Source organism: Sylvia atricapilla, chromosome 14, assembly GCF_009819655.1.
Source record: "Sylvia atricapilla isolate bSylAtr1 chromosome 14, bSylAtr1.pri, whole genome shotgun sequence".
NCBI lineage: Eukaryota > Metazoa > Chordata > Aves > Passeriformes > Sylviidae > Sylvia > Sylvia atricapilla.
The window spans coordinates 11,199,805-11,270,291 of record NC_089153.1 but is presented as its reverse complement, the minus strand read 5'-3'; the positions used below and the strand labels follow the sequence as shown (position 1 = coordinate 11,270,291).

At 41.2% G+C, this 70,487-nt stretch overlaps 2 protein-coding genes across 7 annotated transcripts; both read left to right on the top strand.

Moving 5' to 3' along the window:
- The first annotated feature begins 12,368 nt into the window (after positions 1-12,368).
- On the top strand, positions 12,369-34,708 carry GFPT2 (glutamine-fructose-6-phosphate transaminase 2). 2 transcript variants are annotated; one of them, XM_066329104.1, is made up of 19 exons: positions 12,369-12,512; positions 22,419-22,526; positions 23,151-23,249; positions 23,945-24,070; positions 24,589-24,647; positions 25,143-25,277; positions 26,684-26,745; positions 27,936-28,015; positions 28,297-28,414; positions 29,088-29,251; positions 29,765-29,860; positions 29,964-30,061; positions 30,404-30,524; positions 30,695-30,852; positions 30,990-31,104; positions 31,696-31,823; positions 32,463-32,630; positions 33,069-33,230; positions 33,844-34,708. In XM_066329104.1, exons 1-19 carry the CDS (start codon positions 12,458-12,460, stop codon positions 33,886-33,888), a joined length of 2,097 nt encoding a protein of 698 aa, XP_066185201.1. In that variant the 5' UTR covers positions 12,369-12,457; the 3' UTR covers positions 33,889-34,708. The 2 variants fall into 2 exon arrangements, with proteins under 2 accessions (XP_066185201.1, XP_066185202.1); XM_066329105.1 differs by lacking the exon at positions 12,369-12,512 and adding an exon at positions 17,822-17,863.
- Positions 34,709-36,075: 1,367 nt separating this feature from the next.
- MAPK9 (mitogen-activated protein kinase 9) lies at positions 36,076-62,442 on the top strand. Of its 5 annotated transcripts, none has more exons than XM_066329099.1 (12): positions 36,076-36,148; positions 39,918-40,092; positions 43,961-44,090; positions 45,200-45,258; positions 46,171-46,309; positions 46,526-46,691; positions 47,949-48,020; positions 51,814-51,996; positions 52,508-52,632; positions 53,145-53,208; positions 54,704-54,775; positions 55,509-62,442. In XM_066329099.1, exons 2-12 carry the CDS (start codon positions 39,971-39,973, stop codon positions 55,649-55,651), a joined length of 1,275 nt encoding a protein of 424 aa, XP_066185196.1. In that variant the 5' UTR covers positions 36,076-36,148; positions 39,918-39,970; the 3' UTR covers positions 55,652-62,442. The 5 variants fall into 5 exon arrangements, with proteins under 5 accessions (XP_066185196.1, XP_066185197.1, XP_066185200.1 ...); XM_066329100.1 differs by lacking the exon at positions 36,076-36,148 and adding an exon at positions 36,649-36,722; XM_066329103.1 differs by lacking the exons at positions 36,076-36,148; positions 47,949-48,020 and adding an exon at positions 47,655-47,726 and having other exon boundaries at positions 39,487-40,092.
- Positions 62,443-70,487: the final 8,045 nt, after the last annotated feature.

The window sequence follows — 70,487 nt, the reverse complement described above, 5'->3', positions numbered from 1 at the left end:
GATAAGGCTTCCACCACCCTCCATCGTCACATCTTTAACACCACTGCACACATATGGGTCTAAAAGACCTTTATTGCCCCCCACCCCCACAGTAATTTTAATCAATTTTTTCCTCCAGAGGTTGAGTTTCCTAGTTATTCTCCTCCCTGCATAATGAAAAATACTGTAATAAGGAAGAAAATGCTCCTGCTTATAATGAAAACCACATTATGGCAGAGCCCTGGGGAGTAGCTGGGGGAGGTGGAGGCAAGGGGGCTCCCTGGCTCTGCTCAAAGTATGATCCAATAAGTCATTTCCAGGGTAAACACATAAATCTGTCTATGTTGAACAGAATCCAAACAATCAGAAGTATTCCCCTTGCCTTATTCAAAACATCTCTGCTGCTACTGAGGAAATAAAAGGAGTGGATAAAAACAAACACACTTTGGTGGAGGTTGAAAAAGAAAACATTCAGTGTAAATGTTCAGATGGCCACTGAGTAACTTTGCTCAGAGGTGAAGTTCTGCTGCTGCTGATGTTCCCTGCCTCACTGGTGGTGTCGTGCATGCTCTGATGTTGTTCAGAGTGCCAGGATGAGATGTTAGGATGGATGCCCCAGAGAAAAGAAAAAGTGGGATGGGGAAAAAAAATATCAACAGTTCCTCCCCTGCAGCAAATATGGTTCAGCTAATGTGCAACTCTGGATTTGTACAGAAAGCAGAACCTCCAATAGCAGCCTGTTTTCATCAGTCTGCCCTGCTGCGGAAGTGTAAGTCTGGCTCAGCTGAATGGTAAAAATCAAGGAGAAAATTCTTTTTATGAGGGTCAAAACTCCTTGTAATCTGCATTGTCACATTAAAAAACCCAATCTGATAGACTTTGCAGTGTAAATGAAAGCTCCTGAGCTCTCATAATGCAAGCTCTCCCACCCTCAAAGTCTAGCTCTGTGTGTAATGTCACTGAAGAAGTCACAATCTGCTGCAATTAGTGCCAGGTATGGCTCACTCTGCTGTAAACCAGTGTCTCTGCACAGTATCTGGTTTAAAGCATTGTCCTCATTGTTATCTTAACAGTTGCCTTTTCCTGCAAAGGCAGTGATGTTCTCAGAGAGCTGGAGTCACAATGAACACCAGGTGTTACAGAGACATTTTCATCTGGGTAGTGACTCCAACTGAGCATTTAAAAATGGTGACACCTGAAATCACCTCTCAAGCTATCTTCTAGGGTTCATTTCTACTGCAGAATCCTAAAACTACCCTGTTTCCTACCGAGGTGATACAAACAATTCAGTTTTCTACTTTAGGTCTTCATTAGGAACACTGGGAAGAAAACACAATGTTGAGCTTTGTGAAAAAGCCTCCCTCAAATTGTGCCGTTCAGTTATTTTCCTTGGAGGCCCTGTCTTTAACCTCTGCTGTCAGTTTAGCCCAGCTACACTTCAAGTTTGTTTGTTTAGACAGGTTTATAACCCAGTAAAAGGTGAGCCAGGTTCCCTGAATTAAGGCTGTAGATAGCACAAAGGCAATCAAGTCGTGGCCAGAAGAAGTCAGGAAGATGCCACCAGTCACAGAATCACAGAATCACTGGGTTGGAAGAGACCTCCAAGATCATGGAGTCCAACCCAGCCCTGACACCTCAACTAAACCATGGCACCAGTGCCACATCCAGTCTTCTTTTAAACACATCCAGGGATGGTGACTCCACCACCTCCCCGGGCAGACAATTCCAGTACTTTATCATGCTTTCTGTAAAAACTTTTTCTTAATATCCAACTTATACTTTTCTAGGTGCAGCTCAAGACTGTGTCCTCTCCTTCTGTCAGCTGCTGCCTGGAGAAAGAGACCAAACCCCACCTGAGCACAGCCACAACCACCTTTCAGGGAGTTGTAGTGGTCAGTTTATCCTTTCTGTGTAACCAGCTGGATTCTGCCCTGAGGATCTACAGGCAACTCAGCAACACAACTACAGGTAATTTTCCAGCAAACACACAGAGGAAACTGAATATCTCTGTGGGTCTTTTACAACACTTTGTTAGCTGCATGCTTGTATCTGGTTTACTTTCTACTCATTCTACAATTCTCATCAGTCTAAATCCGTCAATTTTAATTTAAATTGCTTAGCTAGAAGATGATTTGGACTTCCTCTAGGTTATGTTTTCTCTGCCTCTTGCTCAGTTGACGCCACTCTTGAGCTTCTGTTTCTTGCAGGAGGTTATGAAATGTGGTTCCCAAAAGTGTGAGGGCTGCAGCGTGAATGGGTCATTTCTGTCCTGGCCCAACCCCTTCCCGCATTATCTCAGAGGGATGTGTCACGGAGACGCACATGATCCCGTCACTCCACTGCTCCTACACACAGGGCAGACTGCAGGGTGAGTAGTAAGGAAGGAATTAAAACTTTTATGTCACTCCCTTCACTGGAGAGAACGTTTAGAGACATTATTGGCATAGTCATGTGGAGCGTTTTCCAGACTGGATTTCACCAGTAGATTTCAAAGCAGTTTAAGGGTGTAATTTTAGATGATTTTGCAAGGAACAGATTAATTCTGCCTTGCATTAAAGCTGAAGAAACTCCTAGCAAGAGTAGAATAAAGCCCATTCGGTGCAGATGGATGCTTATTATCTGAACTCATTTGGCTCCTGCAGTGAGTGTCAGGGAAATGGTCACTGGTGAATCTGTTCTACATCAAGAAGGAAAGAGACAGAGGACCCACAAAAGGAAGAGCTGGAGAGCAGCTGGGGCACTTGAGGAGGGCATGGGATGGGTTTGGCTGGTACAATGGATTTGTTGTGTACACACATCTGGAGGAGGGTTCACAGCTATTCTGCCTGAGGGAGCCCTTCTTGCCTCAGATACACATCTCAGGTCAGAGAGACACATTGGGCATCTGCTTTATCATCTGATCATCTTTCATATCAGGTCATTCATGGGTAGATTTGATGTTTCAGTGGGGTTTATTTCCCAAAAGACATCTTTTCCTCCTTAACTGTGCTCTTCCCATGTGTAGCTTGAAGTGTGGCTACCAAGGGCTAGAAGTGCTGCTGAAGTGCTTTTAGAGGCTCGGGACTTAAATTCTCAGATTGGATAAACACAGGGCATTATAAAACCAAGGAAAATGGTACTCGAGTATTTTTAATGATCTGGGTATTAGTGACTTCCCTACATTTATTAAAAAAAAAGAAAAATCAGTGATGGAGCATGAGATTTAAATAGGACCAGCTAAAGCCTATTTAACCCTTGAACCATCTTCCCCTGGTCTAACTGGTGCTTTAGAGCTAAAGGAAAACACCACAATCTTGGTTCTAGGGTTCACCTTGGAGACACCCCCAAGCAGAAAGCAGACTTGATAGGTATTCATGTCCATGAGGGGGCACGTTGTGCTTTCACAGCTCTCTGTGAAGGTCAGGAAATCAGCTGCTCAGAGCCTGTTCTGAACAGTTTGTAGACTGGGAACTCCAACATCTGGGCTGGAAGGATTGTGCTTCAGATGAAAGTTGTGAGCAGTAGGTGTCCCTTGTAAAATGGGGCTCCTACTCTGCATCCATTGATACTTCTTGTCTCAGTGAAAATTGCTGCTATATTTCTATGAAATGACTGCTGAAACTCTGCATGCAGCTGCTAACAGTGGGATGCTGGGGGATATAATGCCTGTGCTAAGTCATTTTCTCAAAAGCTTTGTAGATATCAAAATTCAGTCTGGAGAAGGAAATGGTTTTCCCTGAAGGCACCTCCCTTTTGATACCTTCTCTCCCAACAGTGCTCGTCTGATGCCTCACTTTGTGGGAGGAAGCAGAAAGGCTGGGTGCAAACACTGAGGACACTGCTTTACCACAAAAGACCTGGCAAAATGTCTGTTGGTTTAGTTCCATTTTGAGCAGGATTAAAACCCATCTTCCTTCTTTTCCTAAATCAAAACATGGAAAGCAGAGGAACCACAATATTCCAAAATACTGGAAATAAACATTTTCATAAAATCAGAGTCCGAACTCCGCCTTTAAGTGTTATTACTCTAACAATTATGCCCAAATAAAACACAATCTACTGGCAAACAGTACATCAAGTCTAAAAGAGAAAATGTAACTAATATAGGTTGATAGTTTATTTTATATCTGACTGTTCTACCAGAACCATTAAATCCTGGTTAGCTCAGGATGGTTAATTTGTTTTTGAAAGAAATCTCCATCTGTGTAATATGTTTTGTTAAATCTAAGCCAAATTTAATAGAAAGAAATGGTATTTTTGCAAATCAGATATGTTTCCTGCTAATTTTGCAGACATGCCTTTTCATTTTCTGCCCAGTAAACAGTGCTCAGATCCATTAAAATGGACCATGTCAGTCATTACTGAAACCTCCTCTAAGCTGTCAGTAAATGCTATTTGTGAAAGGTGGTTCTTTAATAAAAAGGGAACAAGAACTGGATGTAGTTTACTAGAGGATACGTAGTTCTTTTTGCTGCCAAGAGGCCAAAGTTTTTGCTGCATTTTGGCACTGTTTCACTAGCAATGCACATTACAGTTCAGTAGGAACAGGTAAAAAATAAATGGGTACTGGAATTGCTCCTTTACTTTTGTTGGCCGCAAAACAAAAACAAAAAGAAAAAACCAAAACCAACCAACCAACAAACAAACAAACCAAACCAAAAAAACCCAAATCACATTCAGTCTCTTCTTGCATATATTTTCTCAAGTGTAGAATAACACACCAGTAAGAATTGCAGGGTAAAAAAGTCTTCAAAGGCAAAATCTGTAAAGGGCAAGTCCTACCTGACTAGATCATCTGACAGAATTCTTGTAAGGAAAAATGAAATATTTCATTACCTTTGGTTTTCAGGTGTGATCTGAGAGATGAGAGAAGGACTCTTGTGATTGGGACAGAGACACTACAGATGCTCCATCCTCAGCATCACACGCTGCCTCTGGCTTTCTTTGGGACCTTTGATAAGTCCTTTATCCCATGAGAAGGAATAAGTATATCTATTTATCTCCTTAGCAGATGTTTTGCCCTTTTAAAACCAAATGCAAATGCTGACTTGTAGGTGCTGTGAACAGTCTGTTTTACATACAGCTCTGCTCATTAAAGGCCACAGGCACAGATCTGAGATTACAGCTGTAACAGACAGCCCCTGCCCCGACCCCAAAGTGCAGTTACTGCCCCCAGCACTATCCTACTGTGCTTGGGAACTTCCAGCAATAAAGACTTGCTTTCTTAGGGATTCTCCCAGCAGCTGGTTGCTTATCTAAGGAAAAGTGACAGATATGAGCATAAGCAGACACAAAGGTACTGGATGCAAATTATCAGTGGGAAAAGATTCCCTAAGGCAAACAGTTAGGCTTGGATATAGCCAGTGACCACCTGGCCAGAGCTAATAAGCAGTTAAACCCAAGAATCCACCAGTCTGAATAAGAAAGGAAGAAATAGGCTTCATCTATTTATCCTCATTTATTTTAACTCGGGGGATAATCCAGAGGGTAACCCTGGGGCCAGGCTCAGGACCTGCAAAGCCACACCCAGGTGGTGCAGCAGGAGCAGCCCCTGTGCCACTGCTGCTCCTGAACATCCCCGGGAGAGCTGCTCCCTTCTGAGCCAGGTTACAGAGAGCCCTGAGGGGTGCAGCATTCACAAATGTAGTTCATGCTTCCAAAAGCTCAGGTCTCATCCTAACTCCTCAAACCATCCCTGTGGAAAATAGAACTAAGGTTCCCGAAGCAGCTGCGTGTTTGGGATCTTTCCCTGAAAAGCTGGTAGTCTCCACCTGTAAATTGTAGATCAGGTAAATCACTCTGTTGTGCGGCCAAATGCCTCTTATTCATGGGTGACCCTTAGCTGTATTTTATTCATTTATGTAGTCATCATCAATTTTACCTAACTGATTATGCCTATGAAGGAGAAACATTTCTTTTTTTGTTTGGTTTTGTGTTTTGGGCTTTTTTTTTTCTTTTTTTTTTTCTTCCTTTTTTTTAATATTTAAAATCCATGAATTAAAAGGATAAGAAAAAAGCTTAAGTTGGTTAAGTATTAGCAGACACCAGGTTCAGGGCAGTGAATAAGTTGTGTTTACACCATCAATAGAGTACAGAATGGAAGATTTAGTATGGAAACAACAGAGTACGGAATGGAAGAGCTGGTCAGAAAAATAACCAAAATAATATTTATTTCTGTTCATGGAAATTTATGCTGCTCATTTTTGCAAAGTTAAAGGTAAAGATACAGGTAAAGACAAAGCCTTGCATTGGACTTGGTGGGTTTGTCTCCTGTTCTTCAGTAACCCTGCAAATCTGAGGGTGTAGAAACACAAGCAACTGCAGTATTTTGTTACCCTTCATACAGCTGTGCTTAGTTGTTGACAACACGACTTGGGAGAAAGCAGATGGTTTTGCAGTCCAGAAGTCTGGAATTCATTAGTGGAAATTTTCAGACGTGGGTTATTTTTCTGGGTTTTTTTTTAAATTATTTTTTTTGCTGAGCTACAAAATGTCAAAACAGCTGAAAATTCATCGTGAGGGGTGTTAAAGAGTTTCATTGCTCTCTTTCACCAAAGAAGTGACAGGACAGGAAAATCACTTGAAAATTACTTTTTTCTGGTTTGCTTTATTTGTGACATCAAAACCTTTCCTGAGAAGAGGAGCTGTTAAGAGCTCCTCTGGAATTTAGGTTTATTTGTCGAACACCAACTAAAGCCTGCAGTTGTACTAACCTCAGAAAGGAAAGGGGAGCAGACAGAGAAGTGATGTTAATTTATTCACTGAAGAGTTCAAACCGTGCAGTTTTTCCCCTCCAAGGAACTTTTTCTCCTGCTCAGGAATAGAAACTGCACAGCAAATGTTAACCTGTGACATCCTGACTCAAGACAGGAGCAGATTGGTTTGAGTTTGTTTGCTAGGCACTCAGTGAGAGCAGACTTCAGCATTTCAATACTGCAACTGCCTGGAAGAAGATGGAGGTGGAATTTGTTTGGCAAGAGTGAAAAGTTCTTTGCCTGAGTAGAAGCACAGGAGGGCTGAGTCCTCCTGAGGCAGGCACCAGCCTGGCAGGGCTCTTGGCCACGTTCTGCTTTGAGCTCTCCCTTCTCAGTCTCATACCTGTTTCTTCCAACTTGTAGGTTTTTCCTCCATTCCCACCATCTAGGTTTTCTGCTCTAGGCTCCCTCTCTTTAGGGTGACAATGGCATTGTCTCAGCTCCTGGCAGTTTCTTTCTGGAGTGTTTTCCAAGAGATCCTGTGCTCCAAGCCTGCCCCAGCATCCACCCTTCCCTGCTAGTCTACTTCCCATTATCCTTCAGACAACAAATATTTCCTATCTTGTTACACTCCTCTGATGCTGAGCCCTGGGAGAGAGAGCCTGGGCTCTGGTCCAGGGCCAACAGCTTTCTGACAAGCACAAGCAACACCGTAACAAATAATGGGGCTTTGGAGAGCTGCCTTTCCATAAGGAAAGGGGAGGTGGAGAGAGCAAACAGGCATGTGGAACCTCTCTTGTTAAAAGCTTTCAGCACACGCTGTGGATCTGCTGCAAAAGATGTTTCAACACCAGCTTCTGGAAGCTGTGCTGCTTGTGAATCACGACGTGGTTTACACACACCTTTGTCCTGGAAAGCCTTTAAGCGTCAGGTGAATTCAGGTTAACAAAACTGTGTTGGGACTCAAGAAGTGTTGGGTAAACTTCTCTGGAACTGAGGAATTGTTTGCTTGAAAAAAAAAAAATGGAACATCCCTGTTCCTGCTTCCCATTTCTGGGCCTCTTGGATTTCCAAGCTGAGTTGGTGTTACCCTCCCATGCAGACAGGGAAGCAGACTTGGTGTGTCACAGCAGCCTCGAAGCACAAGTGATGTCATAAGAAATCTTTACCCCAGTCCAGACAGGATGATGACTCTCTCCAGTTTGACTTAGGACTAGCTAAGCCCCTGGCAGCCCTCCTCTCAACTCTAATACGTAGAGAAGGTGCTGCAGCTGGTTATTTGACATCTGTGCTCCTTGTTTTCAGACGGCCAGTAAACAATGTGACTAAGACGCAACAAAATCGGATTTTTTTTTCTGTAAGCTGTAATGTGTAATTATGGCAGATGATAATCCCCCAATTCTTGGAAAAGGAAAAGATTCCTATCTGGGATTTTCTTCGCATGACACAGTTGAGGAAGCAAAGGACCTTTCACAGTATTCATTGCAAAGCTAAAGTAGCAAATTTCCAGTCCTTGGTGCCAAGGATGCTGGTTCTTGTGAACTGACATGCTTCCCTTTGGTTTCAAATGTGGAAATTCTTGTTGTAACTCCAGTAGCAGATACAGGACAGACTCTGAAACTGTTTCTTCTGCCTACTTTTCATGCTGCTTCTCTAAATGAACTCAGAAGATATGTGATATAGAATACAATGATTCCTTATTTGAAAAATTTTCATGATATTTTTAGCGCATCCAAGTTAAAACTGTATTAATTTAGGTTGCTTAGAAGTAATTTCAAATTTTCATGATAGATGGATTCATAAATGTGCAGACTCGTGTTAAACGTAGGCCATTTAATTCAACACCTATCTGTGTCTGAGTTAATTTAAAATGTAATCAAGCTGCATTATAACAACATTTCCAAGCTTTGAGCCTGGACTCTCTGTATTGCATTCACATCTCTCTCGAGCTGCAGCAACGCTGTGCCTGTAGCTGTACAAGCACCAGTTTAAACATTGCCATGGTTAGAAGACTTTAGCAACACTTCCCTCCAAAACCTGGGCAGAACTGTTGCAGGCTGTAAGGACAGAGGGGGCTTGTGATCATTCCATGTCCTGCTGCAGGACCCCGAGGTTACTGCCTTGATGCAGAGTTGATGTTCTGCAACTCGATCATCTGAGGGGGGTGGAGGAGAGCCCAGTGCCTGCAGCTGTACAAATAAGGGTTTTAGCTGCTTGGGTTTCAAGTTTGCCAGCCAGTTTTGGTCAACTGAGTTGAAAACTGACTGTCTTTGCTGTCAAAATGTACAGCACAAAAAAAAAAAAAAAAAAAAAAAAGAAAAATCCCCAAAACAAACGTTTCAGACTTAAATTGAAATTAGATGTTTTGACTAAGGGAGAATATTTTTTAAGATTAAATCCCTTCATTTTAGGATGTAACTAAAATATATAAAATAGAAACATTTATTTCTCTTTTGTTTTCTAGCAACTTTCTCTTACTTACTCTCCCAAATCTTCCTTAAATTTTGTCCAAGTTACCATGAGTTAGTATTTTTTTCTCTTTAAACTGCAGAAACACTAGGAAACATTTAAGAAGCACATGCTCAGTTTCAGCACACAACTCAAAGTAGCACAGTTAAAAGTGGAGAATCAAAACCATCACGTTGTCTCCCATTTGCCCAGATAAAATGATGAGGTAAACTCTAGGTTCACTAAAAGCAGAAAACCCAGTTTTGAAGCAAAACATCGTCCTCGGTTTACCCCATCTGGTATGTTCACACCAAAGTACCCAGAGCCCAATGACAATACCACAGGAACTTCCCTTGCCAAAGGCGACTTTGCAGTGCAAGAGCATGAACCCCCCCACAGGGATGCCAGCCTTTCATGCATCTCATGGGATACTCTAAACATGAAGTTCTAAATCCATTTAGTAACTGGAGCTGTTAGGACTAGATCGAGTCCATCTGAGTCACTGAAACCCAAAGGGGATTTCTACTTTTACTGTAATACAGAATTCCTGCGCTTAATAGAGGAAAACTATATTTACAATCAAAAAGAACGGGGGCGGTGGGGGAAAGGAGAAAATACATGGAATTTTTACTGGCAGTAAAACAGTGCAATTCAAAGCTTGGTTATGAGAGCTGTGTGGTTGGCAGAAGCTGTCGGGGACAGATTTACTCTGCAGCCCAAGGGGTAGCGGCAGCAGAGGGTTGGTGTGGGATGTGAACCAGAGGTTACGCCGTGGGGGAGCTGCCATTTCACTGCACAACTTCTCCTCCATTCCAGGCTAACTTAAGGATAACATCCTGCACGTTTTCACAGGTTGGAGAGCACTGCTCCTGTTAATTATCAACTTGTGACTTCTACTCAGTGGTCTCTATCACCCTGTTCTGTAGCAATGTTGTGTGCAGTAAACAAACAGATACTCTGCATTATTTTATTTTTTTTTTTAGGTGTTTCCTAATCTCTAGTACAGAAACAAAAAACCTAAAACTGAACTGGTTTTGTATCTGGCTGGTGATAGAAAACTTATCTTGGAATCCCCTGTGTGCAATATCTTTATTTCTACCAATGTTGATGTGGAACCTGATTTTGACAACTGGTAGATAATGGCAGGTCTAATGACCCCAAACCCCTGGAAACAGAGATGTAGATGAGTCATTAACTGTCAGTGAGAGAAAATGACAGCTTCTATTTAAGCAGAGTTAATGCCATTTTTCTTTGAATAAGCTGCCAAAAGAACAAGATCACAAGCTGTTAGAAAAACAACTTGAAGAAGCTGTAGCTGTGATTTGTGTCAAGCTCAGGAGAAATATAGAATCTGTAGGCAAGAGCAGACATCATCAGAATAGCTGTGACTCTGGGACAGAAAATAACCCACCTGTGAGAAGGGTTTTGTTCAATGATGTATCAGTTGCTAGACAACAGCATTGCATAACTATCATAACAGGTTTTGATTTATTAAAGGTGGAGAATGCCTGGTTACCTGTGCTTGGACTTCAGGCACCTTACTTTCACCCTCCTCTAAAATAAATAGTAGCACTGAAGCTGCAGCATTAAATAGTCCAGTCCTAAAAATTACCATTGTAGCTTAATCTGGTTCCCCCATATTGATTTATTTATTTTAATCACAAATGAGAGAAAAGGGAGAAGAGGTGGTGTTTAAGCTCCCCTTCTGTAGTCCTTTGATGCCTATCTCAATTAGAAGGAAGTGATAGGGAAAGATTGGGATTTGGGGATATGAACAGATTGGGATTTGGGGATAAGGACAGATAAAACAAATAGATCTGAATGTGTGAGGTAAAGCCAGATGCATCTTGTTACATGGGCTGCTTTTAGAAACTTGGATTTGTTTTCTTTCAGCCCAGAGCTGCTGATAACTGGAGCTGTTTGGAAGTAACTCCCATTCCCAGCACCTTGCCTCCCTCCAGCTCGTTCCAGCTGCTGCTCTAGCAGCTTCTTGCTGGGCAATGGGGACAGAAACAATGTTAGGGGTGAGACAGTGGAGAAAATTGGGCTGTTATTCAGCTTGGCTTTGTGGAGAGTGCAGGTATGTGTTCTGCAAAATAACAGGGTTTTATTTGCAAAATCAGAAGCTTCTTGCCAGAGAACTCTTTAAAGGGCAAACCGAAGGGCAGCCAGCAGTAAAGCCATTTTCTAACTTCAGAGGTGTTGTTCTCAAAGGCCAGCATAAATCCTTGAAGCATTAAAGCTGTGAAAACAAATTGGGAGAAGAATTGAATGAAATTGTTGTTACCCAAATAGCAAGCCAGGTTCATATGTTTAAAAATAAAATTACCCAGAACAGTGCAGAAGTTACCCTTGAGCCTGCTCTGTAGTGATGAGTGAGCCAGTGCAGCTGGGGGAGAGCAGAATTTCTGCACACAGAGAGTGGCTGGTCTCAGGAGGGCTCTTGCAGGAACTGGGGAAGGAGAGTGAGGCTTTCCTTCAGTGCAGCAGAAAGAGGTGATGCTGTGGCCTCTGTGGGCTGTGATGGAGCTGTAGGAGCCATACAGAGGAGCTGCAGCAGCTTTTTGGTTCTCTGACCAATGCCTTGCTCAAATACTTTCAGCCAAGTCATGTTTTGGTGCATTGCTGGACAGAATTAACTTCTTGTAATGTTTTTTCATCTTTGGATTTTCTTGACTTCTTACGTGGACATGTTTTCTGCAGCTATTGTAAGGAGCTAGCTTTGCTCCTTCTAACCCCATGTAAGCCAAGAGAATCCCAAATTTATGAAAAATACTGAGTAGATGGACCTGATCCCCAGAAATGGGGCAGGAGAGGACAGGTATGCGGATACCTTAGTCTGTCAGCATTCCTCACTCTTGACCTGAAGGACCACAAAATATGCTGGGAAAACTAATCCCCCCCTGAAAGCTGGCTTGAAAAATCTGCAGATTTTTCCAAGAATTTATTTTTCTCTCTGACACTTGCCATCAATTTATTTGCAGCTCCTGTTATGACGAATTTACATAAAAACCTCAGGAAACCACTTAATGCTTTTTAAAACACAATGCTCTAGATGAATTATTACTAAATGTGCCTTCGTGTTTCTTAAAGTATTTAAGATCTAGTTAATTAACTCTCCCCTGTTCTCAAATTAAAAGCTGATAATTACTATTACATACTTTTAAACTGAAAATACCAATGCCTTAGCCCTACACAGATCCTAGGTGAGCAGCTAGTTGACACCTCAACTGAGAGAACCATCAAAATAACACACATTTTTTCCTCTTTTTTGAACTTCTCAGCAGAATAAAGGTGTTGCTGTTTTCACTTCAAAGGCATTGCTGATTGTTTTCCAAACTCACTGTGGAGCTGAGATGGATGCAGAGGGTGTCCTGAAGCTCAGCCTGACCTTTTTCATATGCCAGCAAGGTCAGCACTTCATTTTTATATTTTCTGTTGGTGAAATTCAGCTTCACTGGAGTGACTCCTGGTTAACAGCAGTCATTGTTATCAGATGGGAAGAAATCCGAGAGATCCAGACCAAGCTGTCAGCCCAAATATTCTTGAGAGCCTTGGTAGGGAACAACACTGTCCCACTTTGTTAAAACAAAAGTGATGGTGATGAGAATGTTCAGAATTTGTCCACGTTTTAAATATTTTTTATTCAGAGTAATACATAAAAATTGCAGAAGTGTAGAAGCCTGGTTGAGGAGGATGATGGTCTGTAATGTACAATTGCTGCTTTTAGGTTCTCAACTTGTACATTTTGAAGCAAGAAATCTCTAAATAAATAATAGATAATTATATGTAACATAAAAATATATAATATAAACTAAAATAATGGATTTCATTGGTAATATAAGAACTTGTGCTGTGTATTCTAGTATGAATCTAGAGACAGGCTATTAGTTCTCAGAAAATGTTGTAGCCACTCAAACAGCAGTTCAAAAAGGCAATTTAAAAGGAGTTTTATAACGTAGCCATAATCATGGAAGTGCTGGAGTTGGAAGGGACTGCCATTTGGTCACCCCTTGTCCTTCACACCACACACAGGTCACTCAGTGTGACTCATGGGACAGGGTCTATTCTAGAGGTGTCGCCAGTGAAGGGGCCATAAACCAGCCTGTTCCATTGCATGCCATTGCTCCTCCTCATTTTTTCCTGATATTTATCACAGTTCTTCCCTTTTGCACTCCACATCCACTATTTTTCCTGCCCCTGTTTGCTAATGAGAGAGATTTAGTCCTTTCACTCCCTGGGACAAGGCAACCTGCTGAAACTCTTCATGAGGAAATCTAGTCCCCCTGGATGTCAAGGAACAGAACAAGGTATTAAGAGATGTATCTGGACCTCTTGAGTGTGCAAATGCAGTTTGAAATATCCAGCCTGAAAATGCAGATGGCTGCTTTTCAGGGCAGATCATGAATGCTGTGAGAACTAGTACCTGTATTAGGCTCAGAGGGAGCCTAAACATAAATCCCTCCTTTTTCCAGCCACATGTTCAATGATTTTTATTGCCCCTCTCCTTTGCCTAGTGGTGCCCCAGGCAAATTCCTCATTATCTAAAACAGTGACACAGTGATCTCCATCCTGTACCCTACTGTTTCCTACTTCTGTTTTTGATCACTTGTTAAAGACAGAAAAAAAAAAAAAGAAAAATATGTAGCTGAGCAAACACTCCTGATCCTTTGGATGCCCCTCAGGTTTGTGTTCAGACCTTAGTGGGAAGTTGCACCATTTGACCTCATTATTACTCATCAGTTGCCTGTCTCTTATGACAGGAAAACTGCAACTTTCAATTTATGAACTCTCTGTCAACTGCTCCCTTTTGGTTTGGGTTTTTAAATGGTCTTGTGAGAAGAGCAGTTTTCCAGAAAATGGTAGAATTTCTGGATCCTTATTATGCTGAATACAGTATATTTTGGCTTTTGGAGTTTAAGGAGTTGTGAGATGGGATCAGTTTGATCATCTCATCTGAGTGCTGTAAAATGTGTCCTTCAAGCCAAACAAACTCACCAGTAAAAAGAATTAGTGTACTCTCTAATGCACTTCCAAAATGTCATGAAAAAGCCAAATGGCATCAGACAGATGTGTCTGGGAAGTGTTGACTGATAAGTTATCAAGGTGATGCTTTAACCACTAATTAATGTAGTTCTTACTAACAGTTGAATCTCATTTTGTTTAGTTTTCTCCCTGGGAATGTCACATGGAAACATGAAATGTCTTGCATGAGTGGAATTTCAGGCTCTAACTCATGATTTTTGGCAATTAGTATTGCAGTGATTTTTTTAAAAAAGTGTTTCTTTCCTACTGCCTGCTTCCCTCATTAGTTTCAATGCTCACAAGGAGCAAATAAGAAGTTTTCCTTTATTGTATATAATTTAATATAAATAGCAATGCTACTTAACACACAGAGCTGTGATTAGGAAAGTCCCTCTTCACGGGAGCTGGGCTGGGGGAAACAAGATCAGAGGTTACTTTAGAGGAGGAGCAGTCACCTAAGCAGAGAATGGAGTGTCAAAATGACTTGCCTGATGTCACATGGCAGGTCAGTGACAGAGTTGGGACTGCAGTGGTGACAAATCATGGGACTGTTTGGTCTTATGCTGGGAGACTGGGGGAAGAAAAACAATATTGGTTTTTAAGGAGAACAGTGTGCATTGATTTTGACACATTAAGTGAAAAATACACTTGATTTATCTCTTTTTATAAAATAATTTAAAAGATAATTTAAACGCTTTTAATGTTATGACCCCCAAATATTTCAAATCTAGTTTTTACCTTAAAATTGAGACAAAGTTTCTCTTTCTTAAAGTGGCACAAAAAGATTTTTTTGGAATTGAAATGTTAATGTTCCAATCTTTATCCTTCATTCAACCTCTCTATTAAGACAAAAAGTGAAAAAGTTTGAGGGAATCACTACTTTAGGTAAAAAAGATACCTGCAAACTTAATGCAAGAGGAAAAGAGCAAATAAATTCTAACTTAAATAAGACACCTCACACTTGAATTTCAAGAACTTTATGAGATAACTAGGATCATGTCTACAAAATATTTTGGCACTTTTTAATAAAGGAAGAAGAAATTATTCATGAAACTTTGTGTATTTTTACGTCCTGTTTGTTTGAATAATGGCTTCAGCTGTTTTTCACTGTCAGTCCAAGTGTGCTGCAAGGCACTGTCTTTAAAAGCCACCGTTCATTCCTTTCATTTGGAGGAGGCCCTCTGAGATAAGAGATGACTTTCTTCAGAAGAAGATAAAGCTGGAGGCTCTGCATGGGCCGTGTCTACAGACCTGACCCACGCCAGGGGCTGTGGCTTTCCTCCTCCTTGCAGTGTCTGCCCCCAGGAGAGAACCAGGACCAGGAGGCAGAGGCTGGACAAGGCTCCTGGAGCAGTTTCTATTCTGCAGGAGCTCAGACTCTCCCTCAGGTGAGCCCAGTGACCGTGTTCAGCACCGGGCAGGTGCTCCTGGTCCTGCCTGTGCAGACGCAGTTGGCTGCTGAGTGTGTCTGCCAGTTCTTGTGGCTGGAGGATGGGGGACACCTGTCCCTGCCCAGCTCCAAGGGGAAGGTCCTGTCAGAGATAGAGCTGTCCTGTTTCTCCACGGCACTGCAAAGAGGGAAACCAGAATCAGTGCACAAACCCCGCTCCTTGTGCTGCCCATGGGCACACAGCCAGGCCTCTCCTGGGCTCCTGTCACCCCAAAAACCCCTGAGCCGGCCTGAGTCACCCAGACCTGAGGTGGCCATGGGGTTCATCCTGTCTTGACATGACTAGAGGATGTAGCCTAGAGCTGTGCCAGCGAAGGTTCAAGTTGGACATCAGGTAGAATTTCTCCATGGAAAGGGTTGCCAAGCACTGGAACGGGCTGCCCAGGGAGGTGATGGAATTCCCATCCCTAGAGGTGGTGAAGAAATGATTGCGGGTGTCATTTAGCACTCTATTTGATCTGGTGTGGTCGGTAAAGGCTGGACTCAGTGATCTGAGAGGTCTTTCCCAAGCTCAATGGCTCTGTGGCTCCCCGTGTACGGAGCTCGGTAGGGCCGGGCCGGCAAGGCGGGAGTGGCTGCGGTCCCGCCGGGCTGTGTCCCGTGTCGGGCTGTGTCCCGTGTCGGGCTGTGTCCCGTGTCGGGCTGTGTCCCGTGTCGGGTTGTGTCCCGTGTCGGGCTGTGTCCCATGCCCAGACATAGCCCTATAGTCAGATTCTGCCCATGTTGGGCTCTGCCCTATAGTCGGGCTCTGTCTGTGCCGGGCTCTGTCTGTGCCGGGCTCTGTCCTGTGCCGGGCTCTGCCCTGTGCCGGGCTCTGTCTGTGCCGGGCTCTGTCTGTGCCGGGCTCTGTCCCCGGCTGGGCACTGCCCTATGCCGGGCTCTGCCCTGTGCCGGGCTCTGCCTGTGCCGGGCTCTGTCTGTGCCGGGCTCTGTCTGTGCCGGGCTCTGTCCCCGGCTGGGCACTGCCCTATGCCGGGCTCTGCCCTGTGCCGGGCTCTGCCTGTGCCGGGCTCTGTCTGTGCCGGGCTCTGTCCTGTGCCGGGCTCTGCCCTGTGCCGGGCTCTGTCTGTGCCGGGCTCTGTCTGTGCCGGGCTCTGTCTGTGCCGGGCTCTGCCCTGTGCCGGGCTCTGCCCTGTGCCGGGCTCTGTCTGTGCCGGGCTCTGTCTGTGCCGGGCTCTGCCCTGTGCCGGGCTCTGTCTGTGCCGGGCTCTGTCTGTGCCAGGCTCTGTCTGTGCCGGGCTCTGTCTGTGCCGGGCTGTCTGTGCCAGGCTCTGTCTGTGCCGGGCTCTGTCTGTGCCAGGCTCTGTCTGTGCCGGGCTCTGCCCTGTGCCGGGCTCTGTCTGTGCCGGGCTCTGTCTGTGCCGGGCTCTGTCTGTGCCGGGCTCTGCCCTGTGCCGGGCTCCGGCTCACGCCGGGCTCTGTCCTGTGCCGGGCTCTGTCTGTGCCGGGCTCTGCCCTGTGCCGGGCTCCAGCTCACGCCGGGCTCTGTCTGTGCCGGGCTGTCTGTGCCGGGCTCTGTCTGTGCCGGGCTCTGTCTGTGCCGGGCTCTGCCCTGTGCCGGGCTCTGCCCTGTGCCGGGCTGTCTGTGCCGGGCTCTGTCTGTGCCGGGCTCTGTCTGTGCCGGGCTCTGCCCTGTGCCGGGCTCTGTCTGTGCCGGGCTCTGCCTGTGCCGGGCTGTCTGTGCCGGGCTCTGTCTGTGCCGGGCTCTGCCTGTGCCGGGCTGTCTGTGCCGGGCTCTGCCCTGTGCCGGGCTCTGTCTGTGCCGGGCTCTGCCCTGTGCCGGGCTCTGTCTGTGCCGGGCTCTGTCTGTGCCGGGCTCTGTCTGTGCCGGGCTCTGCCCTGTGCCGGGCTCTGTCTGTGCCGGGCTCTGTCTGTGCCGGGCTCTGTCTGTGCCGGGCTCTGTCTGTGCCGGACTCCAGCTCACGCCGGGCTCTGCCCTGTGCCGGGCTGTCTGTGCCGGGCTCTGCCCTGTGCCGGGCTCTGCCTGTGCCGGGCTCTGTCTGTGCCGGGCTGTCTGTGCCGGGCTCTGTCTGTGCCGGGCTCCAGCTCACGCCGGGCTCTGTCTGTGCCGGGCTCTGCCCTGTGCCGGGCTCTGTCTGTGCCGGGCTCCAGCTCACGCCGGGCTCTGTCCCCGGCCGGGCACTGCCCCCGCGGGGCCCCGGGCAGGGGCGGGGGAGGCAGGCCCGGCCCTATAACCGGAGCTATAAGAGCCGCCGGCGGCGGGGCCAGCCCGGCGTCAGCCGCCTTTGCCGGGAGCGGGAGGGACCGTGCGCTGCCATCATGTGCGGTGAGTGACGGCCGGGGGCTGAGCCCGGCCAGAGGGGGACAAGGGCCGCTTTGTCCCCGAGCCCAGCGGCGTCGCGGCTGCGGCTTCGCTCGGGACTGACGCCGCCGCAGCCATTTCGGGGGGCTGGGGAGGACAGGGGGCGCCTGGCAGGTGAAGGTAAAACCTCTCCGCCCGCCCCTTCCCCCAAGGAGCGGCGATCGCCGTTCCATTGCTCCCTCCCCGAGCACCCCGTGCCTGGCGCCGTGTCCCCGGCTCTTGGGATGGAAATCGTCCCGTTCCCACCGCCCGGCTGCCCCGGGGGTGCCCGGGATACGGGTTCACCTTTGCTTCTGGTCCCGGTGCCTCTGATGCACGGGATGCGCTGCGTTCTGTCTTTCCTAATCCGGGACTAGGGATTGATGAACCGTGACTCACTTCCGAACTGCGGCGATAAGGGAGAGTTTGTGGTTTTCAAACAAAGGCAGCGAAGGATCTTAATTATTAGCTGTTGTGAGTTTATTCACCTCATTTTATCTAATAAAGATGAGACGATAAAGATGTACAGCGTGTACAGGATTGCTTAGATATGCTTTGGATCAGATCGAAATCAAGGTGCGGGTTCAGAAGCTGCTAATCCAATTGTATTTAGTTATGGAGGAAAGTTTAGTGAAATTTTGTCTATCTGTCGCTGACATCTCTTCTCAGGTCTGATGAAAGTAGAAAAATTTGCACTTGTACTTCTTAGTCGTCATTAACAAAGCCTCTTTTGTGGGATGCAGACTGAAAGTGAGTTGAGTTACTGCTCCCAAAATTGTACTTTCTGAATTAGATATCTTTCCCTTTCCTCCGCATCCTTTTTAATTGTAACCTCAGAAACAGCAAGGAGCTCAGGAATCCTCTTTCATTGACTGGAATCACGAGGTGATACTGTTTCAGCTCCTCTTGTTTGAGCTCCTACGTGACAGATCACTATCAATGAGACAAACTCGGTGCCTTCTAAACAAAACCCCTCCAGGTGAGAGACCTGGCTCAGGGCCTGAGCCACCCTCGAGGATTCACAGAAAGCCCTGGGACACGAAATGATAATATCCAAAACTTTGCATGTCTGGGCTGTGTATTGATTGGGAAGTGACGGTGTTAACAGTGCTCAAGGAGTTCGGTAAAAGGTCCAGCTTGGGGTGGAGCAAGTGACTCAGTATGAAATGCCAAAGAGTTCATGAAGGGTGAGAGTAGAGCTACCTTTTTTCCTGTCTGCATTTAGATATCTTTTATATTACCTTTGTTTTCACGAAAGATATTCCCCAGCCTGCTATGCTGATCTCTGTAGGGAGTGTAGAGTTCTTGAGACTGCAATCAGCAGTTTCGAAATTACTTTTTTGTTGTTGTTTTTATTTTTTTTTTCATATCTTTCCAGATTCAAGTGCTGGTAATAAACCCTATTGTGTTTTCTTTGGCTTCAGGTAGCACGTGAAGATTTATAGCCCTTGGTTTATGTTTTGAGAATATGTAGGTCATAAATACTGCTATAAACACGCTCGTAAGGAAGCCAAGTTGAGATGTTATCATTCTCACATGTAAGACAGTATAGCAAAAGAATTCAAGCTAAAGTATTCCGGGTTTAAAAAATAGTCAAGATGCACTTAAACCGATGACCACTTTTAAATCAAAGTTAGATTCATCAGGATATGAAGTTGAGACCTTTTTAAAACTAAGTTTCTGGTATCGAGAATGTGCTTACCCCATAGAAGTATTTTTTTATTTTTCAAAAAGTAAATAATTTTGTTCAAACTTCAAGTATAGGCTGCCCCCTTCTTGATTTTGGTAAAGTCTTGCAATTGCAAGACTTCTTGTGGAACTTTTCCACAAAAAATACTCAATTTAGTTTTCCTCCTTTTGATGCTCTGCTTGTAAATCCTGAAAGGGGAAGCTCTAAAATCTTGATATGCATGTAAAGCGAGAGCCTTGCTTTCAGTGTCTGCACATGATTGAAGCTGCTTTTAATAATGTTTTAGCAACCTTCTCATTCCGTTTTTAGTATCTGCTTCTAAAGGTAAGCCATACATGACTGACCTAGTCATGGCCTTTTAAGCAAACTGTGAATATGGAAAGTTATAAACTACATTTAACATTCAGATGAAGAAGGCAGTGTCCTAGTAAAACACCCCTTGGGTGCTTTTCCTGGATTTTATGTTTTTGAGTCTTCTTAGGGAAGCAAGATCTGGAAATGGTATCTAATACCTTGGGGAGGCCATCATAAAGGAACTTGTTAGCGTCACAGAACTCTTATCATAAGTATGATTCAACTGAGATTCAGTCATACTGAGATTCAGTCATACTGGTGTGCTTCCAGAAAGAATAAGATACAAGGAGTCTTTATCAGAAGCTGTTTCTACATGACTTCAGTAATGTGCTTTAAATCTGGCCAAAATGCTGACTTATGAGGGAAAAAAGACGTGAGTGGATAAATCATGGAACAGAAACATACTAGAGAAAGTGTTACTCTCAGGGCTTAGAGTAAGATTTATTTCCCTTAACTGGAAGAGTTTATAACACGTTCTTTGAAGTCAGGCTGCAGCTATTGTTTTCATTTTAAATGGCCTCTGGTGACTTCTGCATCTTCTAATGCATGTGTGGAGGTGCAGCTCCAATTCCCTGGAAACAAGGATCTTTTTAACAACTGCAGCACACTGGTAGCATTGTAAGGATGGTCCCAGAGGAAGGTTCTTCCTGGAGTGAAAGATGCCACATGGAACATATAAGGATGTTGAGGCTTAAATTCATTGTGAAATCTGGCCTAGAAAGTAGAGCTGGATCTGAAATGAGGTGTGTGGCAATGTTTTGGAATGATGTTGAGAAATTTGTATTGAAGAAATTGAAGAATGCTGCTCTTGAGGTTCGTGGTTAGTGCCAGAGAACGGTAAATATCTGTCTGGAAAAATGATCAACAGGCTCTCAGTCTGAAGTGACTGCTTATAACCAGAGGCATTATTTTTTCAAAGCATCCATGAAGAACAGTATTAAGCAGTTCAAATTCCCAAATACCTCCTTAAATACAAGAATTGTCTTAATGTCTCCGTTAATGTTGGATGCGCTAGAAATAATTAGGCTGAGCTCCTCATAAATCTCACATCTGAAGCAGAAAAGTACTATCCACCCTTTAATCTTTCCAAAATACATTCAGAGGCAAATGTAATACTCTCTTTGTCTCATTGTCAAATCAACAGTATTAATGTCTTACAAGCCAGTGTAGTAACCAAATTCACAGTAATATTTATAAGAGAGATTTATTGGTGTATCATTATAACAGCTTCTTCACTACGGCCATTTACAGTTCAAAAGCCTTAATTGAGAGGGAAGAGGGTGTTAGATTTCAAACAAAGGCTTTCTCTATCTGAAACACTTGTCTGAATTCCTTATCTGTTGAGTTCCCAAAGTCTGGGGTTTTTTCCTAACTGTAGTCTCCAGTCCTGACTTGTTGCTTGGAGAAACTATTGAAACAGTGAAATCACTTGTTTCTGTTTTATTGGGGTACAAATCTGCAAGAGTTAATAGAAGGGCCTAATGTATCCTTTTAAATACTAGAGTCCCCGGAAGAGCAGTAGGCAGAGAAAAGGAATGGCTGTATTTTCCTTTGCAGGTGACTCTTGTATTGCACCTTTTCTAAATATGAAACAGCATCCCCAACACCCTTCTAATGAAAAAAAAAAAAAAAAAAAATCTGTGTACTTAAAAAATTAGGGTGGGGACCCAAGCCCCAAACTAAAGAAGCCTCTTCCTGGTTGATGACTGGTCTCTTGAAGAGAAGAGGGTCAGGCTCTGGGGCTCTGTTTGCAGAGTGGGCAGGGAGTGAGCTCAGGGCTCGTTGGTGCGCTGCAGGAGCTGGCACGGGACAGGCACAGGGCTCTTGTCCCTGGCCGGCTTTGGCAGGAGGGATTGTGCCGAGGCACCGCAAGGGGAGTGCTGCTGTTTTGGGTGACCCTGTTTTGTACCTTCTGTTTCTTCCCTTTGTCGTCTTACCCTATTGACTCCTGCCCTTTCCTCATGTTTTCTTCTCCATTCTCTTTCTGCTGAAGTGACTGTTGCATGCAAGATGAAGCTGGAGCCTTTCAGAAATAGATGTTGTGCCTCACCTACCCATGGGTATTTAAGGCCACGGCTTGGGTTACAAAAGTCTCCTTGTGTTAGTACTGGTGAATATATTCCTTCTTTGAATGCCTGGATATGAAATAGATCACAATGTTCCCATTTTCAGCTGTGGTTTTCTTGAAAAGTAGAGGTTTTTTAACCTCTCCTAACTCTTTAACTCTTGGTGGGTAACATGGGGAGAGTGAAACTCACCAGTAAAATTTATGTGCTATGCGTTGAAAAGAGGCTTCTGAGAGCTTTATTGTATTTGAATTCTTTCAATTTGAAAATGCATTAGAAAGAATTGTACTAAATGGGAGGATGGATGTCCCTAGGAATTCTCCCTGATACTAGTTTTAAAGAGTTTTAAATTGAGTCTGAAGTGATGCAAATTTTTAAAATAACCCCTTTGCTTCTTTTCTCCCCTCCTTCCCCCTTTCTCTTTAAACAGGAATTTTTGCTTATCTAAACTACAGAGTGCCTCGCACTAGGAAGGCAATATATGAAACCCTGATAAAAGGATTACAGAGACTGGAATACAGAGGATATGACTCTGCAGGTATGTTAACCAACTCAGTGAACTCATTTTAGTAACAAATAGCTCATTCCATGACTTTTTTGGGTACTTTCAGTGTCTGGCCTCTTGGATTTTTCTTTCTTTATTCTAAAGATTAACAAATCAGAACTAATTACCTTGATTCTTGGAGTTCTACAGTTTTCCTCAGGACTTGAAATTGGTTGTTTAGCTCAGTAATTAGATGGTTGAGGTTAGTACACGTGAGCAAAACAAACAGAGTGTGGAAGAAGATCTCTCTACAGGGCCATGTAGTTTGAGCCTCAGCCTTTTTCATGTATGTGAATCCCAGTGAAGGATGGGGGAAAATTAAACTTGTCTTAAATTTGAGTTGGCTCATTTTGTCAGGAAAGATATTTCAGTCTATTGTCAAATACAATTTGAGATGGCTCATGTATGTTTAAATCTATGCAGTGGATATACACTTGATGTAATTTCATTTGAACATGCATAGGTCCAACAATAGACTTCAAACATATTCCTTTAAAGGGTAATTTAAAAATACTAATTTCAGTGGTGCATATGCCTGTGTGTATTTTCTCAGCCTTTTCCTCATTCTAGTGTATTTCATGCTTTAAATAACACTTATGATTGTGTCCTATGCTGTAGGAGTGGCAATTGATGGAAATAATAATGAAGATAAAGAAAGATTCATCAAACTGGTTAAGAAAAGAGGAAAAGTAAAGGCCCTGGAAGAAGAGTTGTACAGTAAGTGTTAAAAATTACTCCCCCCCCACTTTTCTTTGGCCTCCCAGTCAGATACCATCTGCATCTCAGAAGAAATTCAGACCATAAAATTGCAGTTATGATTTTGCATCAGCAATAACTTCATTGGGAAATCTAAGCAGCTAAATTTTTTGCACCCCTCATATCTACGCTTAAAAACCAAGCTGACCTTCAGATCCAGCACCGTGAAATTGTCAGTCTATACTCCCTTCTTTTGGCTGCTCCTTTGTTCAAAACCTGGGCTCCTCTGGCACTTTACTCATGTGATTTCTGTGCTGCATGGCTGAAATGCTGAAACATGCACTCTGACAGAATTTACGACCATTTAAGCAGCTGGCTGTCATCACAATCTGCTTTATGCAGTGCTTCCATCTGTGAAAGGCTGAAGTTGTGTTTTAATACGTTTACATTATAATTTGTAGTAATGGGGTCTCTTAGCCTGGCTGCTAGTACTGGCTAAAAATGCTCACGTTTTGGCAAACAAGGTTTTGATCACAGTTACTTGAACTTTCTGAAGTGTAATATCAAGAAAGCAAATGGTTTTAAAAAAAACCCTAAGATAGCTTTTAGAGTTCTGCCTGTAGGAATTGTCTTTGTGTTTTACTAAATGTGTGTGTGAGAGAAAGAGAGAGAGAGGCAATATTAATTATTCAGTAAACTGAATTTCTCCTGTATAGAACAAGATGACCTGGATTCAAAAACAGATTTTGAAACACATTTTGGAATTGCTCATACTCGCTGGGCGACCCACGGAGTACCAAGTGCAATAAACAGTCACCCTCAGAGATCAGATAAAAGGAATGGTACGTAATCTCTGTAGCACCTGAACCACATGAATCTGAAATTATTCAATCTACAGAGCACATATGTTCTTATTATTGTTATGGTATCTATTTTTTATACTAGGGCTAAGCTGTTGTCCTTCTATTTAGCTCATACACTTTTAAAATAGCCTCTTCTCAGGCTAAAGTAACACTAAAAATTAATGAGATGTGTTCTCTGAAAATTGCAAGTTAATTGAAGTACGACTTTCTTGTTTTAAAAGGTAAGACTGAAAATATGGATGTGGAAATATTGCCTGGCCCAGAAAAGGGAGATTTCATATCATCCTTTATTTGAGATGGCTTGGTGCTCTACTAGGCATAGTTTAGAATTCTCTCAATAATTTATTGTTGTCCATATTGTGATAAGCTGTAGGTCTGAAAGCTATAGCAAGTGGTTTCAAGTGTACTTAAGTTTTTTCCCCCTTGTAATTTTGTGTTCTGAATGAAATATCTTAATTTTTCATTGCTCATGAATATATGTATGTGTTTTCTCTTAGAATTTGTTGTCATCCATAATGGAATCATCACAAACTATAAGGACCTGAGAAAATTTCTGGTGAGTCTGTGGCAACTCAATTCTAAAACTAGAAAGTTAATACTCCCCCAAGCTATCATCAGATCTTTCATCACTTTGGTGGAACATGAATTCAAGTTTATAGATATCCATAGAAAAGCTGTGTGAAAGAGTCTGCCTAATAAAGATACTTAGGAGCTGGTGAAGTGCAATATGTTCCTGTAATCCTAAATGTGAGGTATTTATGAGTAGAGTAGCAGTTTGTGCTGAGATTCTCTGAGAGCGTGTGCAGAGTGGGCTCCCTCCTGTCTCTTGGCGCTTAACAGATGCTAGACAAGTCTTACTATGTGTCTTATTCCAGTATTTCCCAAAGAGTATCTATGACATGATAAGTGCTTATCTATAGTGATTTATATCCACTGGTCCAATGTAGTGCCCCAAGCTCTGACTGTGGTTTCTGGTGGGAGGCAGCTGAGAGGCTCTTCAGTGTTTCTTGCCTGAAGATAGACACAGTTTTTACTCTTCTATATATTTCAGGAGAGCAAAGGATATGAATTTGAATCTGAAACAGACACAGAAACAATCCCCAAACTGATAAAATACATGTATGACAACAGAGAGAGTGAAGACACCAGCTTTTCAGCCTTGGTAGAGAGAGTTATTCAGCAGTTGGTAAGTGGGAAATGACTTTTTTTTTTCCCTGTACAACAGTATAAGATACTTGTGGGGTTCCTTAGCATTCTGCCTTATGCATTTAGATCTTCTGCGGGAGACCTTAGAAGATGGTGCAAATAACACTTTCAGGCTTCTAAATAATGCTTAATAGACCAAGAAATGAGATTAAAATTTTGGAGACTTCAAAGGCTTTTCACTGCTAAATCTTTAAATTGCAGTAGCAGCAGGTTTTTTTTTGTTGAGTTTTTTGGGGTTTTTTTGTTTTTAGCAAGAAGTTAACACAGCTTTTTAATGAAGCAGTTTAATTAAAGAAAAGTAATAGGAGCCTCTGTGGGTTAAAATCTCTCATAAATGGCAGTGTGTTCCTAAAGGTTATTCAGATCGTGTTGAAACACTGCTGTGATTCAAGTTTGGCCAATGCCTTGGCTCTCCTATTTGGAAATAGATCTAACAAGCTGGACTGGTTTCCAAACTGTGAAGTGGGAATCTACTGTTACTCAGTATGTGAATGCTTCAGAACTTTGATAGATGCACTGCAAACTTGGAGAAAGCTGGCTTTGTTTCCTCCCCCAGTCTCCGCACAGATGTTTTCCCTCCCCTTCCTGCAGTTTCTTACACTCTTTTCACCTCCCCATCTCCTCTTTAAAGCAGCTCTGTAGGATTCCTTGGAGCAGGGCTGGAATCCACACCAAGTCAAGGCCTGTGTGGGGGAAGAGGGAGCAGCCACAGAGCTGAGGGGAAGGGAGGCTTCACCTGACCCCAGGACAGGGGCAGAGTGCTCTGAGTGGAGCCCTGGGAGAGGAGGGAATGTCACCACCTCTGTCCTGCTGGTAGGGTGAGGGGGCCTTGGCTCCTGCTTTGGGAATCCTCCTCCAGGAGTTTGCCACTCTGTTAATACTGTAGAGTTGTTTTCGGGGTGGTTTTTTTCTGGTGTTGTGGACTTCTTGTGGGTTTTGTTTTTGAAATACATTCATGAGGATTTGCTGCTTGAACTAGAAATAGTAACTCCAGGTTTTTAGTTGAAACTGCATCATAATGAACTACATGCAAATTCTGATTGAAGGTCTCACTGAAAGTCAATATCTAGCAGCCTTCATGTTGATTTTGAGTAACATCTCTGACATTTTCATAACCTTTGCATTAGAGTTTATTGTTTTTATTTATAAAGAGAGGCTAAGTGCTCACTTCCTGATCTTTCAGCTGTTGCACCATTAATGTGCATGTCAGCTTGTTCTGCTCCATGGCCAATTCCTTTAAAGGTGCAGTCTGCCCTGCAGGAAGAGATTCCTGATAGCAGCTCCTCCAGTGCCTCTTCAGAGAGGGGCCCCAGCTTAATGAGATGCAACTATTTGAGATAAGTTGTTTAGGATCTTTTTTTTCTCCTTTGTGTTCATGGTTTCCAGGAAGGTGCTTTTGCATTGGTTTTCAAGAGCATCCATTACCCAGGTGAAGCTGTTGCCACCAGGTTAGTAAAAGTCCATTTTATACATAATGCATGATTTTTATTCGGTTAAAAAAAAAGCCAGCCTCTCTTAAAGATACTAAAATATTGATGTTTAAAGTGCTTAATTAACCAAAATCAGTGAGTCAATAAAGAATCTCAGTGTATCTGGTGTTTCTAAATCTGTATTAAGAGCATGGTAACATTTTTCCGATATCAAAAAGGGGAGGGGGAAGGGATATTGTTCAGTTTTAGTTCCCATTGAGTAAATACTGAGATAAGTATATTCATGTTGGCTGAAAGACCATCATAGTAACAGGTTATACAAGTAGTGTTCTGTAGATGTCATAGTATTTATGGTGTCTTTCAGTGTAAGTTCTACTTTTATTTATGACTTGAAAAACAACTTTCAGGAAATGTAAAGATATTAAAATAGCAAGTGATTAAAATAGCAAATGATGGGAATAAAGACTGTTTTATATTACAACTCAAGAACCCATTTCTTTGGTGGTCTAAAATAAGACTATATTAAAGTTTTGAAAAAGCCAGCTGTACCATCACTCCAACTGGAGAACATCTTCTGAAATGAACTATTCTTTATGTGGTTAAGGTTTGGGATTTTAGGGCTGAGTGATTTAAGAGAAGCTAATCTTGTAATCTGAGTGTGACTTGTTCTTTTATTCCTGTGATTTTTTTTAATAAGGTCTTCAGTGACATGTAGCCCCTATAATTAAGAAATGGTCTTGATATTCTGCAGTTTCAGAGGTGCAGTAGGAATGGTTGATGCTTCTGAGTTTGAAAGGCTAAAGAGTGTAACAGGGTTTCAATTCTAAAAAGCATGAGAGCTTATTGTTTTCTCACTTTAGAGGCAAAGTAAGCTTTGGTTCAAATTGGTCCCTGTACTAAATCATTTTCTGATTACTGGAAAGAAAACAGCTGGTTCATATACATTTTCCTCTACCTGGATGTAGTTTATGGGTAAAGAATCACCAACACACATGGTAATTCCTTATATAATAATATTTGGTGATTCTTACAGAAGGACCAAGGAATTATAAATTCCTGCCATGTAATGGCCTTAAGATCAAGGTTGAAGGAGGCTCTTCCTATTTAGGAGGCTAGATGGGATATTGTCTTTTCAGCTTCACTGATGTCTGGTAACTTCCTTGTATGCACATTTCTCTTTATAACCTTGAATGTTTGCATTTCTGTAGGAGAGGAAGTCCTTTGCTCATTGGGGTTAGGAGCAAGTACAAGCTCTCAACTGAACAGATTCCAGTTTTGTATAGAACATGTAAGTTGATAAATCAAAATACATTATTTTTAAGAACTAAAATGACTGTTACTTTATTGCTAGAAATTAGGTTAATTGGGTTTTTTACCATAAAACTACCAGCTGATGCCCCAAATAGCTTCTTGGCTGGCGATATTTTTGTACTACTGAATGTGTAGTTCATGTGAAAGTCCCATGCCTGAACCTATCTCTGGAACTGTGATACCCTAAACCTGTATAATCTGTAATCTTAACTTGAATAGAATTGCTTTTGCATTTAGAATGTCCCATTTCTTTAATAGGCAACATTGAGAATGTGAAGAACATCTGCAACTCCCAAATGAAAAGACGGGACAGCTCAACCTGCCTTCATGCTGTTGGGGATAAAGCAGTAGAATTTTTCTTTGCTTCAGATGCAAGGTAGTAACAGTACTTCAGCTTTGCTGAAAAATACTGGGTTTTTTGTTTAAAGGTGAGATAGTTCTGGAAATTTAAGCTGCCTTGCTCTTGTACAATGGCTTTCTGAAAGAAGAGCTTTTAATCCAGGTAACATCAGAAAGCCCCCAGGCTTGAAAAACGTTTGCAGTTTAAATGCTGCTGACAAACCTCCTCAAGTGCAATACCTGTCAGTTGCTGACCTCTGTGTGAAATACATCCAGTGTAGGAAAGTAATTTGGGTACAAATGGGCTGAGCATTTGGGCAGACTATAGGTTAGTTGGGACTGTGATGTTTTCAATTCACGTATCAGAGGAGGAGAATAGTGGTTCCAAGCTGGGCAGGAATCTGCACATCAGGCACACATTTATCTTGGAAGCAAGAGTGTGACCGTAGCAGGATCCATCAGGGAGACTGGGAGGCAATTTCAGACCAGCAGGAATGCATGCAGTGGTTCCTGAGCCTCCTGTGGGTTGCTGTGAGAGTGCAGGAGGAGCAGCAGATGGAGCCATTGCCTTTAGGATGACTGTGTCTGCAGTTCTGAGCAAGAGGAAGAGAGGAGCAGGGCTGGAAGTGCTTTTGGGGCATATTTAATGGCTTTGCTGCTACCAACTCTGACATGTCAGGTTTGTCTTGCTTCTCTTTTTTTCTCTGTAGTGCTATCATTGAGCACACCAACAGAGTGATTTTCTTAGAAGATGATGACATTGCAGCTGTAACTGATGGGAAGCTCTCAATTCACCGTCTGAAGCGTTCAGCTAGTGATGATCCTTCCCGGGCCATCCAGACCTTGCAGATGGAATTGCAGCAAATCATGAAGGGTGGGTTGAAACATCTGTAATGAGCATCATCAAAGATGGGAACTTGTTGTGGCAAGTTGATGAGGCAGAAAACGGCTAATTTTGTGACAATTACCTTTTATTCAGGCTGTTTGTACTGGAAGCTGACAATTCCTAGGTTTGAGACCAAGAGAGAATGGGTAGTCTGGGACACTATTCATTTTAGCCTTGGAAAAGTTGTAGATGCTTCTATTCATTTCAGTATTTAGTGAAAATATAACTGATGTTAACGTCTTGTAGTTGTTGGTGAAGTTTGACTGTAAATTAAGAATTGAAGGGGAAAACAGATATTTCCTTACAAAGGAACTTATTTACCTTGTCAGTATTGGGAAATGGAACCTACCAAACAGAGTGACCTATCCATTTTTTCCTTTCCTTTCGCCTATTCTTAGCTTTTATTTAGGCTAACACAGTCAAATTAGTCTTAAAAGTTCTCTTTGTAACTGGAATAGACTTAAAATAACAAGCGTTGCCATGTCCTATTTTTGTAAACAGGTAACTTCAGTGCCTTCATGCAAAAGGAGATCTTTGAACAACCAGAATCAGTTGTCAACACAATGAGAGGCAGGGTGAATTTTGAGAGCAGCACAGGTAAAGGACAACAGCCTTTCAAACTGCACTAAGTTTGAAATTTGTAAATACGCTATCTAGAAAATGAAAACCACCATTGATATGTGTATTTATTTGTTTGCAGTTCTTCTGGGGGGGCTGAAGGATCATTTGAAAGAAATCAGAAGATGCCGAAGACTGATCATTATTGGCTGTGGGACCAGTTACCATGCTGCAGTTGCTGTATGTTCCCAGCCATGGTTGAAATGCACACATAACTTAATTGCTGGGGTTTCAGACAACAGCTTTTCATCTGCTTTTTCTTCTGTCTCAGACTTTGTCTTTCATTGAGGGGTCTCACCCTTTTATTTGCCTTTCCTTTGTGCCACATTCTTTATTAATGCTTCAATGCCATTAATTACCATGCTAGAAGTTAACTTTTTCCACCTTGGTTTTTAAAGCTCTGGTGAGCTGTAATTACCAGCTTTTCTAATACAAATTCATTTAGATTTTCTCTGGCTTGTAAAATGTCCACATGTTAGTGGGTGGCAATATTAACAAATACTGTGTTCTGCTTGAATACAGACTCGACAAGTCCTGGAAGAATTAACTGAATTACCAGTGATGGTGGAACTTGCCAGTGACTTCCTGGATAGAAACACACCTGTATTCAGGGATGACGTGTGCTTTTTTATAAGCCAGTCAGGTGAGCTGCATTTGCTGTTGTGTGAGTGCTCTAGGATTGCTTTCCATTGCACTTTGCATGGTGTCAGCGTGGGTACAGCTTTTTAGAGCACACTCGTGTAGAATTTGATGCTTTTCAGGAATCATTATTATCCTCTGCCAACCTGAAGCCAAGGTATGAATGTTTTCCAGGTGAAACTGCAGATACACTCATGGCCTTGAGGTATTGTAAAGAACGCCGTGCTCTGACAGTTGGCATCACAAACACAGTTGGAAGTTCAATATCCAGGGAGACTGACTGTGGTGTGCACATCAATGCAGGACCTGAGATAGGTGTGGCAAGCACAAAGGTAATTGCTGTTCAGTGTTTGACTTTCACCCTTCAGCCCTGTGGAGTACAATTCAAATTTTAATTGCAGCACTTCAAACTGAGATCGTATTCACTCTCTGCAGAATTAGCTGCTAAATGTTTTTGTTTCGTCTGCAGGCTTACACCAGCCAATTTGTGTCTCTTGTAATGTTTGGCCTAATGATGTCTGAAGACAGGATTTCCTTGCAGAAAAGGAGACAGGAAATCATTAGTGGACTAAAATCATTGCCAGGTATATTGATATTTTGGGTTCGAGGAGGCATAGGGAATGTTGGCAGCGTAAAATACTACTCAGGGATATTTCTTTCTCATTTAAGTTTCACTCTCCCCGTCATCCTGAAAGGCAGACAATATGAGAAAAATGGACTGGTTGTTTCTGCACTATTTCCCAATTTAACAAGCATCCTTCCGAGAAACTTAGCAGGAAGATTGGAATTTTCACGGGTTGGGTTTTCTAATTGCAGTAAGGTAGTTTTGTATGAGAAATATTACTTGATCTCCTAAATTCATAGTTTGAAATTTTTAAAGCTTCCTACTTTAAATCAGGATAGATAAAAGGAAACTAATTAAAGAGGACTTTTAAATGGATGTTTCACAACTTCCTTTAGAAATTCAAATGGGATGTATGACCACTGCTTAAACCAATAGTTACTTTAAATTTATTACTGTAAGGAAGGATGGAGAAAATATCCTTAAACTCCAGTCAAAGTGGCTGAATTGTATTAAGTGTATTTGTTCTATTAGATAATTAGATCATTCTGCAACAATCAAACTACTTTTTCCAGTTTAAAAAAAATTGGGGTTTTTTTCTGTGCCTCAATAGAAATGATTAAAGAAGTCTTGTCCTTGGATGAGAAGATCCATGATTTGGCTCTCGAACTGTACAAACAAAGGTCATTGCTGGTTATGGGTCGTGGATATAATTATGCCACTTGTCTGGAAGGAGCTTTGGTAGGAACTTCTCTTTATTGTTTAATGTTATTTAAAATGAGATTTTTTTTATTTCTGCAAGATAGTTTATTTATAGTATTTCATTACAATTTAATTCCTTTGCAGTAGAAGTGTTGTCTATAACTAGGAGCCTTTCATTAAACATGTACATAAGGTGAACCTGTTCCTGTTTCTTTCACATAATAAACACAGTATTTAATGAGTCTATTTAACAACAAGAAACTAAGAATTTAAGTTGCTGACCCCTTTGAAAGCAACATCAGAAAAACACAATGTGCTGATGTTGACAAGAGATGCTCATGCAGGAAAGTCATGAATTATGTTAAGAATGTTGTGGTAAAATGGACATGTATCCATCCCTCAGAGGACTTTGATGTGTTGAAAGTAGACTGCTGTAGCCACAAGGTTGTGCTGGGTCCTGGTTCCTAAAGTTCCTGTTGGTTACTACATGTGCATGGGCCAGCTCTGCTGCCCACAGCCTGCTAGAAATCCCAGCACAAAAACACATGTGTTTTCACTAATACTTGATACTGGGTACGTGTATTTAAGTGGAGAGGTACAGCCTTGGTGCTTTGCTTCTTGTGGCTGTTGTATTTTTAGCTGCTTTAGTACTAACTTGAGGCATTTCCCTTCTTTTAGAAAATAAAAGAAATCACCTATATGCACTCGGAGGGTATCCTGGCTGGTGAGCTGAAACATGGGCCCTTAGCCCTAATAGATAAACAAATGCCTGTGATCATGGTGATCATGAAGGATCCTTGTTTCACCAAGTGCCAGAATGCTCTGCAGCAGGTCACTGCTCGGCAGGTACGGTGTTCAACTAATTAACTGCTGCTGTGTCATAGGAAAAGGGATTGTACATCCTGCATTGCTGCTGACTGTGCACCTGGAGAGGGATGTACTGCTGATTATTGTTCATTATTAAGTTATAAATAAGAGGGTGCAGCTGCATTGCAGGTTGTTATTACAGGTTAACATCAGCAGTGAAAACTGCTTTCATATGGCTTCTTTGTTTGTTTGGGGGTTTTTCTGTTTTGAAGCAAATGGAATAATGCTAAAACTCTATAGGGTGAAAACATTCAAATCTTACAACTGAAAGTGAAAGTCAAGAGCTGTTATGCAAGTCTGGCATTGCCTTTGTTAGCTACTTGAGTGTCTTCAAACACATACAGGCATGCTGTGAACAATATTTCAAAGCAGTTCTAGGCTAGCTCTTCACTTAACAATGTAAAATTTTATTTTCAGGGTCGTCCAATCATTCTGTGCTCTAAAGAAGACACTGAAAGCTCAAAATTTGCCTACAAAACCATTGAGCTGCCTCACACAGTTGACTGCCTTCAAGGAGTGTTGAGTGTCATTCCTCTTCAGTTGCTTTCATTCCACCTGGCTGTTCTCAGAGGATATGATGTAAGTGTTTTCTGTATTTAACACTCCTTTTAGTGCAGTTTTGAACTTCCTCCTACAGTGTAAAGTGAGAGACCCAGTTATATGGCATATTTAAGATTCACTAGCTATGAAAATAGCTAGTGAATCTCATAGTGATTGTGGTTATAGAGGTGGCATTTCAGTGCCAATTCTTCAGTTTTGTATTTTTTAATTAGTATCCTTCTAAAAAAATTATAAAGCTCTTCGGCTTTGTTTGATTAGTTAAGAGTGCAAATGGGACTTTTTCAGAGAGCCTAATCTTGAAATGTGATATTGTACTTTAACTTAAAATAGGTCAGTGCTTTGTACAACTTGGTTTGTTGATGTGTCGGTGTGTCAGTTTGGTAATGCTGACTGCTTTGGAAAGGTACCCTGTGCAGAACAAGTATGTATTTGTTAGGAGGGTTTTGGAAGCACAGATGAATTCAGCTGCATGTCATTATCTGCAGATCTATAGCCTGTTGTGTGTGTGTGTTAATGTGTCTAGGATAGAGCAGAACTCATTAGGAAGTCTGAAAAAGCACACTAAATGGACTGTCAAATGCAGAATGTCAGGATTACTCTGTCATACTGAAAGCCTGTCTCTTCATTCTAGGTGGACTTTCCAAGAAATTTGGCCAAATCTGTAACTGTAGAATAACAGCCAAGAACAGCTGATGCCTTTGTCACCAGACCTCTGCGTTATACTTGTAGAATGTGTTGTTCTGAATTGATAGGTAAATGGTTTTTCCTAAAGAGAATGACAGTGCTAACTGGAAAGTGTCAGGATTTATCTTGCAGCTTTAAAAGCTTTTGATGTGCCTTGTACCCAAGTGCTTTTGCTCTCAGCAAATACTCCTCTAAGTCCTGAAATTGCCAAAGAAGATAAAAATTGTTTACACATGGTATACTGAATGAACTTTTTACTGTGCAATATACATATATATATATATATACAGCTCTCTCCAGGGTAACTGTGAACAATTTTTTAGCCTACACTACATAACTAGTTTCAAAGATATAGTATTTATAAGTACAATTTGTATAGCTTTTTTTAAGTTATTTTTTTAGTACATTGCTTATCTGTAACATTGGTAATGCTCAGAATGTAAATACTGAGCGTGTTGATACTTCTGTACAGTTGTTAGGGATTTTCCTTCTTCAGCCTCAAACTGGAAATTTGTTGTCCCCTCTTCTTTCCCAGCTTCCCTTCCCTCGTTGCATCTGTGTTTTGTATTTAACCAGTTCTTTGCAAAATTCTTCTGTGGCTGTAAATTCCCTGCTATGTTTTAAATTTCTGCTTCTTTCAACTGTTTTGAAAAGCCAGAACGCCATTTGTTTTGTATGACACCCCAGCTCTTATTTGCATAACATGTATAGTGCAACAGAATAAGGGAACTGGATGTCTTTCAAGTGCTATTTTTGTTTGAAGAGGGTACAATGAAATGACAATGCATTAAAAGATTATATAATTCTTCTTATTTTGTGGTTTGGTTTTTTGTGTGTGTGTTTGGGGTTTTATTTGTTTCATTTTTGGTTTATTTGGGTTGGTTTCTTTTTTTTTGTTTGTTTTGTTTTTTTAACTTGATGACTCCTATCTCTGGTCTGAAGAAAGCCCTATTTTAGTACCATATATATTTGCAAAAGCACACTTTGCTAGTTGTGGACCAACCTGCAGTAGGGGAGCACCTATAAACCTGCAAAAAAATAAGGTAGATACACACAAGAAGTTCTCTGCTCATTTGTTTGCTTTTTATTTCCAAATGGCCAGAAAGTATAGTATTTCATTTTTCTGCATTTTATTAACTAAATACTTCACTAGTGATGTTTTCCTTATGATAATCCTCTGCAGGCTTGGTTCTAAGTGGAAGTGTTTAAATCTTTATTTACGTTAGGAGCTTGAAAGTGTTACTGGAAACTGGCTTAGCACATTTTATAACCACATAATAGAACCAAAATCATAACGAAAAATTTAGTACTAATCTGACCTAAATGCTAAGAATATGTAACTCTGTATCTAACATTTTGGTAAGTGATGAAAAGGCCCCTTTTACTCTCAATATAAAATTAGTATTCTCTTCATATTCAAAAGTGGAACTATCAAAGCATATTGATGTCATCTAATCTATATGCGGCATTTAATTGATTTGTTAAAAAAATTACAGGTGCATTTTTCTAAAATCATCTGTGAGAACAGAAATCACAGAAATGAAAGCACTCATCAGTCTTAGGAGAGGTGGAAAATTGAGTTTATTTTTAGGCCGCACCTGTTTTAAAAACAAGCAGTCCTCGTGTCAAGGCGGGGGGTATGTAATGGATAGAAGGCTTATGATTTTTGAGTTGAAAATAGCTCGGGGAGGGAATAAATCCTTTCTCTTCTGAGCCGTCCCTCTGGAAAAGCCGTGGGCAGGCCGTGCCCCGGGCGCTGTGGCAGGAGCGGCGGGTCAGGGCCTGCTGTGCTGTGGTGCCAGGCTGCCACCGTGAGGGCTGCTCCCGGCCCGCCCGAGCTCTGAGGGGCGGCAGCTCGATCGGTGCCACAGCCGGCAGTGACATGGTACTGCTGTAAGGTGACATCACGACTGTCGTGACAGGCAGAGAGCAAGGCCATGCCATAACTCCCGTGACGGCCTGATGTCATGCGATGACATCACAACTATCGTGACATGCTGACGTCACGCACAGAGACCATACTCAGGGCGGGGACCGCGCCGTCCCGTCACTGCGGCCCTTCAGCGACATCCCTTATATAGCGGCCAGCAGGTCCCGCCCCCAATGTCGATTGGCTGAGCTCCTCCGCTCGGGGCTGCGATTGGCCGGGGCGGCTGTCAGTCAGAGGCGGGCCGTGCGGAGCACCGGGAGGCCATTGTGGCTGGGGCAGCGGGAGGCGGCGGCCGCGGCCGGTCCCGCCGCGTCCGACCCAGGTGAGGGGGCGGCCGCGAGGGGCGTGCTGGGCCCGCGGGGCTGGAGCCGGGGCGGGACGCGCCCTGCGCCGGACGGAGTCTTCGGCTTGTCCCGCGGCGTGGGCAGAGCTGGGGCGCCCCGCGGGCCGCTGCCCGGGCCCGGCCGCGCCGGAGGGACGCGGGGGAGCGGCAGGGCCGGGCCCTTCCTCCTCCGGCCGAGCCCCCCGCCCTGCCCGTGCCGCAGTGGGGCCGCCTCTGCTCGTCCTGCTCCGCTCCCGCTCCGTGCCGCTGCCCGTGTGCGGCCGGCCCGCGCTCCGCCGCCGGAGCCCCGTCCCGGGAGCAGCGGCCCGAGCGCTGCGGGTCCCGCGCCGTGCGGCCAGCCCGGGCTCGCTGCACCGGAGCCCTGGCTTAGCAGAAGTTTTAGGAAAGATGCGAGAAGGCTCTTTTTCGCTCGGTTCCTGCATAAACAGAGAAATTGCTTACAGCACATGCATGTTTAAACTTTTTCTCTCTTCACACCAGCTTGCCCTGGCAGAGTTCTGAGATCCTTTCAGTGTTTACGTCTGTGTGTAACAGCTGAATGATACTATAACAGGTAGTGGTGAAACCTTCGTTTGGGCAGTAGTAATGTGGGTGGCTTAAAGAAAAAGGACCACTTTCCAAAGAGTTTCCAGTTGAAAACTGCCTTTAAACTGCTGTAATCCTTCGGCGTTACTCAGCTAGTGCTTTCTTACGCTTTAGTTTTAGAGGTTATGAGTAGTGGAGTGAGATGGAAGTCACTGTGATTTTGTAGCTGGAATATTATCTTTTGATAAATACTGCTGTAAAGGTTAAAAAAAAAATAACCCTTGACACTACTGGATGATAATCCTTAAAAGGGCACACCTGAATTAGAAGTGCTTTTGCAAAGGTGAATAAGAGAATAGGGGGAGATTTTTCTGCACGGAATTCCCATATGTTTTCATAAAACCATGTGTTTGTGTATATACACCTTCGCTGCTAATATTGTCAGCAGCAGAATTTTAGCTTAAGGCTTAAAATTCAATCTAAGCTTCGTGTTGTTCTTGTGTTTCGTTGTCAGTAATAATATTTCTGTAACCAAAACAACCCTGGGAATGTGTTCCCAGTCTGTTTCATAGGCTTTTGACTTGAAGGTATCCAGAGAACAGATCTGGTTAATAATAAGTTGCCATTTTAATAAATGTATTTTAGGGAAGTGACTGTTTAATGCAGGATGTATTCAATAGTGCAGTTGCTTTCAGCTTCTAAAGATTTTTCACTGGAATTATCTATAAACCTGCTACTGGCAGGTTTGGTGTGTTGGTTATTTTTCTAGTAGGAGAATAACAGGTAAGTACTAAGAAACTTACTTGACAGTTATACTTCTTACTTGCACAACAGGAAATCTATTTTTATTTGGGGGCTCTTGCCCCCAGAATGGATTGTCTGAAGTCCTGTGAACACCTGTAATCCCTAGTTTTACATTTATTTGTATGTCTGAGGTAGTATATGTCCTGATGCATTCAAGCAGCTTGAAACCTGAATGAAAGTCAGGACTCATGGAGAGATGCTTTGCCCAGAGATTTGCAAATGTGTTGAAATACATGAAAGTTGTGTGTTCTGATGCCCCTTTTCTCTCTTTGGGGCTTTTCTAAAGAGCTTATCCTCATCTCTAAGTGATTTTTGAAAGGTGGCTTTGTGCAGATAATGATTCTTAAAGGGAGGGTTTTTTCAGCACCAGGATAATTTAATTTTCCTATATTTCTTTATTCCTGTTGCAGAGAAGTGTTTCATTAACTACTGATGAGGTGCAGCTTAGTTCTTGTGTAGCTAACAAGTTGATATCTTGTAACTTGATACTCAGCTTATGCAAAATCTGTACTTTTTTGGTTTTATCGCTTAAGTCCTTGCAGAGGGAGGATCTTGACCTTCCTTTCTTACAATATTGAAGATTCAGTGAAGATACCACCGCTGCTCAGGAACTGTTCATCAAAACACTTGGTACCTCAGAGTGCATGGCTTTGGCATAATGGAAAGGGTTGCAAAGAAGAGTGGGATGTACCAGGAAAGTCTGGGAGCTGCCCTTGGGGGCATCCTTTGGTCTCATGTTAGTGCTAGCTGGCTGTGGAGCTGCATCTGACTGCCTCTAATATTATTGTGGAGGAGATAATGTTTCCTTTCTTCTCCCTGTGACAGGCAGAAAGTTGGTAGCCCACATTTTTTTCTGAAGCTTCTAAGAGGAAATGGGAAGTAAATTGGCTGTCTAAATTGCTGCTGGAGATGACCCAGTTGAATGTCTGCCTCTTAAAATGTTACGTAGATTTTGAGAACCTAGAAGGTGAAAGATACTCCAGACATTTCTTGAGAATCTCTTAAGACTATTACAGTTTGGTTTAAACTCTTTACTAGAGCTTGGAGTTCTTCCACCTATTTTACTGCAGATTCCTTGAGTTTGTCTGCTGACATAAAACATGGAAAAGATACTGCTCCCTCCTACGTGCACTGAGGAGAGAAATCCAAATTCTAATTCTTCAAGCAACCAAAAGTTCTTTGTGTGGCTTTGTGCCCTTCAAGGGTGGGTGTCTGGGTTGCTTTTGAGGCTTTCCTGTTTTGCATTGGCTCACAGATACTCGGTGGGGCCAGTGAAGAGAGAGACGAGCTGTTCTTTCTGTAGCCAAAGCAGACAGCACAGAGCACAGCTGCTCTGGGGGAAGGGGCTGCTTGCATTTCCTGTTTTAAGGAACGAGTTTCAAGTGATTTGCCTGTGCAAATCACTCAGGGCTCTAATGGCACTATCTGTCATAGTGAATGCAAAATTATAAAGGGGAGAGTTTGTTAGAGAGCTCTTCAGTAATTACTGAGATAATTTTCTTGTAAGGTTTGGAAGAGGGATGGACACCCAGGAAAACTGTTAGTCTGTGCTCTCGTTACTGTAGCACTTCAGAGCTAAAGAGGTTGAGTCCATTACTGTGCTCTCTGATATAATTACTTACCTCTAATTCATTCTTGACAGATGAATTTAACTTACTCTCTATTGTGGCAGGAAAGTCTCTTCTAAACTGTAGCAGAAAAGTCTTATTCTGTAGTACTACAAGGAGGCTGACTGATAGTGTAGGGTGTTGTGGTGTGTATAGAATGAGAAAGAGAATGTGTTGCCATAGGTCTGGATCAGGGAAGGGCTGCCTGGCAGAGGTGACAAGGCAGAGCCCTCTTTGAAATTTCCTGCTGAAAAAGGCTGAAGGGGTGTTGGAGAAATTGCAGCAGCCAAAAGGATTTTGGGGGGCACTTTTGTTTTAAACTTGTTTCACTGTTTTAATCAGGTCTTTTATTAAAACCCTGTTTCCTTCTGTCCATGGCCTCCATGGATGTCTGTCATCACATTTTTCTGTGTTGTCTGTTTGAATAACACATCTTTTGATTTTTTTTTTTCTGTAATACAGAAATTAGTACAGTCCTAGCACATAGCAGTAGTTCTAAGTTATGGAGTAGTTTTCAAGGAGTAGAGAGTTGTATTTACGTGGTTTTGGTTTTAGAGTTGTTTACTGAGATGCTTTTTGTTTGAAGGATTGGGGTAGGAACATGCATTCCCTTAAAGCTGTGAAAGCTGTAATTGCTGTCTGTCTGCAAGTATTTTTCATTAGCAGTGGTAATGCACAAAACTGAAAGAATGTTTGTTTAATGGTGTGCTGTTGAAAAATTCATATGTATTAAAATATGTATAATATTTCCCATCTTGTCTGCCTGAAATTAGTGAGATATTGAACACTTGTTTTCTTTCTTTTTCTTTAAGATCTTGAAAACTTTGCCAGGTCCCTGAGAGAGAAAACTACATGACACTACACCATGACTGACAGTAAATGTGATAGTCAGTTTTACAGTGTTCAAGTTGCAGATTCAACATTCACTGTGCTAAAACGTTACCAGCAATTGAAGCCCATAGGATCAGGGGCACAGGGCATTGTTTGGTGAGTAAAAAATACTTTATTTAAATACCAAAAGCTATAAATATAAAGCAAAGTTTGCATGTATTTCTGATAGAGATAACAGAACATAAAACACTGATGATAAATTCTCTTGTTGCAGGGTTATGGACTAAATAAATTCTAAACCGATTGCTTGCTATAGTTCACTTTTTTTTTGTTCTGTTTTTAGGGAAAATTAATATTTGGATAATTGCATAAATTAGAATGGTCAACAGATTTCTTCCTTTCTCATTAACCACTTTATTTCTGTTTCTAGTTCTCCCATTGCCCTTGTAGTTGTGATATTGCAGTGTAAGGTATGACAATGGTGAGAGATTTTGGGTTTTACTCGTTTCTTCATCATGGCCCCCTTTCTTCCCCCTCTTTTATTCCCAATCACTCCTGTCCATTTCTAGGAGCCATCAATGCAGTGCCTTGCCATTAACTGGCAGGATGAGGCAAATCAGTGTCATTGTCACTCCATGGATTAACCAGAAAGGGATGCTGTGTGAGGGGCTGGGCTGGCCAGCTCTCCCTTGGTGTGTCACCCCAGCCTTGTGTCCAGCCTCCACTGGCCCAGGACATGGGAGTCCTTAGGCTGATCCTGAACCTTAGTCTCTTGTATGGCACCACACCTCTGGGCCAGCTAAAGGTAAACACTTTCAAATGTTTTTTAGACTGCAGCAATCCGTTCTGCACAGTGCCAGCCCGTGTTTTGTTGGGCAAAACTTACTTGGTAACAGCAGAAATGTTTATTGATGTGGGTTTTCATTCCATAAATTGGGGAGCAAACAGATGTACTCAGGAACTCTGTGATATTAACTTCATCACAACACATGGTGGGCTGTTCGTGCTCTGAATCCAGCCTGCAGTTTGTGTTCATCTCTCAAATCTGCAGAATCAGTGTGATGAGTCATGTACTGTGAACAGCTCCTTGACTAACAGCACCTGCCCATGTCTTCTTGGCCTTTCCATAACCACAATCAGTTATATAAGTAGGGAAAGAGAGCATTTCTGTGAGATCATGCCTTTATTTTAAAAAATTCAGCTAACCCTCTTGCCCTGTTGATAGGTGACAAACAATCAAAATAAAAACACCCTATTTCATTCTTCTTCAGTGGGTTGAGTGATGAGGGGGTCTGAGATCTTGGTCATTAGGATTTGGGAAAGGTTTAGTATAGTACTGACATTTTCCAGGTGTCAGTGCTCTCAGGGTTGGTTTAGATGGTGTAAAGGAATGCTTGAAAGTGCTTCTCCTTTCATTAGAAGCAGAGCATTTTTAAGCCAAATTAATTTGTCTGCATCTCTAGTTCCAAATGAAGTGTAGGCAATGTTAAGGTCAGCATGTTGGGAGAAAGAAGAAATGATTTGATTTATTGACTTGTTTTGAAACTACTTGATTTATGGAACAACAGAGTGAAACATATGCATAAATTTTCATCTTCCTGGGAAATAGCTCAAGTTGAACAAGGTGCAGCATCTTAGTTTCTCCTAAAATCTTTATGCAAGGGGAAGATATGAAAAAACTAGGAAGTAAAATGTAGAAAACTTAGCGTGAGATGAGTGCTATCCTGCTGTGTTTGGCTGAAAAAATTGTCAAGTCATTAGGGTAACACACAGATGGGATTTTTTTTTATCATTCTGTGTTTAATATAAAAAATGGGGTAAGTTTTTCTGGAGTTCTCTGTCTGGATTTCATTTCTTCTGTGAGAAATTTTTAATACCACCTGTGTCACTTTAGCTAGGAGAGGTCTAAGTTTGCACTTTTTTTCTCATGATTAATGGGAAAATCCATTGGTATTGGTCCATGTAATTTTATCCTTGATATTAAAATGTAGGAAAGTAAGTAGCTTTAAAAATACATAGTTAGGAAAAATGGTAAATGAGAACTCGAGGAAGATGGAAAAGTAACTCAATTGTCATGTAGAGGATATTTCTAGCTCACACTGGACACAGGCTAGGAGAGAAACTGCATATACCTTTTGTATTTTACGTACAAAGCACACATATTTAACTTACTGCACTTCTTTGTTCCTAAGTGTTAATACATCTGAAGTCTGGTAATCAGTTTTGGACTGAATCAAAGTAACTTTTGTCATTAACTTCCTGGTATCTTTTCTTTCCTTTCTTGTCCTTGATTTCCTAAATTTTCTAGTCACTCTCCAAAATAAGAGGTGGAGTTCTTTGTATGTGCTTAGACTGAGGCTTGTCATACGTATGATTTGTCAGATCACAGAGGGACTTCCCCTAAAATTATGCCTCTATCTGCTGCTGCCCTGTGATTTACAGCTAATTCATGCAGACCCTGTTGGTTACTGGTTTGATACTAATTCACAGGTATAGTCATTAATATGGAAGTCATTAAACATTAAAGGCAATAACATATAAAAATTAATTTACAGGTAACATCTTTTGGGTGAATACTGAAATATCAGTGCTTTCGTGTTTGGGAGGAAAATAATTTCTCCAACTGTCTGGCCAGTTGCTTTCCTCCCACTCTGTGTTTCCTTTTGCACAGGCATAAAGGCTTTAAATCAGAGATTGATGTAACATTCAATAATGACTTGTGCATTTCACAAAACTAAGCTGAAATAAATGCTAGCAAGTCTTTAGTGTAAGTGGCACGTTGGTTCAAATTGGAGGCATGTCCCAAGAAAGCACATCTCCTGGGTGAGCCCTGCTTTGTGGTGGTGTTACTTTTTTCCAGGAGGAAAACCAGAGGGAAAACAGTGACTTTATGCTGGGAAACTTGATATGATTTCAGTATTGTTGTTCTCACAGGGAAGCTGTACCTTTTGTTAGAGTGTTGTAGTATTTGTTAGAGTATTGTAGAGTGATGGCCCTTTTAAGTCTGGTGTCACACATAACTTGATGAGAGAGGAAGGGAGCTCACAAAGAGCTTAAATGTGCTTGGAAAAAATGTGAAGGAGAATTCTTTCCTACCCTATGAAAGTCACATTAAATGGAAATGGGGTAATGTGGGAATCCTTATTTAAAACTGAAACTGTTTAAAGACTGGAACTCCTGAGTAGCATGTGCTGGGAATTCACATATATTTTGCCAAATACTCTGTGTTACTAATGAAGATTATTCCCACTTTAGTCTTGTTTTGTTTATGCAGATACTTTAGCTTTAGATTCTTACAGCTATTAAAACAAATTTAAACTTTGACCTCAAACTGCAGAAGGAAGGAACAAACACAAGTGAAAACTGGTAAATTTAATGGTCATGGTCACTTCTAAACTCTTGTATTCCCCCCTTCAGTCTGAGTTTTCCTTATTTCTCAATTCAGTGAATTTTTTTCCACCCAGAAGCAGATGATGAATATGATTTTCTGCTAGGCACTACATTTTTTTTTTTTTTTATCATTGCAAACTATCCATGTACAGGAGAATATTCATCCCTGCAGAATGGATCATGGAGACATTGTTGTGACTCTCCTTTAGCACAGAAATTTCTGCTGCAAATACTAAATTATTGTCAGTCAGCAAAAGTGTCCAAATGATATTCCAAATATACAGATTAGGCAGCTGCAATGCTTCTTGATTTTAAACAAGCCTAAAATATTTTTAGATCTTGCAATTTTGGGTGTGAGTCTTGAGTCAGCAGTTTCAGTCTAAAGACAAAAAGGAGAGCAGGAAGACCTCTGATGAATGTCAGTGCTTCTGTTTGACTTACTTGTATTTATTAAAGGTTGTGTAGTTTTTAAAGGACGTTTCTTTTCTGAATTAAAATTAGGTATAGTACCAACAGGTTAGTAGATATACTTCGTCTTAAATTTTGATTTCTTTCCTTCTTCACTTCTGCCTCCGTTTTGCCCCCTCCTCTCCCTCAAACAGACTTCAACTTGTTTGTCTTTGAACACTTATAGTGCTGCGTTTGATACAGTGCTTGGAATCAATGTTGCTGTGAAGAAGCTGAGTCGTCCTTTTCAGAACCAAACCCACGCCAAGAGGGCCTACAGAGAGCTCGTTCTTTTAAAGTGCGTCAATCACAAAAATGTGAGTCGGCCTTTGTGTTTCTCTCCTTTCTCTGAGTTATCAAAAAAGCTCAGGATTTGTTCTCTCACTTGCTGTTAGTAACCATAGGAATGGAAATAGTGACAGGCTCAGTTTTTGGGTGAGCTGCTTGGGGCCGAGGTACCAAAGGGAGGAGGTGTTTGCTGTGTTGTCGGTACAGGGCTGCCATTACTGTCAGTGTCAGAGACCAGGCCTTGCTCTGTTGCATTTGCCCTTTTCAAGCCTCTTTGGCCCTGGGATGGTTTGTGAGTTTGACCATTGTAACTTCACTGTATTGAAATCTTCTGAGCTTAGGCAAGATTTGTATTAAATACAGTGTTTAACTGGTGGGGTTTTCAGGGCTGCAGCACTGCCTACAAAAGTGAAATGCTATGGACAATACTTGTGCATTTTGAAATCTTTAAACTCTCTAAAGTGAGCCTTGATGTCAATACTTCATCGTTCAAGTACAAGAATATCAGGTTTATGAGGCTGCTGTGTGCTGGTACAACTAAGATGAACTAGAAACATTGCTGGTCAATGAAGTTGTGCAGTCATCTCAAACTTCCTGCAGTCAATTAGCCTTCCAGGGTTGCTTTTTAAGTAAGCTTTTGGTGAGGCCCAGATGTAACAGAATAAAAGCAAGGTGGTTATTAAAGATGGCAGTACAGCAATTTTAGCAGTTCTGGAAATAGTACATCATAATCTAAGTTTAATGGGATGGCGTGGGGCACCTCTGTGCACGTGGTGTTGGACAGCCTTGGTTAAAATTCCTTGCACAGCATGTGACTTAAAATAAGAGATTATTATTTATGGGGGAAAATGGGATATATTTCAGACACTGGGGAGGGAGCTAGAAGGTGTCATATAACTTAAAAAAAAAAAGCAAGTGATTTTGTTCTGTCTTGGTTCCCTTGGCACACAGGCTGCAGTTTGGAACTATTTCTGAATTGGCAGTTTTTCAGCATATGTGAATTAAGTGCAGCCAAGTAACACTCAAATTGTGTGTATAGTAACAGTGTGCACTTTATTTTGTGTAGTAACTTCTGCAGTAGTGGGTTTTATGTGAATTAAAGCAGAAGTTTCTTCTAATGTTTGTTTTTATTTTATAGATTATTAGTTTATTAAATGTATTTACACCACAGAAGTCACTAGAAGAATTTCAGGATGTGTAAGTACTGGATTTTTTTTCATTTTCTCTGACAAATACTGACCCAAGCCATAGAGATGGATTTCCAGTATCCTACAGACTTCATGCTTTGAAAATCAAGAGTAGCTAAAAGCTGAAGTGGGCAGTGAAAAAGGGATATTTACCTTTCATTCATCAGTCTGCCAGACTGCTTGCACGTACATCTGGTTTGTGTGCATGGTCCTTCAGCTCCATGGATCACCTCAGGATAATAACTTGGTCTGGATAACGTGAGAGCAGTTTTTTACTGTGCCAGTCACATCAGCATAACAATATTTTGGCCTCAGTTCAGAACTGAATATATTTCTTTTTTATTCAAGCATTATCAATTGTTCTAGAAAGGATTCATGGCCATTTGAGTGGTGGGATGTGCCTAGGTTCCTGTGAATGTGCTGTTGTGGTTTGTGAATAGGCTGCTGGGTAAATGAGGGTGTGTTTCTGTCTGAAGAGGGTAAGTAGATAACAACTGAAAATTATTTTATGATTATTAGTTTTCATTGTGATTATCCTAATTTTCTTAGTTTTTAGAGTAAAATACAGTGAAAGAGAGCATTTATGTTGCAATATCTGCAATCTCTACTTCAGCTTCTCTCAGTTTTTCATGATGCATAAAGGCAGAATTATTCTCTGTATTACTGTTTATAAAACTAGTGGAATTTTAATATTTTGTGGTGGAATATTAAACACTTAACTTTTAATAGTAGGACTTTTTGAATAGATAATTTTACTTTGTATCTGTGATTGTGCATGGGTTTATTTTATCATTGGCTTTGCTTTTTGACACTTGGGTTATCAAAGGAGGTGATTTTTCTTAAATACCTCTTATGCTAAGCTTAAACCTCATATGAAAAGTAAGACTTGAGTTTTCTTAATGCTTTCCTTTTTGTGCTTTAGATATTTGGTTATGGAGCTGATGGATGCAAATTTGTGCCAGGTTATTCATATGGAATTGGATCATGAAAGAATGTCTTATCTTCTTTACCAAATGCTATGTGGAATCAAGCATCTCCACTCAGCTGGTATCATCCACAGAGTAGGTAGTAGTAAATCATTAAAAATACTCTTTGTGAACAGAGTTTTTATGAAACAGGGAGGGAAGGAGGGGGTTGTATAAATAAGCACATACACCAGGGCAGGCAAATGCAGTTGTTAGTGAAGTGAATTTTTGGCTTATCCTCATTGTGGAGGGGGGTGTGTGGGTATTATTCTTCATGTTAATCCCTCCTTAACTGAAGTAATTTCTTGTTAGGATTTGAAACCCAGCAACATAGTAGTAAAATCAGATTGCACGCTAAAAATCCTTGATTTTGGACTGGCAAGAACAGCGTGTACTAACTTCATGATGACTCCTTATGTAGTCACACGGTATTACAGGGCACCAGAGGTTATCCTGGGAATGGGATATAAAGAGAATGGTAAGTTACTGGGGTAATGCTTTAAATCTTCTGTCTAAAGTATGTCTCTCTTGGAGCATAACTACTTTAAAAAGAGGAGGGAGGGCTGTTTTCCCCATCAAGTTTGTTGTTAAAGTATTCTAATCGTGGTGTTAGAAATGAAAATTATTACAGTGTAACTTTTGTTGAGAATATAATAATCTTCTGTTCTGTGTGCTTTTCTCCATTTAACAGTAACTGCTCCCTCTCCCCTGCTATAGTTATATCTTGTCATATATTCACCTGTTATCTTTTTGGCCATGTTTTTTATTCTCAAAAAACCTGTTGAGACACTGATGCTGGCTGGTATTAAAAAAAAACCAAACCAAAAGATCAGTATATAAATAATAAACCCTTTAATCACTGTAATTTTATTCTGAAACATTTTTTGGCAGTCTGTCCCCTTTTGCCTCTCTGATTATTAAAATATGCTGCAGATTCCTACCATAATCCATGTTTTATATTCTCTTAAGTCTGCATAGTTCAAAGAGGCTGGGTGTTCTAGTATTTAAACCAGCACAATTGTAACATATTGAACAATCAGCCAACAAAATTGCTGCCAAGGAGATTGTCCTTGCATTATTGGGGGTTTTACCTGCTGATTTTTACTAGCACTGGACTTGTATGCTCTTTGCTTTGTCACAAGGGCTGGTGGATGCCATGGTTTTGTATATCTGTAATTCTGGCTGTGTAAAACAAGGGACTGACGGGACCTTGCTGGGCCTTTGATAATGATAAAAACACTTTATTTAGTGCAAAAGGCAGCTTGTTGTACAGCAAGTGCTGCTGTGGATCAGAACTTCAGCAGAGATTGTTCTGGTTGGGACAAAAATCAACTATCTGCAGGACTGTGGGAATACAGTGTGAGCTTTCAAATAAATAATTGTGGTATTTAAAAAAAAATCTCTTTAATCTTTTGTCCTTGTTGCACCTAACATATGATAGTGGATATCTGGTCTGTTGGGTGCATTATGGCAGAAATGGTCCTCCATAAAGTCCTGTTCCCAGGAAGAGATTGTATCCTTCTTCATGGTCATTTCACAAGTGTAAACACTGACTGTGTTTTACAAAGCACAAAACTCAGGAACAGTCATTTGATGTTGATATGATTGAAAATTCGTGTGAGCAGTTTGGTTTTCCTCATTGTTGTGTTTTACTGTAGATGCAGATGGTTTTGTTTGTTTTCCTCACATTTGTTCATGATATTTCATAATTTGATCATTTCATTTTTATTTTCAGTTGATATCTGGTCAGTTGGGTGCATCATGGGAGAATTGGTGAAAGGTTGTGTGATATTCCAAGGCACTGATCGTATCCTTCCCTAGTCATCCTTGAATCCCATTCCACTTCCAACAGAAACACAATTCTTTAGATCTGTATAAAAGCATAAACAATATTTTCAATAATATGTTTTACTAGATCCACTGTACTCTTTGAAATTAGTGTCATTAATCAAATTGTTGAGCTCTCCATTTTGTTTTCTTAGTAGACTACATTTAATGTAATTTATAGTGGTTGAATCCAATGTGTTATGAGCTTTTGTAGTTTAAAAGACAGAGACTGCTAGGTTTGAAAAATAGAAAAAAAGTTTTTTTACTCTTGTTCTTTGTAGATAAGTGTTTTAAGCAAAAGCCTACAAAGTTACTTCTTAACTATGCATGGATTTTGCTTATTATTTGTTTGAACAGTAGACTAATTTTTTTATTGCACAATTTTTTGAGTTTTAATCAGATTTTTTTTCTTGTTTATTAGTGCTTGCTGGGCAGAGGTGACCTAATGGCAAGCACACTGCATGAGATCTTTTATTATTAATTTTATTATTTAACATAAAAATAAAAGCTTTCTGATGATTCTTTTTTTTTTTCCCATTTTATGAAAGTTTGATTTTGGACTTACTTTTTCTATAAGATTGTTATCCTTCCATTTCTCCCTCCAAAATTTTTGACCAAGATTTCATAGAACCACAATCTCAAAACAGTTTGGGGACCTTAAAAACCATCTTGTTCCAAGTCCTCTGCCAAGGGCAGGGACACCTTCCACGATCCCACCTTGTTTCAAACCCAATCCAACCTGGCCTTGAACCCTTCCAGGGATAGGGCAGCCACAGCTTCTCTGGGCAACCTGTCCTCATAATTGTGCTCCAAGTTTTTGAAGCCAATATCATATTTTTGCTCATCAGCAAGGAGCAACCACACAAAAACATCAGGTGCCTGTTCACAGATACCTGTGTATCTTATAGAGGAGGATTTCCAATTTTAATGCTAAATTTCATGACACTAATATTCAACAGTTGATCATACATTATTTAGTAATAAAATGATTAAGCATTAAATAAGTATTTTTTTTCCTACCTTTCTTCCTTTCTATATTTATTATTTTACCTTTTGAAGCCTTCAGACCAACCTAACACAATTCTTCATGGATGTTATGTGTCTTTCACCTGCATGTTGTTAGCATGGGCTATTTTGATTTATTCATGAATAAATGAAGGAAATTTTGTTCGTACTTGTTGAATATACAAGTTACCATTTGTGATTCTCTCAGGGCCACTGAAGCTCTACCAGTCTATGTTTCAAGGAGTCTCCTCCCCTGATAGGGAAGTCCATAGATGTCCTTACAGGGATTTTTGCTTCTAGTAAGAGTTTCAGTTCTCTTCAGTGTGAGATACTGACAGCTGTTTGTGTTGTTGGGACTCTTCCTGGATGATCACTGTTTGTGTCAGATTGTCTCCTTGAACTGCAGGATTGTCTTGGCAGGGTGGTTTATGGGCAGTGCTGCTGGGCATGGCCGTGAAGCTTTCCTTTTGTTGATTGTGTTTGAGGTTCCTATTGTTTGGTTGCTTTTTTTTAAAGTTAAATTTTTAAAATGTCGTACTATTTGGGGACTTAGAGGAGGGAGCCAAGTTCAGCATATTGCCCAATGCTTGCCTTTGACTATCTTCAGGAAAACCTGCTCTTAGATTCAGTGATTTGTATTTGCCCCCATGGTGGATGGGAATTTCTGGGATACTTGCAGTGGTGCTCTGGATGGAATGAGATGCTCTGTGTTGCCAGGGTGATGGAGGCACAGAGCCTGCTCCTGACTGTGCTGGGGAGACCTGAGTTACTGCCAGTTGCTGTTGGAAATGAGAAGTGGAGAAAATCCAGGGAATGTAGACACCTAAGGTGAAATAGTAGAAAAGCTTGGCAGCAGCTACATGTTTTTGATGTTCTTTCTGCCCATATGGAGAAGGAGATTGATTGCCTGACCAATGCAAAAGGCACGAGGGGTATTTGTGCTTTCTTGGGAAAAGTCAGGTTTGGTTGTGATTGTAGTAAGGACTCTGTTTTCAACTTCCAGAATCCCAAAAGGCAGATAGACTTGGCATGGATTAAATGCCTGGTTCCTTCTGACCCTGAAGTCTCCAGAATGAGGAGAGTGGCTTTGTGTTAAGGCTGCCAGGTCAGTCACAGAGCTTACTCTGCCTGCTTTATACTCAAATCCCACTTGGGTTTCTGATAAGAGGCTTATTTTAAGTCCATCCTATATTGAGAATTTTTTTTTCAACTTTTACCATCTGTAAAGCACTTTGAAACTGAGATACTGTTTTTTGCCTGTTTTTACCTCTAAAATGGGATGGGTCATTTTCTGCCCTTTCCTGCAGTCTTCTGAGGCCTCAGTAAACTGGACTCTAATTTGGTTATCTGACTAACCAGGCTGCTGTTACTCAAAGGAAAGCATCTTCTTGAATCTAGATTGGTGGAGATCTCAAATCAGTTTCTCAGCTAGAAACAAAATTTCCTGATGTGTGTAAATTTTCTCTTTGTCTGTGCTTTGTTTTAGCATGACAGTTAACGATACTCAGTTCTTAGTTTTGATTTTGATGTAGCTTTTCCATTGGAATGCATTCAATACGTAAATAAAATTTTCAATCTTTGTATCAGAAGTCTAAAGTCTTAGCATGGAGCAGTGACTGTACATATATTCATAATTGTATTTTTGACACACTAACTGAAATAGAAGCACCTCAGTGTTTTCTAAATGCATCTTAATTCAAAGTACAGCATATTAGTTGCGTAGTCTGTCTATGAGAATGGATAGGTTGAAGTGCTAGATGGTGAATTTAGCTATGAATGTTTTCAAGGTCAGTGGATAGGCTCTGCTGGAATTGCATGTTCTTTTTATCAGGAAAAACTGGAAAGTGTAGATCTGAGTTGACTTAAATATCCGGAATATTAATACAGTGTCTCCTGAGTGTGATAAATGAGCTTTGTTTCCCCAGCTCGGCTGGTTCAGAGCAGGCTCTGCTATCTCTGTAACAAGTGCCACTGTGGGGAAAATGCCTTCACTTGAGAGAGGGAGAAGGGACAATCCTGAAGAAACATGAGGCCCAATTTCAATTTGTTGACTTGTAAATACTAATCTTATAAAATATTTAAATTTAAGAAAAAAGTTACTTGTATTACCATGATTGATACACTTAAACAAAAGGATCTCCTATAGAACCTTCAGGAGTATGTTCAGAACTCCTCTGGATTTCTTCTGAAGTTGGAAAAGGAAAAGAAACCAACCCCACCCAAACACCAAACAAAAAAGCCCCCAAGCATCCAACTACACCCCTGCAAAATGCTCCGACTCAAAGTTTGATTTCCTTAGGAGACGGGTACAAAGTTCCTTACTTTGGTGGGATGCATTTGCACTTTAGAGGTTTGTGTGTATTTTTCTCTACTATCAAGAATCTTCAGTGTTCCTGGTGTTACATTGCACTTTAGAAGATTCCACAGCAGCCTTTCTTTTCTGACCTTAGAGTTGTTTTGCTATGGATACAACTGCTAAATAAAGCTTCTTTTAGATTCTAGAAAAGTAATATAATTAGAAAAAGATACTTAAGCATAATGCATTGTGCAGCACTTCCAGCCTGTCCTTCAGAATACAAAATCTGAGTCTTATTTTGTGTCAGTGTAGCTTTTTGCATGGCAGCTCAGAATACTGCTGATGCTACAGTGCAGTTCATTTTTGTGTCCTCTGTTCAAGTTCCTGTTAACTTCTCAGATTTTGCAAGTGGTGTTTTTGTAGAGCTCAGACTTCACATTCTTCAGCCGATTTTCCTAAAGATATGCTACAGATATTGATCAATGGAATAAAGTTATTGAGCAATTAGGAACACCATCAGCAGACTTCATGAAGAAACTGCAGCCTACTGTGAGGAATTATGTAGAAAACAGGCCAAAATATCCGGGTATTAAGTTTGAAGAGCTCTTCCCAGACTGGATATTTCCATCAGAATCTGATCGTGACAAGTTAAAAAGTAAGGCGAGCTTTTTTCTCTCTTTTTTCCTATGATGTTAATTTAAAATGTCTGCAGAACACCAAAAGCCTAATAAAAATACTTATTGCAGTAGGTGTCAACATTAAAAGCTGCATACCTTCTGTTTCTTTAATTAATGCCAAGTTCTCAGATCGTAGTAGTAGTTACTAAATATGTGCTTTTCCATGATTCTGTTTTAATTCCTTTAGTTTTAATCCATTGAATAATGTCTGTCATTTAATGTTCTCCAAAAGTAATGCTTTTTATTGATATTATTGCTGATCATCTTTCTGTAAGTGCATACAGCTCATGTGGTTTATACTTTCTCTTCAAATAAGTACTAAGAAAATTTAAAAAAAAACCCAAATCAACAATCCACCTTATTATATTCTGTAGGGCAGAAATGAAATTTTGCATTGCATGTCCTTTGTTCCCAATATTTATTTCCTGAGTCAGACATTAAACTCTGCGGCTCTTTTACATGTGTGTTCTTTTCACCTTTACTTTCTAGCCAGCCAAGCTAGAGATTTATTGTCAAAAATGCTTGTAGTAGATCCAGACAAGAGAATTTCTGTAGATGAAGCCTTACGTCATCCTTATATTACTGTCTGGTATGATCCAGCTGAAGCAGAAGCTGTAAGTTTGCAATTAAACTAAATTTTTTAAGATTCCAATTTAATAATTTGAAAAATACCTTTAATTTTAGTCAAGAGCATGCTTTGAACTCATTGGCTAACAGGAGTCACACAGGAAACCTTCAGATGAGCATCAGGGGCAGAATCACCTGAAGGACAGCTGCTGGTGGGGAGTTGATTTAATGAAAGTGGTTGTTAATATTTTATTTTACTCACAGAAAGAGGTGCCTGTTTGGTGGCTTTTTGAAACAGGGATTTGGTCTAAGGCCCTGTTAAGCCTTGCAATGAATTTCATTTTGGTTGATGCTTTTTAAACAGCCTTTCAGTGTGAGGCAGGACTTAAAAGAAGATTTTAGAGTTGTAAAATAAATATGTCTTTGAGGTATAGGGAATAAACTGCCAACAATGAAGATAAAAAATGCTAAAAAAGTTGTCATTTTTAGATTTTTTTAGTTAAGATTGGGTGTGTTAACCAGATGTAGTAGGCACTATAGACTTTTCTTTTCTTTGTAGCCTCCACCTCAAATCTATGATGCACAGTTGGAAGAAAGAGAACATGCAATTGAAGAATGGAAAGGTAAGAAGTGAGCACGACAAATTACATTTATTGTAGTATCTTGTGTTATTAATGAGTGTCTGCAGTGTGTGCTGGATTGTGTAACAGACTGGAACTCACTATTCCAAATAAACAATACTGCCTGAGGCACCAGGAAAAGAAATCAGAGATGGAAACATGTTGTGTGTGGAGTGAATACCTAGGTGTGTGAATGCTCGTATATACATGGAACATTCTGAAGTCTGTTCAACAAAATGCTGCTGTTTTCTTTTTTCCTTCCCTTTTTATTCTTAAGTGCTTATAATCTATATAGCTTTTTTCTTGATAGAGAGTTCTCTGAAAAAGAAATGTGCCTCTTCTCAGTGTGCATTGTTTAAGCCATATCTCTAGACAATATTTACTAGTTCATTTGTTCTAGAAGTCTTAAATAGCAGGAGAGTCCTTTGGTATAGTTTTTTTCCTCTAATCTCATTGCTTATTTATTGACCAAATAGATTTAACTGTTGACCTAAACAAAAGAATAAACAGCAACGTGGTATTAAAATCAATTCCACCTTACAGTTTTAGTCAAAACCATTAAAGGGTGAGGCAGTTAAAATTTTAACATCTGCCATCACAAGACCAAGGGTAATAGACATCTTTTATGGCTACTTTGAAAGCTGCTTGCTTTTGTAAAACAGCTTTATAAATTTCAGATATTGATTCTGGCTGATCTATACATATATTATCCTCAGGGCCTGCCTGCACAGGTAGGCTTCAAATCATCTTTGATTACTGCAAGGTGGAAAAGTAAAATGGATCTGCTAAATGTAATTGAATGCATTTGTAAACACTGTTACTCAGAAGTGAAGAGTCCTTAATCTATTTAGATACTGTTATCTAAGTTACATTAAGACTATGGGTACATACAAGCTTCTGTGTTTTAAGTTAGAGCTCTGGATTTTTCTGGTTGTTGTTGAGGTGACTTATCCTAAGTTGTCCTTGATTAGTAAATGAGGGGTTTCATACAATATTTTCACTGTTTACCTTGTTCAAAATATCCAGACTTTCCTCAATGGAGGAAAGACCCATGGAGATGGTTCTTCAAGAATAAATATTTGTGTATAATTTTGTTGTCAAAGTAAAATTTCCAGGGAGGTTTACATAAAATCAGAGTTTGAATCCCAAATCTGATTTTTAATTTTTTGTAAAGTTAATATTAGTGCATTGTAGGTATGCATAAAATTTTGGGGTGGAATATTTGTTACTTTTAAGTGAACAGCTCTGCTATTTATATGATATGTTCATTTTTTGTACAGTCTTTCTGTGATGCTTGAGGAGATCTGTATAATTCTCTTATCTCTGCAGTAGGGCTGGAAAGAGGGCAAATAAATCCCTCTACAGGTCTGCTTCCAGACTGGCCCTTTTATCCATTTCCTTGTACCTTGATACAAATGTGACTTGTATACAAATCTCTGTGATCTTACAGTGCTTTTTCTGTCTTTTTTTTTCTTTGCTTCCACTATTCTCTCATAAGAATTAATATACAAAGAAGTTATGGATTGGGAAGAAAGGAGCAAGAATGGTGTGGTAAAAGATCAGCCCTCAGGTTAGTCATTGTTTCATTAGTTCTGTAACTGTCACACGTAGTGCTGTGAATGAAGAAATCTGCTCAATAATCCAGGTAGGCAAAGCTTTTATTGTCTGGAACTCTGGAGTCTCTTCTGCCTTTGGAGATCCATGTGTTCTGTTTTTTAATTCTTCTGAACTTGTAGAAAAACTTCACTGGTCTTGTGTGTCCCACACCTTGACCTGCCTTGTCTCCAAAGGGCTCAGTCATCAAATGAGATTATCAGCACCAGTTAGCTCACCTGGTGCTCAGGTGACTGTGCTGAAAGCTGTTCTGAGGCTCAGCATGAGCCCCTTTCCTCAGGGTTAAACAGCACTGGGGCTCCCTCAGGATAGTTAACTGTGCTATTTGTGTCCATGATGGAATCCTTATGTTTGCTGCTGTTTTCACAGCTTAGTAATCAGAATATTGTACTGTCTTTTATTAACTTTACCTGTTACACTTCTTGACACTCAAGTCACTGCTAACACTATGCATTGTTAGTTTTTTCTTCCTTTCCTCCACAGAGAGGGAAAAAAAAATCTCTTAAAAGGTCACCTTGGCTTTTGTGTACTAGGGCTCTTAGAGCTTGCTTTTCTCCTATTTTATTAATTCCTTGATTTTCTAAGGATTTCTGTGAGGAAAGTGCTGCTCACAGCCCAGAAGCGTGGTTATTTGTGACCGTAATATTGTCTTGCCTCAGATTTTATTATGTTTGGTTTTCTTAGCACAGATGCAGCAGTGAATAGCAACACCAGTCCTTCCCAGTCATCATCTATCAATGACATTTCATCCATGTCAACAGAGCAAACATTGGCCTCAGACACAGACAGCAGCCTGGATGCCTTGACAGGACCCCTCGAAGGATGTCGATGATCAGCCCTGATTGCAGACTTGACTTTGGAAAAGAGCTCTTGTTTCCATTGGGCCTGAATTGCTTGTAAGTTAATGGAACCAAGTAGAAAAACTCCATGTTCTGCATGTTCTGCTAAAGTAATGCCTGTTGTTTTTTTTACTCAGTTGTTATGAAATTGCCTGCTTAATGTTGTAGAATGGAAGCAAATCAATGTCTAAAGAACAAAAAACGATTAAATTTAGACACTATTATAGGATTTTCTTTGTTTCAGCCTATTTCAGGTGAGCAGTTACAGTAGACTTTTAGCCAATAACTCCTCTTAAATGGGTTCGTCAATCTCCAGTCCCAGCTGGCAGGCTTCTGTGACACAGTGGTTGTTTACATTTTAGTACAGTATTGCTCATTAGTAGGTTTTTTGAATGTATAGTCCCTATGAAGTTTGTTTTACCGTGTGACTGTGGCAGTTTGCGTTATTTAATGACCGGAGTGTTGTGTGTAAGTGTGAGCTCACGTGTGGAGCTCTCTCAGTACTATGTTTAAAGGGCAGTTTTTCTTCCACATAGTACTTTTTTTTTTTTTCAATCAAACCCTTTCTATCTTCACTTTTCAGCAATTCTCTCTTCTTGTAGAAGAGACAAACGTGTAGTTTAAAACATAAATCCATTATTTTGTGTTTCACCTGAGTGTCTCTAACTTTTTTAGTCTTTTTAATGCGGATGGAAGATAAGTGGCTTAAATAAATTTTTGAGGGAGGATGAGTGACTTTTCTGTGAAGCAGTGCCTGTTTAGAAGAGGGGAGTGTGCTAAAATGTTTTGTATTTCCTAGCTTGTGATACTCATCCTTTAACAAACATGAACAGGAAAAGAAGTTTTATCTGTGATGCTCTTCATTTGCTGCAAACTGATAGAAGGAGAGATGACTTGGAGATACTTGCAGCCTCAAAAAGCTGCATAAATATTTTCCATTTTTTTAATGGGTCCATTCTATCTAGTGAGTAATTAAAGAAATAAAAGTACAGTAGTTCTGAGTCACTTGTAAATTAAGAATGTAGTTAACAGAGCTTAGCTCTATTCTCACCTTAGGAAAGTCTCTCCATTTGTAGTGAGAAGTAAAACATGTTTAATACAAATTTTCTAAATGCAGTATCAGACAAGAGGAGGAGGTTATTTGCTGTTTCCATACAGATTTATCAATACAGTTTTCAGAACCAGATAATACAAAATTACCTGTTACATTGCACAATCTGTTGAATTAGAAAATGCATTTGCAGTAGAGTAGGGCTTAAATTGCTTTATAACACACACTTGTGACTTTGTGCACGTTCACTTTGGAGTGCACAGATGTGAAATTTTGCTACAGGATCTCATGTGTGCATGTGTGTTGACTGAATTATAGAACTGCAAGAGTAATAGACATGAACAAGATGAGGTAAACCACCACTTTCTTAAAGGCACTATATTTAGTTGTTGATCAGATACTCTGGTCTTGAATATATAAATAGAACCTGTAAAATATACTGGCCCAGACAGCCACTGCATTACTGACATACTTCTGTAAAACACAATTGGTCATTGTTCCAGACCTTATAATTTGAAAAGCAGCACTTTCTTCTTATCCAAACATTGCTTTTATCTTAAAATTTTGCCCCTTTTTAATAGCTTAATTGGCTGTGGTAAAAATATCAAGATTTTAGTGTCCCAGAAGATTAAAAAAAATAACAAAATAGTTCATGTTAACTTGAATTGTATTCTGGCATCTGATTTTTAAAATTCTGTTTAATTGAATTGCAAGATATTTGGGGCTTCTGTTTTTTCTTGTTGTTTGTTTTTTAGCCAATGGATAACTTACTTTTATCTTTGGATACTGACAGTATACGTGAAGTATTTTTAGTGTGTTCTTGTCACTGGGAAAACATTTAAAAATACATATTTACCATATAGCAGAACAGTACACTTTGTGTTCTTTTGCCTTTTTTAGTCCATGTTATTTGTGTAAGTTAAAGTAGCTGAAGACACCTATTCACAATGAACAATTAATGATTCATTATGGAAGTCATCTGCTGAATTTCATTTTTCAAGACTTTTAAATTTTTCAGCTGAAGTTGCACTGTGCTATATTCATTTTAACAGTTTCTGCTTTAGAAGATTTATTTCTTCTTCCCCATGTGATTTGGATACTCAGAGTTTAACTTTTTCTGTTGGACTTGGGCTGCTCAGCACAGCAGAGGGTTGGACCAAGATGACTTCCAGGTCTATTCCAGCCTAAATTATTTTGTGATTCAAATTGTCTTTTAATGTTTTTAACAAAACTGTTCTGTCTTCATGACTTGACCTGGTATCTGACCTTCTCCTAGTACATACTGTTAGCTTGAACATATACTCTTGGAACAAGAAAAGAAACCCCGACCTTGAGATTCAACAAGTTTATTTGCAAGTCTTGTAGGAAAAGCTGTCTCATACCTAATTTTTTTGATGTCTTCTTGCTGTGGCATACTTTGAAGCTTAATTACAGAATACCTTCAGAGCATGCATGAAATATCTGTGAATATTGTGGATTTTGACTCCAGTTTAATTCAAAACCATGGTGTAAATGCATATGGATCTCCAGAGGACACCTGTGCAGACATACCCACTAAAGCCAGCCAGGTGCATGCTGCAGTTCCCAGGCTACCCCAGTGTGCTCATGTAGGCCCTCCATGCACTGCATGCAGCTTCTCCCCATATCACTGCTCCTGACTGCAGGGGAAATTCAGTGCCAGGTTTGTGACATGGTTCTCAATGCCACGAGAGCCTCCTCGCTGATGGAAAACAAAATCCAGTGTAACTTGACAGGGGTTTAAAAATCAAGAGAGTTTGGTGTGCAATATAATCACTTTTATTCCTAATACTAAAATTATGTATGTAAAGTGATGCAATTGACCGGTTTTTTTTTGCACTTTGGCATTTATAAATATTTATATGTATTTAAAGATAAAGAATATGTGTGTGTGAACATATATATTAAGAAAACAGCTCAGTTTTGTAAACATGAATGTTACTTTCCTTTGAGAGAATTTGTATAGTGTTAACACTACTGCAGCATAAATAGACAATTTATGAACTATGACTAAAATAAATGGTGGTCAACATAGATACAATCTGTAATCTTAACTGCTCACCTGAAAAAGAAAGGGATCTTTGGCTGTCAATAGATACTTTATCAGAAACTTGTTAAACATCTGAACACTGAGTAGCTGAATGGCATTGCAGAAATGGAGTATGTTTTAAATAGTTCATTTCGTCTATGTTCATATCATTTTTCCTCAAAAAAGCCTTAGAGAAGCTTGGCATTTTGCAATCTGGGTAAGCAGCCTGTAAGCGTACTTTGAGGAAATACTGTGATATGACAAGTCTGGTCTTTATGGAAAAAGATGAGAAACGAATGTCAAAATTAAGGCTTTGTCTGCATGGATCATACAAACTAAACTAGTCTTAGGACTGGAAGCTACAGTTTGCAAACAGCCTTTGAAGTTTTGTAATGTTTCCAGCAAGGGCTTGCATTTTCTTGTCAAAATAATGAAAAACTCAACCTTGACTAGAAATTAACTAGTTGGTTGGAGAGTTTCAAAAGCTGTTAGGAACCAGAGAGCTCTTGAGGTTTTGTCTTTTTTTACATCCTAACAGAGCATATGTGTTTATTCCAAATTAATTAAAAGAAAAAAAGCGATTCCATATGTTTAATTTTTCTTTCTTAAAGGAAGGACCTTAAATGCTAAATCGCTTTCCTTAAAACGATAATTTTATGAATGAAGTTGGATTTAGCTATTCCAAACAGAGCTGATGTAGGGGTCTCCAAGGAGAGGGCTGGGTGAGCCTTGTGTTGTCACAGGGGCCACCCTCCAGCTGGGAGTGAGCTGGGAGGTCACAGCTCCAGGTGCAGACAAACCTTTGTGCTCGTTGGGTTCAGCCTTGCAGCAGCACTGAGTGTTTGGGGTAAATGAACTGCATTTGTCTGCATGTTCTACCTGTGTCATATGGATTCCAGCAGGGCTTGATGCTAAACAGAGTGAGACCATATACTGGGAGCCAGATTCTTTCCTGGGATGTGTGTGGTGTCAATCCTGCTCAAAACTGGTTTTGATCCAGGGACACCTGCATCCAGATGCAGAATTTGGACTTGAATTCTATAATGAATCTAGTGATTTCTTTGCTTTTCCAGAGTGTCTTGAATTATTTTTTTAATGTGTTGAAATATGACAAAAAACCTGTATTCTGGCTCATTATTTTACATATTTTAGATTGTCTTTTACATGAGTGATGTTCTAAAAGCTTCTTACACAAGTTGTCAAATCAGTTTTGGCTCTTGCCCGCTCTGCATGCTCAAATAATGTCTGGAGCTAAAATCATGTTTTAAGTAAACCGTCTTTTCTCATATTAACTTTGGAGGAAAGTGGAAAGAGAACCATTTTTTTGTTGTTGTTTGTGTTTTATAAAATGATTATTTTTGCAGCTAAAATGTTAGTTGTTGGATTTCAATCTCACAGTGTTGCTTTGTGGATATAAATTTCATGGGTCCGCTATTTCAATCATGTGTATAAAAAGTCCAGTATAAAATTAAACTAATAAAGTGCACTCTTCTGCAATTTGTTATTGAAAACATGGCAAATCATTTTGGTCCAAGAATTCAAAACGAAAGAGAGAAAATACATTTAACTATTTAAGTTTATTCCTTGATGCTGCTGCTTATTTTCTTATTTTTTTAAAAGGTGCTTGCAGTTTTGCACAAAAGAAATCAACTTTATTAATTGCTGGGTTTGAAGCACTTTAGGATTCTTCTAAATACAATCATATATGGTGTGAAAAGGAATGAACTAACATGCTTAATGTGCTTAAATTTTGGTTGTAGCCTTTGCTAGTCTCATAGATTTGATCAGCATATTTCTTTAAACCCGTTTTCAGAGATTAGAAATCAGAAACCTTTGTGGGGCTGAAATTTAGTACATGGTAAGAGATGATTTGAGAAATACCTTCTGGGTGGGTGACTTGATTGGCAATGTGGCTGCCTGGCCATCTATCAGATAAAGACCCAGCAATGTCTGTTCCTGTAGCAAGGGCAGCTTGCTGTGAGCACTGAGATCCTTTTTTTAAACAAATAAACTTTTCTTAACTCTTGGCTATGCACCATCAAGTTGTGTGTGCTGTGGTAAGGCCAGGACAGCTCTGTGGGAATCCCTGCAGCTGATGCTCTGTGACTACCACGGGGAGATGCTGCCCCTGCTCTGTAATGCTCCAAATACCAAACCTCTGGTATTTGTGGGGTGTCCCTGAGCAAGACCCTGAGTTTCTTTCCCTGGCTGAGCAGTAGGGCAGCACTCCACAGGCTCCTTAGGACAACAAAAGCAGAAGAGAAAGGAGTCATTTACAAAGAGTGTTTGGTGCTGGCTGCCTGAAGCAGAGATCATGTTTGTTGCTGATCACAGAGCTCCTTATACCCCTGAGCATGTGCTGTTGTCTTGTCTTCTAACAGGGAAAACCTTTTTTTGAAAACCCAAGTGTGTCACAAGCTTTTCTATGAATTCAGATGCTTAAATTGGTGCTAATTTTTTAAAAGAAAATGTAACAGATGGTTAGCACTGTATTTGTCTGGTTTTGATACCTATATTTTCTTAACTGGTAGCAAGCCAAACTTTATAAATTGACTAATGTGCATTTTCAGCTTCATCAGATTCCCAGATTTTCCTTAAGTAAAATGTTTAAAGTTCCATGGTAGCTACTGCTTCTTTGGAGCCATTGCCTTCAGGTGTTTTAGACTCTAATCAAAGGAACACAATTAGGACAGACAGCAATACCTAACTATCCCTTTCTTGAAACCACAACGTGCTTCTGCAGGTGGTTTTAGCAGTTTAGTGTGATCAAGATGCCTCTTAATTAAGAGCAAAATAGAGATACCTGTGTGCAGTTAACTCAGTACATTGAAGCCTTACCTGATTGTTAAGATAATTTATAAAGATTATACAAATCTTCATGTTTTAAAGAGGGAATAACAAGCAGAAATAATTAACTGGTTTTGTACAAATTAAGTGTAAATTCCAGAAAATATATTATTTCATGTATTACAGAACACGGGCTAATAAAGAGTGTAATAGGCTCATTGAGTTGATTAGTTCTGAAATCCAGTTTTATCCAATGACTCAAAATAAATCCCCCTCCAAAATGTAGTTTTTTGAGAACTTCTTTTTAATGCCTTCAAGTTTAACTCCCCTCAGAATCCTTTGTAGGTTTGCTCCTCTTTCCCACCTTCTGTTTACCAAATGTCACCAAAAGTAGCATCAAGCCCTATCACTTGTTACAGTGTTCTGGTTTTATGGCCTTAACATTAGTTATAGTCTGGTTTATAATTTCAGAAGAAAGATGTGCTTTGAAGTCTCACTGTAGATACATGTGGCCTCTTCTGCCTATGGAATTAGGCTTTGATTGTCATATCTCATCCTCGATGCTTGTGCAATAGGAACATATTCCTCTCAATGCAGTGGCTATTTTGTCTGATGCTGGACTTTGGTTTCAGGATGACTAGAAAGTTTTTTTGGGTTAGTTTGTTTGGTTTTTTTTACCGGACAGCAGTCACACTTCATTGGTTTTTTGGACTGATACTCTTAAGAAAATAGAATTTCATAAGGAAAACTGTCAATAACTAGTTCTGTAATTCTAGTTAAAGCCTTGTTCTGAAGCTTTTTGGTTGATTGGTTTTTTTTTCTTTCCAAAAACGTTATCGTAAAACAGTACTAAAGCCACTGTAAAATTACAAATAAATATGTATACATAAAAGATTTGAGCAGTCTGTCTTATTTACTGTGTTTTCTCTTTCTTGGTTCTTCTTCTGTTCAAGTAAAATGTTTTTTGTAACCTATGATGTATGCTTGATGTACAGATTACTTCTTTCAAAATGTGAAGTTTCAGTTACCACTTCACCTTCCAGTTAACTGAAACATAGGTATTGGCATGAAAAATGAATGAAAAAAACTTTAGGAAATTGATTTAAGCAGCTTCTTCCTAACAGCTGTAACGTTTGGACACATTAACAGCTCTTGGGTTTACTACCAAGTGTATTTTGAAACTTATTTGGGGAGCTTTGTTGTTTAAATGGCAGAAGCTTGAAAAAAATAGTTCCACTCTCCTTCTTTTGAGGATGATGTGAGTATTTTTGTAAAGACAGTGATGAGGTTTCCAGGCACCTTGCAGAGCTGTCTGCTCTGACTCCAGGGGATGGGAAGGAAGACTGTACTGCTGCTTTGATCTACTGGATTTAATGAAGGATTTCTGATATTAAAGGGAGGATTAACAGCTGCCTTCCCAGATCCAGGGCGAGGGCTCTCAGCCAGCTTTTGGTGGTGTGAAAGCTTCACCTGGGACAGTCTAAAATTATTTTTACAGCAATGTTTCTTTCTTGTGTAGAGAACCTGGAAGTTTGACCTCTTCTCTACAAGGCTTTGCAACAGAGTATCTGGATAAAGCAGGGATGACCAGTACATCCCAAAGCATGCCTGTATTGGATTATGGGATGTTTTTCAGGCTGCTGTTGGAGCTACAAGGAAGATCTAATCCATTAAATACACACCAACAGCAACAAAAAATTAGGCAGGATGATGATGTGTGAGCAGGGAAGTGCTTTGCAAAGCATTACACAAGAACATTCCTCACTTATGCAATACCTTTTCTTTATATTTCCTGCAAGTTCTTGATGCTGGCAGGACAGTTTTTAAAAAGTTAGGAGGGAGTGATGTGATTGAACAAAACTCAAATATTATTTGAGGAAGGACGGACTTTAGAAGCTGATTTTTCTCATACTAATGAGGTCTAAAAAAGAGAAAGAGTAGAAAAAAAAGAATAAAGCAAATGCTAGAAATCAAGATTGCTTGTTGTGAAGGTGGCAATGAAACAGGCTCTTGTTCAGCTCAAATGAGTGTGTGGAAGGGGTTGGCCAGGAGGCACTTGGGAATGAGGAGTTGCAATGCTGCCTGGGGCTTGGAACAGAGCTGGGCTGTCTCATTCCATGAGCCTTATGGGGTAAGGCTCTGGGTTTTTGAGTCATTCATATTTGATCTTAAAACAATCTGCTTGCTCTTCTCTGGGGAAGAAGAAAAACATCTGTGTGGTTCCTGCTGACACACCATCAGCTGCTTTGGTGACATTCAGCTCTCAGGTAAGTGACCACTCTTACTTTTAATCTGGCTGGAAGAGCAAATAACAAACCACATGTTTTTATCATACAAAGTGTAGTTTGAAATTGGCACAGGTTTAAGTAACCTGGTATTTGTTTATGTGAAAATTCTGCAATGGGTTAAAAGAACAGTGGCCATTTTGTTGATACTTAACTGTGTGTGATAAATGTTGTATCAAGGTATTTCTCAAGACCAGTGTGTTGTTATGGGAGTGCTGTAGGGAGGCTGATTATAATCCAGAGGAGCAAATGGCTTTGTAAGAGACCTCCTTGCTCTCCATGAATGAAGAGAATCCCTTCAGTAAGAGGGACAGCAGCTGTGATCCCAGGCACAGTGCAGGTGGGAGCTGTAGGGAGGTGTTCTGCTGTCTCCTTGTTTCTGTGTTTGTCTCTACCTGAAGCAGCTGCTTTGGGGTGCAGGTGGGAGCTCAACTCCCTCCTGAAGCCCAGGGGATACCTATGGCACCCCTGGGATGGTTGCTGGAACACTGCAGCAGGTGTGACATGCTGAGATTAAAACCACTTGAGCATTCAGAGCATCACTTGAGGCCACCCCAAAAATGCCAGAGTGCTTTCCCAGTGCACTGCACAGGCTGGCTTGGGAGGGGTAGCACCAAAAGTCCCAAAGATTTTTCCAGTGCTAAGAGAAAGTGTCCCTGGAATTAGCAGGGTAGGACAGAGCTCCTGGGGCTCCCATCGTGCTTGTAACAATTGCTCACTGCATAATTGACAGCCAAGGTTTTCTGCTGGGTTTCATGTTTCACCTCAACAGGAGCAGACCCTAGGACTGGCCTTTCTCCACCAGCTTCCCTCCACTTCCAAGTGACACACTGCTGTTTATTTCCACCTGTGCATTTCCCCAAAGCTTCCAAAGAACTCCTCCATTTCTCTTTCTTAGAAATTTCATTCCTGAGCGTTTCATTTTCTCTCTTCATCTTCCTTTGCTCTCTCTGCATTTCTCATCCCCATCTCCTCCAGCCTGTACCACTTATGCTGCTGTCCCAGTTTCCAAAGCATCCCCTGAAACTCCAACTGCAGCACTCTGTTCTGCTCCAGGCTGGTAGAAACACAGACACTGTAAAGCACAAGATTAATTTCCCCCTTAGGAAAGCTGTAGTCTTTTAAAGTTAGCCTTTTTAAACATACGTTCCCATAAATACAAGTATAGGCACCCCCAATACATTTCCAGTCTTTGGTGTTGTGTATTAAAAGTTGCAATTTTTTAGATATCCTAATTTATAATAAGTATAAATAACCATATTGCCTAAGGAGTCAGATTGTGGGTTGTTTGGATTTTTTAGTGTTTTGTTTTTGTAGGGGAATACTCTGGTAGTGTAACAGCAAATGGCAACATATTTTAGGAGACACTGGTGATTCTGCTTAAATTGCAGTTCCCTTGTACTGCAGGGGAAAATAGAAGAATACAGCAAAAATGTTAAAAAAAAGACTAAAATCCCACAAACAGTTCCTTTACTAAGAAGAAATTGAGGAATACTTAAAGAAATTAAAGATTAAAGGGTTCTTTTTCTTTACACGAGGCAAAGTGTAATTTGACATTTCCCACTTGCCATCTGTTGAAATGCAGCATGTTGAGGTATTTTCTGGTTTATGTCAATTTGCATGACATACTTGTAACTTTTAACTAATTAACAATGTTATATTTAAAACGTTCATTCCTTTTAACTACACAATAGCAGAGCAGCACTCTTTGGAAAGGGAAGCCTGGAAATGTTGCTGCCTTTTGGCTTTGATAACAAGCTGTGGGTAAATCTCCATTCAATTTCTAATCATAGAAATTGGGAAAATACTAATGAACACTTTCCTCAGAGCTGTTAAAATTCATGACTTGCAATTTGTAAAGAATAATGACTTACTGCTAATGCTGCTGAGCAGCCTGCACATTATTCCCTGGAGAAATGCTTGATATTGGATTAAGGCAAAAAGGGAAATACACAATAGACCAGAGGCTTTTCAAGAGCTCTGTGCAGCCCTGCAAAAAATCTTTTAGATGCTCTGGAGTTCCTCAAGCACCTTACATGAAAATGAGTTTGGATGACTCTGAATAATTGCCTACCTAATCCTGTAATGCTGGATCCTGGTGCCATTCCCGGTGGTACAGGGAGGCATTGACTGCAGCGGCATCCACAGATCCTGCTCCTGGTTACGTACAGTGCGAAGTGATGCCTTCCCTGAGGCCTCATAGCGTTTAAAATCCTTTACCTTGCAATGACAGATTCCTACTCAGCCCTTTGTCTGGCCATCAGCATCCCCAGAGCTGCCAGGTGGTGCTGTGAGGGTTTGCTGGCAAGTCCCCAAGGCAAACGAAGCTGTCACTGCCATCCCCTGGGACCTGTCCTGTCTTTGATCCCACAAAACATGACTTAGAGCTGTCTTGGTTTCTTGGGAGTCTTCTGGCCGTGTAAGTTTTGTCAGATGTATCTTGAGAGTTCTCTTCAATTGTGGTCACCCACCTGGTGCCTCTTCTGCTCAAGAGGGGACTTTGTTTGTGTGTGTGCCTTGCTCTGCCTTGCCACAGGTCCTGAGAGTTGTTTTCTTCCCCACAGCTGTTTGGAGCTTTTCAAGTACTTGGAAAGGGTCCATTTTGCCGGAGCTGGGATCTTATTTCAGCCTCCAGCTTTGCTTTTTGTGCACAGGAGGTTGAGGCCTTGAGCCGCTGTACCCATCTGCTGCCCACCCCCATTGTCACCACGGCTGCTTTATTGTCATCTCCAGGAGCCACTGCTGCTCTCCTACCCCAGCTCTGTTGGCTGTGGATTGTCTGACACCTGCAGGTGGCTCATTTGAGAGCTGAGCGCCCTTAAACTGTTCAATTCCCTGGCTGGGAGTGGAATTCTGCAGCAGTGTCCCAGTCCCAGGGCTGCACTGGGGGAACAGGGAACCCCCTTTGCAGGCATCAGAGACACAGCTCCTTGCATCCCCCTCCCCACACTGAGAGAGACCTGTAAGGTGTGTTCTGGCTGCTCTGTATCCAGCTGGGGAGGCAGGAGAGAAATTGCACGGCTGTGAAATGGCTCATGCTGCTGATCCCTGGAGCATCCAGCTTCAGAGCGAGCAAATGGCAGCGGGGCGAGGGCGGCCACTGCCGGTCACGGTGCTTCAAGGACAAGGAGCTGGAGGTTAAGGAAAAATAGGCCACATCAGCGATATTTCAATTCCTCTTGGAAAAACTTTGATGTGAATAGATACTGAGTGTTTATTTTAGCTGCCTGTTCTCACAAGAGATTCAAGCGCAGCACAAAAATATCTCGGTTCTAAGTAAAGGAAGAGCAACCCTTGCAGTTTAAACGCCTGTCTCAGAAATAATAGAGACAGTTTAAAATAATCTGGAAACATGTTTCCTCTCCCTCATCCCCACATGTTCAGTCTCATGATATAAGAAAATGAGCTGTTTTAAGCGCTACTGTGTCTCAGTAAGTGTTTTACAGGTCTCTTCTGAAATCCTCTTCAGGTTTGCCTCTGCCCACCTGACAAAGCTGGGATATGTTCCTAGCAGAAACTGGGTCTGGGAGGTTATTGAGATGCTTTCCCACCTTAACCACTCCCTTCAGTAGAAAGAGTCCTCAGAAATGAGCAGGCCTGTGAGTTTTGGGGGTCTAAAGAAGGCCTGGGGTGTAATATGTAAAAGCCAAGTAAGCAAGGCGTTAGCTGTGTGAGGGGGAAGATGCTGTACTGGTGGAAGGTGGGAAGAAATCCACTAATTTGATTTTGCAGAAGTGAAATAATAAATTCCACCATCAACCACCCTTCCCCACCCAATGCTGCAGTTGCTGCAACCTAAACTTTTTCCTCCAAACAAGGATCTTCCCAGAGCACTAATGACAGTGCTTGTACAGGAGTTCTGTGCCTATTAATAAGCTGACAGATGGCTGCAGTTTCTGATGAACCAGATTCGGTTTCATTGATTGATCTGTTTTCTCCCTGCCCCAAAGGACAGGCACAGCTGTGCTGACCAGCAGCTCCTCTCACACTGGCCTTGATTTCCACAGGCACATCTGCCTGCCTGGCAAGGAGGTGATCCTGGTGCTGCTGCTGTGGGGAGGCTGGGAGGGAGCTGGGCTGGAGCCTCTGCAAGGGCAGGATGGAGAAGCAGGACAGCCGAGGGGTCTCCATTGGAGAGCTGAGGCACTGGGAGGAGTCTGACCTTGTGGTCCCCACTGCAGTCACACTGCTAAAACAACACAGTGTGGGTGAAGTCAGGGAGTTCAATGGGAAGTTCAGAGAGCTGACCTCTGCTCCTGGTCCCCAAGCCCATGTATTACTGGAACTGATTCACAGGGGGAGAGCCATTGGAGGCAGTAGGTTTGCAGCACATAAGGATGGGACCTGGGGACAAGCAACCCTTAGTCCTGTGCCTCTTCTACAGGGTGGCTGCCAAGCCTCAGGTTAGGAATTCAAAGTACCCAGAGCAACATCAATGGGGCGTCAGAGCTGGGATCTCATCTACTCTGTGCTTCCTCTCCCAGCTATGATCTTGATGAGGCACAGCGCCAAATAATGTTGATTTCCTCCCCCACACCCCTCTGGATTTGCCATGTTTATTCATATGCCATGTTCTCCTTTCACCTTCCCTATGGCTTCTCCAAGAAGATTGCTTGTATTAGTTTCCTGACAATGTAAAGGTCAGCAATGCAGAGAGTTGTGGGTTTGGGTTTTTTTGCCCCGAGGCAGAGGAAGAGCTCTGTTCCAGACTCTCAGCCTGCAGAGAGCTGGGATGTTTTGAAAAATTGTTTCTTATTTTGGACTGACTTGGGATGGAGCTTGTGATTCTCTGCTATGACCTCTCCCTGGAGCACAGCGATGCTGCCATGTGTGGTTAAAAATTTAACATGCTTGAAATAGTTCCTCCAGGCGAGCTGTGGGACTCAGCCTCCCTCAGTTCTGGCCCTGTGCCAGCTGCCTGTTCCTCTGGAATTGCTTCTGAGCTCTGGAAGAGAGACCAGAGTCCCCTCACTGTGCCTTTTGTGGGGTATCATTTGCACTGCAGACAGATGAGATGTGACTGTTCCAAAAGGGACATCGATTGGCCCTGGGACCGTGTCTGTTTGAGGTCACTGTCTGGATAAAAGCTCACAACTTCCTTCACACAAAAACTGATGGGAGAGTTAGAGAGTCATAGAATGGTTGGGATTGGAAAGTCCTTCGAAAGTATTTCAGTTTCAGTATTCCTTTCCACTATCCCATGTTGGTCCAAACTTGGTCCAGCTTGGCTTTAAACACTTCCAGGGATGGGGCAGCCACAGCTTCTCTGGGCGACCTTTGCCATGGCCTTACCGCCCTCACAGGGAAGAATTCCTTCCCAATATGTAAAATCTACCCACCCTTTGCCAATTTGAAGCCAATCCCTCTTGTCCATCACCACCTGCTGTTGTCCAAGTCCCTCTGAGCTACACCATTGGAGTGTTGTTGTTTTAAACCGGGTTAATCAGCCCTTTCTTGTCTTCATCCTGAGGCTAGAGCTGAGCTCAGCTGCCAGCAAGGCAGACATCTGCACACAGCTGCCAGGGCACCTCCTTGTGCCAGGCTCAGCTTTTCTAGTTTGTTAAAGCAGCCATGTGGTTTGTGCAGGTAGCCAAGAGCTGCTCCAAAGGCACTTCCAGGTGTGCACTGGAGTGGCTGGGCTTGGCACGAGCTGAACCCACCACTGTGCTCCCAAATCACCCTGCTCTCCATGGGCCCCTTGTGCAGCTGGGCTGGAGAACATGTGTGGAGAACATATGGGAAACAGTGCTGCCCTCTTCTGCAGGATGCAGTCAGAGCTCTGTGTGGAATTAATGACTTTAATGCTCTCTTGGTTTGCCATTAATGAATTAAAAGTTTTGTTCTTGCTGGGGTGTTTTTTCAGCCTGGGCTTCCATGATGTTGGAATAATGAATGTCATAGCCTCGTCTCTTGTTTTCCTCTTGCAGCTGAATTAAAAATAAAAACAGTTTCCTGTGCTTTTTGTTTTTTCAAATCCCACTTGGATTTTAACTCTGAACGAACTATTTATTGTGGTAAATATTGTGAATAAAGAGGAACTAAGAAAATGTTCTCTGTGCACCTGCAGAAAGAGAACCAGGATGGACCAGCCCTGGCTGGTCCCTGCCCATGTTCTGGCTCTGACTTCTGTTAAATTCCTGGCAGCAATCTTGTATTGTTTGATAGAAATATTTTTACAAAAAGAAACAGAAACAAAACAATAAAAAGCAAAAGTTCATAACTTGGTTTTGAAATCTGATTACGATTTTAATTTAGTTTGCCTTTTTATGATGCATGTCCTTATACAAAGGTTCCCATAGAGGAGGAACAGGTGTGTGTGGCTCGATGCCATAAGGACCTGAGCTTTTTAAGCTTTGGGATGTGTCAGGAATATGAGATATTGCCCGTCTGCATAACAATCCTTTTGTGCATAAATAAAGGTCTAGGGCTGCAGCCAGAGAGCATCACAGAAAACGAGAGTTCTTGCCTTTGGGCAGCTGGAAGCTGCGGGAAAAATAGAGCTGGATTCTCCTTCGTGTGACCCCAGCCCAGAGCCGTGAGCGTGTCCCTGCTTCTCCGGCTGGTTTGGAGCTGAAGGGCATCCCCTCACCCTGCCCGCAGTGCCAGAGCCCTTCCCGGGGGACAGCCTAAGGCTGACGGCAGTGTGACAACGGGGAAAT

What these genes read in the sequence shown, in the direction of transcription:
- GFPT2 (XM_066329104.1), top strand. Translation starts at nt 12,458, where the DNA reads ATGGATGCAGAGGGTGTCCTGAAGCTCAGCCTGACCTTTTTCATATGC. An exon ending in AGGACCTGAGAAAATTTCTG is followed by an intron (nt 24,648 to 25,142) that starts GTGAGTCTGTGG and finishes TATATATTTCAG; the next exon opens with GAGAGCAAAGGATATGAATT. An exon ending in TAGGTGTGGCAAGCACAAAG is followed by an intron (nt 30,853 to 30,989) that starts GTAATTGCTGTT and finishes TTTCGTCTGCAG; the next exon opens with GCTTACACCAGCCAATTTGT.
- MAPK9 (XM_066329099.1), top strand. Translation starts at nt 39,971, where the DNA reads ATGACTGACAGTAAATGTGATAGTCAGTTTTACAGTGTTCAAGTTGCA. An exon ending in CTAGAAGAATTTCAGGATGT is followed by an intron (nt 45,259 to 46,170) that starts GTAAGTACTGGA and finishes TTTGTGCTTTAG; the next exon opens with ATATTTGGTTATGGAGCTGA. An exon ending in TGATCGTGACAAGTTAAAAA is followed by an intron (nt 51,997 to 52,507) that starts GTAAGGCGAGCT and finishes TTTACTTTCTAG; the next exon opens with CCAGCCAAGCTAGAGATTTA.